Below are 72,089 nucleotides of genomic sequence, written 5' to 3'. Positions count from 1 at the left end.
GTCTTCTGTGGTACCTCATGAACTACTCTTACAAGAATTCAGGGTCCAAGTAGCAAAACACTGGCAGATCAGAGCCCTTGCACTGCCCTGCCTGCAGTGATGCTTAGGTGCATTAGAAATGAGAGTGGAGAAGGAAATTTTAAGAAGGAAACCCGAGTCTTTCAGTGAAGTGTATTTCCTCTGTGCTGGGATGGAGCAACACCATTCTGCACACCCAAGTCTTGAGTTTGTAATAACCGACCATGAAGGACAGCTACGTATAAATATTGTGTCTTCTTACACTGCCTCCATTCTCTCTTCCCAACACAGCTCACTGTGTACCCAGAAGCAGAACTGCTCAGCTCTCTGCTGCGACTCCTAACCCTCTGTCTCCAAAAGATTTTATTAATTCACAGGGAAAGGGAGGGATAGTAGGTAAAATATGGGGATGCACTTGGGAGAGTGATCTGGTTCATTCTGCTGGCTAACATTTTTCACTCTGCTACCAACTAGACCCTAGCAACAGGGACAGCAACAGGGACAACAACAGGGACTTCTCTCTATCCTCTTCTGCCTGAACACAAAGTACTAAAAACAGATGCTAATTGTATGGTTCCAAAGAAAAAAAGTGAGCTGGGGTGACTCAGGACATATTCCCACTGTTGTGCAAGGAAAAATGATACTTAGATATCTGGAAATACGTCTGTGGTTAACTGTGGCTGTTGGGGCAGAGGATGGGTGCATGTGTGTCCGCAAAAGCTCACAAACACCACCCTGCCTTATTTTAAGCCTTGGAGACAAAACTGGTGATTATCTACTGTCTAAGTCGTTAGCAAATGACTATTCAGTGCCACAGAGGGACAGGCTGAACTTGGAGACAAATAAGGAACAGGATAATAAACAGAATTTTACGTGTTTCTCTTGCAGCATAAAACTTGTTACAAATTACATGTCTTTAAACATAGGCATAAAAACTTATTGGAAAACAGAGGGTGGCAACACTTAGACAAAAATGTAAATGTGACTCCAGTGCATATATTTTTACCTGGGGGAAATCAATGCCTGCGAAAACACTCAAAACGAGAATGCCTATGAAAATGAAAACATTCAAGGCAAGAATTTATTACCCTACAATTATTATTTTTTTTTTATTCTGCTCTCCAACATCCAGTCAAGTGGTAGGAATGCAGTGCTCTGGAACGCAGTCACCCTTCTTTCAGTGATTGACTGTGAGCGTTGATGAGGAACTTAGGACAGCATTTTGAAACGTATAACTCAAGCTGGACTCTTGAGTCTCCTATTAAGCACCTAAATAGCCAGCATCGTCATCTTCACTGATACAGACTGAAAGTATGAATGGAAAACTTCATCAGAAATGCTAGTGAAGTTGCTTATGTAGGTGATTTACAAGCACCAAAGCTTGACCTGCTGTCTATAAATGCCTCTTGCTTTCAGTTACTGTAGGATGGAGTGTTAAATTTGACTTGCTCTGTGATATCTCATGCCACAGTTACGTTTTTGTCACAGTAAAGCTCTGGGTGCTGCAGGCTGGTTATTAATTAATAAATAGTTTTTGGCCCTTTGCTATGATTTACATCCCTACTGGACTTGCAGCAAGCATTGTTCCAAGCGGTTTGTTTCTCCAAGCTCTTTTTAAGTATTTCCTCGGTAGTTTGAATAACATCCTGGAAGGGCAAGTCTGTTTTCCTTGGTATGGTCATTCTGTGTCTCACATGATCTAATTCTCTCTTTAGGGCATCTCCTCCAGCTTCTGGACAGACATAATTTCTTTTCATTAAGGAGCTCCCAGCTGCTAATAAGATTGTTTATGCAGACTTTTAGCAGCTAGCAAGCAGAGCTAGTTTTACAACCACCAAAAAATGAAAATTATTGCTCCTGACACCACCTTTAACCAAAGCCTTCTGATTTTGAGGTCTTATTTATTGCAGTGAACTGTCAACTTCATTGCTAGATGTTATATTACCTTCCAGTTCCAACCTCAAGGTTGCAAAATCCTGCATTAAAACTTCCAGACCATATAGGACTGCTCTATCAGGAAGGAGCCAGGAAGGAAGCAGGAGCAAGACGGGTATACTGGAGGCAGCTCTCCAGGGCTCTGCAGCAGCTGGGAGCAACCTGTGAAGGTCAGGAGGAGCAAACAGCTACTTGCCAAGGGATAACTAAGAGCTCCCGATTGCAGCAGTTGTGATGCCACAGCTTGCTGCTCTGTGCTCTGCACCCCAGATTGCAACTCTCTTATGCTGGGCATGAAGAGTTACATTTGTTTTCCTGTAATTCACTGCCCTGTTGAGGTTGGATATGAAGGTGTAATCTCTATGATTACAACCACTCTTAAGGCAACTGTGCCCTGAATGTTTGTATACAATATTTCTATCAGGTCTAATGAAGGTCTCCAGTTTCTCTGCATGTGTACATTTAGGAGATGATGGTGCAGCTGGCAGATGCAGAGGCTGATGTATGAAGAAAGTAGGATAACTTACTACCAAATTTCTAGCAAATCCGTGTGATTGCAGGTCCGTCAGCAGGCAGAGAGGTCTCTGCTGGAAGGGCTTTATGGTATTTGAGTAGTATCTGTATTGTCTTCTTAAAGTTCTAGGTCCTATTGTCAGGCTGTTATCTGTGAATGTGAGCTTTTGTCAAAAAGGAGAACAGTAATTTGAAAGCAATAGTCTTCAGTACAGTAGAGAGACACTTGAAAATGTAAGCCCTAAATATCACCAGATCGTGAAAAAAAACACAAAACAAAACAATACTTCTTCTTGTTTTTTGAGATTTAGAATTTTTTAATCCAGGTCTTGGTGGGTGCTCAGCAATGGGCTTGGTTTCATTCAATTGTTTGGCTTTCTATGCACATGTCCTATCACTGGGGAGCAGCATCCGTGTTTCTCTTATCAGCACTGCAAAGCTCACACTTACAATGGCTGCACTGTGGCCCCATTTTGTGGTTCATTCCCTCCTTCTGGACAAATACTCACATTTCCAGGGTCTGAAATGAGAAGAGTGGGTGAGTGAAGGATTTGGTGGAGAGCAAAAAGCATCCTGTGAGACAGCAAGAGAGGAGGGCTAAGAAAGAGGGGAAGAGGAGAGGAGGAAGAAGCTGAAAGATCAGGAAGGAGTATAACCATCAAATGCTTTGTATGATTGAATCTCCAGCACTTTGAGACAGAGGTCTCATGAAGCTCTAAGCAACTTTATTTTTGTCTGGTTACTGTAAACTGATAAACAGGAACTGAGAGTAATAAACAAAGAACAGGAAAGAGGAAACACCACTAATCAAACAGGAACACAGCCTGCAAACACAAAAGGAACAAACAGCAGTTACATTTTGCCCCATTATCTCTCAGGAGTAAGAAAGATGGGATTACTTTGGAAGAACACTGGACAAAATCTAAAGGCACAACTCTGATGGGACAGAAACAAACATCAGTTTATCAGAGACATCATGGGGCTTTATTTATTGCTAGGAAAGAGGATGGGGACTATTGATCTTGTGCAAATTCTGGCTGCCGTTCCAGTTCTTACATAGGAGAGCTTTACAAATTTGTATATGCATCTGTAACTTCCCCACCTTAGATCTGTGTCCAGTCTTTTGCATGCAAGCTTGCACTAACAGAAGGAATCTGTGTTAGCATAAAAATGTGTACAACATCCTGCTGCTGTCAAATCCGGATTGTGTTTGTGCTGGGTGGAGAATGAAAATAGAACATCTCATTTTTATATACTAAAATTATATATATATGTTTTTGGTTTTTTGGCTTTTTTTTTTTTTTTTTTTAATAGGAACATCCACATGTATATATATGCATAAATATACAGATTTATTTTTATTTATCTTTTTTTGTTCAGGAACACCTTATTTCAAGTGGCTTTAGCTTTTACACCAGGACTAGCAAGGAAGTCTCCTTTGTTCTTTTTCAGTATGTGTGTTCTATGTTCTAACCACAAATCCTTCTTTATAAAACTGACTGTTTCTGTACCAAACCTTTAATAAAAAATAGGTTTCAGTAGTCTCCCAAATTTGTTCCATTGAATTCATCCTAAAAAACAAAACTGGTTTATTGGGAGTACTCTGATACAGATTTCATTATACTAAGATTCACTTAATAACCTCATTGCACTTAATACATAAAGGTGAATAATGGAGAATTGTTGGGCTTTGCTTTCCAAAATATTCAAAATATTCATAAATAAAATGAGAAAATGAGCAAGTGAACTGCCAGTGGATAAAAGCCAGCAGCATTTGACATATCTGATTGTTCTTCAGTTTGACAATACTGACAATACTTCGACAATAGTGACCTAGACAGCGTGGCAGATTGCACTCTAGCAAGTTTGCAGATCGTGCAGTACGAGGAGGGATGGTTGATATTCCAGATGGTTTTGGTACCATTCAGGGGGACTTTCACAAGCTGAATAAATAAGCCAACAAGAACCTTACAAAATTCATAAAAGGATAATGCAGAACCCCGCTCTGTAGGAAGAATGGCCCCACGCAGCAGTACATGCTGAAGGCTGATTAGCTGAGGACCCCAGGGGGCTACAAACTGGCCGTGAGCCAGCAACGTGGTGATGGCCACTGAGAGGACAAGTGGAAATGGGTACATGCTGTAATACAAGAAATTCCACTTAAATATAGGAAGAAACTGGAAGCCTGGGGAAGAGATAGTTCCAAGGAGTGCTCATAGCGGCCTTCCAGTACCTGAAGGGGGCCTATTGGAAAGTTAAGGAGTGTCTTTTTATAATGTAGCATGCGGCATCAGGATTAGGGGAATTGGTTTTAAACTGGAACAGGGTAGATTTAGATTATATATTAGGAAGAAATTCTTTACTGTGAGCGTGGTGAGACACTGGAATAGGTTGCCCAGTGAATATGTGGATCTGCGCCCCCTCCCTGGAAGCATTGAAGGTCAGGCTGGATGGGGCTTTGAAGCAATCTGGTCTAGAGGGAAGCATCCGTGCCTATAGCAGGGGGATTGGATCTAGATGATCTTGAAAGTCCCTTCCAACCCACACCATTCTGTGATTCAATGATTCTATGAAACACTGGTACAGGTTGCCCAGAGAGGTTGTGGAGTCTCCATTCTTGGAGATATTCCAAAACAGGAGAGGACAATGTCCTGAGCAACCTGCTTTAGCAGACACTACTTGTGCAAGAGGAGTTGGACCAGATGATCTTGAGAGGTTCCTTCTGACCTCAGTGTTTCTGAAATTGTGTGAAATATTCCGAACAACTTTTAAAACGAACAAACAAACAATAAAAGGCTGAAGATTAAATGATTGGCAGTTCACAGTGAAGGTCAAAAATTCTGCACCTCATTTCTATGAGGCATCCAAAAAACACAGTAGGTGCTGCTGAATGGTGCTCTGGGGGTGACTGGAGAGCTGGCATTAGCAAGGACCAAGCAGTCGATGGTGCACTCTGAGGTCCCCTCTTTCAGAAACCACAGATGGCTGTGCGAACAGAACCAGGAGGCTGATGGTGAGGAAATCTTGGGTTCTGGGATGAGATAGAAGCAATGCAGGTAGAGTCTTGGCAGGATGCTTGGAGAGGAGTTACATGCTGTCACAGTTGCATACAGAGATACTTGCTCCTGGTATGAATCCAGCAAGGATAGCTTTGTAGTGAAATACTGCCTAACGTAAGGATGATAGAAGAATGGACTGAAGCACATCCATCTCCTGTGTTTCTTTTGGGTCTTACTGCCAACAAATAGCCCTGCAGAGGGCTGCAGAAAAGAACACTAGACGTGGTAACACACATCACTCGCAAGACCTTTCCATTTGGCAGCTTAAAGAACTGTGTGAGATACTGCTCTGCCAGGGACCTAGCTATCTGCAGCGTTCAGCTTAACTAGCTAAGAGCTGTATACCTCCAGCAAGGAGGTGTGCGGTGCTTGGGCACATTCTCTAGCTTGCCCCAGTTTCCATTAATAGACATGCCTGTAACTGGCCTCAGACAAGTATAAGGGCAGCAACAGGGCAAATACTAACCTTTGCCTGTATGAAAAAGTACTGAGGCCATGGGCAGAAACTGAAGTGCAGTGAAGAGGACAGATCTCTCACTATGGGCATACAGAATAATGCACGTAAATCATCTAAATTGCACATAACAGGATTGGCACATATTGCCAAATATGGCTGCGTTTTAAAATGTTGGTAATTGTCTACAATTCTCAAGCATATAAGCCAGTTCTGCAACTTTAATAAAGCAAAATATTTCCCCTCCAGCCATGGTTTGAACCCATGTCTTATCTGCTAAAACTTCTGATATGTTATTCTTCTGCACATGCTAACTGCTGAGCACAAGCTGAATAATTTCAGCAATACTGGTATAGCATTTGCATCGGCCAAGCACAGCAAGCAAATTCTTTATGCAGCCTGTTTCTCTTCCCTGTTACAAGTAAAACTATTTAAAGTTTAATCAGTCTTGGCTGGGTTCTTGTTCTCATGTCTGAATGAAAATAAAATGAAAAATCTCTAATGAAAAATTCCCTGAAGAGGTTTTGTGCCACTAAGCTGATACAGGTGCAATACACCAGCCTGCTAAAGCAAATTACTCTGGCTTTGAAAATCTGAAACATTTATTACTGAATCCAAATTTTAAAACCTTTAAAAGTCAAATATTGGAAGTAGAAAGCTGGGAGTAAAGCAAACCTCAGCTTGCAGAAGTTAGTTTTGGCAAAATTAGTAAGGAAAACAGAAGAAAATAAAATAGGATCAAGGGAAGGGGAAATCCACAAACATAAAGGCACTCACAGTGTGATTTTTTCAAAGTGGGATTTTCACCAAAATCTTTACATAAACTGTAAACTTCATTAAGGCATACAGCTTGAAAGGGTTTAGTGGACAGGGCTCTTGTTTATTATGTGAGACTGTGATGTCAGTCCAGGTGGAGGCTGTAATGAAAATAGTTACATGATTCCAGTCCAATTTCTTTGAAGGTTAACCCAACATCACAAAACCACCAGGTAATATAACGCCCATCGGCAGGGCCAGGTTTACTTCCAGCTATAAAGCCCAAAGACTGCATGGAGGGTACATAAACTGACATACAGATTATTTGTGGAGAGATGGTGACTCAGTGAACCATCGGTTAAATCTTTTGATGGCTAGTCTGAACAAGATGAAAGGCCAGGTTTTCCAGAAACATGCATGTGTCCATCCTAGAGCACGAAAAACACTCTCCAGGTGTGCCTGGATTCAGTGTGCACTCAAGCAGCTATCTGAGGATCCTGACTTGTAGGCCGGTGCTAAATGCTGTGCACGCTCAAGTCACACACATTGCACACACATTGCAGGCCATTTGGAAAGGAAAGTAAACAGCATCTTTTCAGGGAAAAAAAAAAAAAAAAGGTCCAACTCCAGAATGCAGAAGGGGACAGAGGAGAATTCAGCTGAGATAGGAAACTGGTCCATATGCCCTCTCAGCTACACAAGTTCTTCTATGAGAAACTAATTAGATCCTCTGAAAATCCTCTCAGGAGATCCCCAACTGTCCTTCGGGACCTGAATATCTCAAATGCTTCTTCACTTGAGTTTGTTCCAAAAGATGATACAGGAGGAGAAAAGGATCTCCTGATTTTGCCTTGAAAATGAGAAAAGTGAGTATTTCCCTTCATGGCAGAATAGCTGTGATATGCTGCCTCTCTCTGTTGCTGCCTGGAAAAACACTTCTGTGTTAAACTCTGTTAGCAATGACTGTTACAGCTCCTCCTGGGCTGGAGGAACTGTAAGAGGCTCTTCCCTGGGGATCTGACACCGTGTGCTTCAGGAACAGCTGTGCACAGGTACAAGCAGCTGCCTGCGTTGGCGACAGGCTGTCCCAGCAGCCTTAGCAAAGTGCTTGCACTAAATGCAACCCTGCTCTCGTTATTCCATTGACATCACTGATACAGACAGTCCTCATATTTTACAACTAGAAATGTTTGTAGACTTACAGAAAGAGTTTGTCTGGAAGGGACCTTTAAAGACCATCTACTCTGAATCATCAATAAAAGGATTCCCATGTGAAGCCTGAATTCCATACGCAACATGCCCATTAACCCCCAAAATTATCATCTCTGAAGATAAGCAATGAACACACAAGCAGATCTAAACCAAAGCTGAAATCGATTTCATTTTTAAATTATTATTTATGAACAGGAAAGAATGGCAGCATGTGGACCCCAAGTTCTCCTTCCCTGGAAACATCAGTTGGTTGCTACTGCCATACCTTATTTTTCTCAGCATATAATAGCAGATATGCCTTTGCTATTATGCCTTTTGAAAAGTTAATGGCTGCTGTCCTTAGACTGAACTGTTGCTTAATCAATTCTGAATAAATTGCTTTAAAAAATGAGAACATTTTTTCTTAAGGTTTTTTTTTTTTTCACAGTTTGTGAAATGTTTTCTATGTTTCTGACATCATTATGTGTTTCCTTTATTTGAGCTAATTGTTCATTCCTGGCCAATTCTGCTTCCCAGGATCCTGTCTGAACACCACTGTGGATGCATTCAATCTCTTGGGATGTAGGCTATCCCCTTTTCATCGCTGCTGTTGGTAACTCACTGCTTTCTCTAACTTACTCTTATTCAAAGTAAAATAATATCTTACCTCAGGGAATAACTCCCTCTTATTCTAGTTATTGATGCTATAACCTGATAGCCATCAATGAATCTTTTTATTCATATATCCATTAATAATACAAGTGTCTGGAGAGCTAACGTGAACTTTTAAAAAGAATTTTAAAAATGGACAACCCTCTTTATATGTGATAGCAAGCAAAAGCCTTGTTTAAGTACAGTGTTTGTTTGGTTTAGTTCCCAATGTGCATGTTTCATTTCTCCCACAGCTTTCTGAAGACCTCAGTTTGGCTCAGAACACTCTATTAAAAACCTCTCCTGTGGCATCCATGCTACAGAAGAACTGGAAGGATTCTGGAGTTTGTACATTCTGCTGTCTGTGTACTAAAATGTTGCATGCTAGGTAGTGACATCACCTTGTCCCAAATTCTATCTCTATAATTTCACCTTTTCTGCTTTCCCATGCTAATTTGAACACCTCCAGCAGCTTGTTGGCTCTGTGGAGACATTTTTGATTCTTTTATCCTAAGTCTAACAAGCAAGCACTGGTGCATGAGTGGAGTACTTTATTTGCTGAAGTCTACCTTGCAGGGGAAGTTTACTGGCATATTTGAAGAACTGAAGATGTTTTTGTAGTATAGAAGCCAAGCTAACCACAATAAGACCCTGTGGGGTGGAACACCAGGCTATTTTCTGTGTTTAGTTAAACTTTTATATCTGTGAGTAATTTAAATTGCTGATTATTTTTTATTGAGTACTTGTGATTCAGTTTTCTCAAAAGGTCTATAAATATGAGGCTCTTCTTAGTCTATGAACAACCCATAGTCTAATGCCAGAATTTCAAACAAACAAAAACCAACAAACTCTCTCCTAAGACAATAACTGATATCCCAAAAGGCTGTAAGTTAGTGTTCCAAAAGGAAGAGATAGTGAAGTCAAGAAGAGTTGCTGACTTCTGCCAGCAATGGGCTGAGCAAATCACAGTTTGGTCCAAGGCTTGTTGAAGTCAGTGAAAGGACTCCTGCACTCCAATAGGACTTCCCAGTATCACTGGGAAATACAGAGAATCGTAACTGAAATCTTACAGCGTACCATGGTCATTTGGAGACAGGACACTTGGAAGGAGTATTGTCTGCATGGATAAGAATGACGGAGAGCCAGAATTATATGTATGTGAGACTATTTTCACATAAATATGTGGAACAGTAGAAGTTACCAGTGGCAATCATTAGCTGAATACTAATAAGATTCCTTGCTCTTCTTGCCTGGTCAAGAAAATGGAAAGTGACCAAAAATATACAGCATAAACTTATTCCAAATTCCTGTCTTCGCTTATTTAGCTGCTTTTTATACAGTATGTACAAAAGGTACAATAGCACTCTGTGCTTAAAGGCCATTGTAGAGTGACTGCTATGCTGTTAAAACTCACTGCTGTGTATATAGCAAGTATATAGCTGAGAAATACATTGAGAATTACTTCTTCTAGAAACAATCTTCAGTATTTATCATAGGTACTAATAAAAGAATTATAAATACACCACAATTCCATACAATCTGAACCTGAAGTACTCCTCAATTCACAAAAATATCAGTTTCACCATTTCCAGGAAAGCTGAGCTGCATTTTCCTATTGACTAACATGACTGACTTTCATGACCTAACTAACCCATATTGCTTCCTTGCGGTACAGCAAGACAGGCAAACACTGAAAGCTCTTTGCTTTCTGCAGCAGACATTGTAATCATCTACACACGTGAACTATAAAAACACAAATTAAATGACCTCTGCAGTAGTTCCCTAGTTGTATGGTAGAACTTTTCCTGTGCTAAGCTCCTCTGTTTCCATAGGACCACATTTTGTGCTTATTTTGTATCTACTGTAAAGTGTTACATAAATAGAGATCCACTAGCGAGAGTAAGGGGGGAGCATTGCAGTTGATGGGATTTTAGACAAATCATCCACAAATAAGAAAGATCTGAGAGTGGCTGTGGTGAAATAGGATAAATTGCAGTTAGCTCAAATAGTATTTTCTAATTTTCTTTAAAATGTAATTAATTCCACTTCTTAATTTTGCAATATCTCACTCAAATTTTGAAAAACTGTGTGTTTATAGATGCACTTCTGATTTTTGTAGACCTATATCTAAATACATCAGCATTACTTTGCTACTTTTGAGTATCAACTGAAAGTATACCTACCTAATGGTATTAGGAATGTAAAATTATTTCTCAGACTTTGTGTTTACTTTTGGAAAATGGAACTTTTATAGTATTCTGGGGTATTTCTGCCACATGATCTATGTGAAGAATTGTGAGGAATGTAATTCTAAGCACCAATTTTTTAATAGTTCTAGAGCTGAACAGTCAAGCAGCCAGCCAAGATACACCACAGAGGAATGTATTGAGGGAATAGTAGTTCAGGTAGATGGTCTGGCATATTTCCTTCTTTTGCACCATTAAATTCTAGAGAAGTAGACTTGCTAGCCTTCAGTGCAGCCTTCTGTGTAAGTTACAGTCCAGTGGGACTCACAGATTCTTTAGGTTCATGCATCAGAATCTTGCCAGAACAGCATCTTTGAAAATGTAACTCTAAAACCATGTGCAGGCTACTGTAACAGGGAGTCTCATATACTCACAGTATGACCAGAATGTCCCACCCCAGTATCCTCTTGTCATCAGCATGTTATCAGACCTTTTTGAAGCCCCCTACAATTTATTGTTTTTCTAGAAAAATACGCCTTTCATGGAGTTTTTGTCACAAAAATACGGACATAAGAAGTTTTCATCTTTAAAAATGATTTAGAAGTTCTGTAATAATTTGTTCAATTTCTTGATAGCTTTCTTGTCTTTATCCACCTCAAATTTGTGGAATGCTTTCATAAAGGAAATAATTTGTTCATGCTGGTAGCCCTTAGCATAGGCTAAATGAGGGAGGTCTGTGTTCTCCGTTACTGGCAATGGAAGTACATAGGAAATCCTTGCCCAGTCCTTCCACCCAGGACTTGGCACAGGACATACACAAAGAGCAGAAGGTCAGAGACTGGGGAAGCTGTGTATCTAAGGTGATTCCTCTTTATTAGGGCTATACACAAACAAATCCCCTGAACTAATTAGTGAGACTGGCAGAGAAGGGAGTAAATTGCAGCTGAAAAGGAAGACAGGAAGGTGAGCTGATAAAGAGATCTCTCTGGCCAGAAGCCTGTGGGTGATGATGTCAGTGCTGCCTGCTTTCAAACCTGTGGTGAACAGCAGGCCAAATTAAAGTCGGTGCTGCTCATAGAGTGGGCGGTTTTGACAGGGCCCATATTTCATCTTGAAGAAGTCTTATTCAAGAGGAATGATCTTGAGCAAGAGGAAGAGAGAAGAACAACTCCTACTTTCACTGAACCTCAAAAGTCCTGGTGATGGAAATGGTTTTGTTTAAGCTTTTCATAGTTTGGTCTTTGGTTTTACTGGTTCCGCCCGGATTCTACAGTCTATGTACAGCACACCCAGCACAGAGCTCTCTTAAATTTTGTCTTTTGTTTGTGCTATTAGTAGTGTGACTTCAGTGATGAATGTTTATAACACAGCTCGAGGAATTTCATCCTCCCTTGGTAAACCGCGTAGGAGATTGCCTTAATGGACAAAGAGAAATGTCTTCTGGTCTGTAGCCAGAAGCATGGACTTGCTTATGAAGAAGAAAACACACGCTTAACCTTCTGGTATTGTGTACAGAAGACACATTTAAAATATATATATATTCACCTCTCTTCTTACAACCTAAAATGGAACCAGTAAAAGATTAATATGCTTTTCACAGTTTTATGGCAAATCACTTAGTTGTGATAAGTTCAATGCTGCCTCTTGACCAGATGTCTTACAAGACTGTCCTGCACTATTTGCTTCTACAGATACCTCCAGCTGGGAAAATGACTTACAGATGACTGTGAAAAGCTAAATAAAACTAAAAGGTATGGAAACAGAAAGCAATAATAGACTTTATTCACAGGTGTAAGGATTCAGATGTGAATGACAGATTAAAAGCTACATCCCAGTTTTGACTTCCTTGAATACTTTGCTTGAGTTAGATTTGGGACCTAAATTCAGCAAGCTATCATGTTAGTGTGATTTATGCTTGTGCAGTTTGTTTAAACAAAGCCTGAATAAAGACATCAGGATCTGCACTGCTCTGGAGTCTACATGACACAAAGTATTCAGGGTTTGAATTAAATTCTCTGTAGAACAGTTCCTAATCCACAGTGAAGAGAAGCAGAATTGCTGTATGTTGCTTAGCTAATCTATTAGGTAGCATTTATTGCAAAGGAAATATACATGCTTAGAGCTATACTGAAGAATGGCTACTTACGGGTAGCCTAAAACTATTCTTGTTGTTCATTTATTCAGCATTTCACTGCTTGCTTAAAAACTGTAGATGCCCAGCAGTTATGAAAGTATCCAAGCGTCACTGACATAGCAGCCAAGGTGTGCTGGTGCCTTTATCTGCCTGAAAACAGTGGTCGAGAGCTATAAATTGCCCTGTGTTTACTCCCCTCACTCACTGGTCTGAGCTATATATGCAATAACTGTATCTCCATAGAAAATGTTACATGCCTGGAATGGAAGAGCACAGCAGCCAGAGCCGCCATGGAGCTGATAGGTCCTTTCCACCTCTGCATCTCATAAAGGGATGAGGGGTCGCCTCCTTTCCCTTGTAACACCTTATCACTGCTGCTGATTCTGAGCTGGAGAAGGACAGATGCTCTTTCTGCTACTGTCATCATCTCCAGTACTCTGAAAAAGGAGGCCTTCTCAGTCATCAGAGCACTGGAGAACCAGAATTTCTCCTCTTCTCCAGAAAAGACTATCCAAAGGGAGATAACAGTGGAAATGTGGGTTTGATCCTGGTCCTACCTCTCAGGTTTCAGGAATCCTGACCCATGGCAGCTTCCTTAGAGAGCTGACTAGGAACCCAGAAAGCATGCAAGCTGCTGACAGAGAAAGCCAAGGAAGCCTGCAGGGGAAGAACACAGCTTCGGATCCTGCCTGGCTTCTGTCAGAGACAACACACTGCTCAGAAACCTGTCAATTACAATTTGTTATTTTCCCTGATGGCCAGCTGTGCTCTGTGTTGCCACCACTCCTCCAGATGAGAATGGCAAAAAGGCCAGAAAGATTTGTGGGGAGGAGGCATAGGGCCCTGGGAGACCTGGCATTACAGCAGGTCTGCAGTGCTGGCTGCCACAGCCCAGCCATGAATACAAGTCTGAAATGTCAGATATTCCCTGCAGAATTAAGTATGGCTATTTGTTCTTCTACGGCTGCCAAAATAGTGCAGGTGTCTTAGGCAGGAGTTTTACACTACACTGTAATCCTCTTATAGAAAATTCTGCTTCTTGTTAAAGCCCTGGAAGATGTCAATATGCTCTGTGTCAAAGAGGAAAGCAAATTTTCCTGCTATTTTTTTCTCTACATAGAAGCATATGCTTCTTTTATTAAACACTCAGTCATTTAATAACTTGCACTTGTTATCCGAGCTGACCAAGATGCATTTATAGCTCACATGAACAATAGCATCTATCTGAATTGCACAGAACTTCCAAAATTGCTACCATCGAAGCTGAGCTTTTGAAATGAATCAGGATGTTGCTGCTGATAAGCAGCATTGTTAAAGTATTACTGTGACTTCGCTTTCTCAGCTTAAGCAACAAATCCATTTTGGTGGTGTTTCTTTACATTGCCACTTTCCATGTACCGTACTTTTCCACGTATTAGAAAGTAAAACACAATGGAAATGCGAAGCTTGTGCTTAGTGTGCATTTTTCATCTTCTTGTGGTACTTAAAAGTACATAACACACACACACGAAAATGAACTAGAACCAAAGCAGCAATTTGATTTTTTAAACTGAAGTGTCTGTAATCACACTATTTTGCAGCTTAGCCTGAGCTAACATTTATGCTTTGCAGTTAAACACTAATTACGGTCTTACTGCCATCACAGATGAAGATTGCCATTGCCTCACAGAGATTAAAGTGTAAAAATAAGAGATAAAGATAAGAAAAAAATGAACCAAGGAATCCATGTTTGTTTAGAGATAATGATCCAGCTTCTTTGCTGCTCCACACTGCTGTTTAGTGCAACTCTTTGGGAGTAGGGAGCCAAGACAAGCAGAGAACGTATCACAGCTTCATGACTTTCTGCTCATCCTCCTGTTTCAGTTCAAAATAGATTTCAGGACAATGTGCCGAAGGTTGAAACTAAAGTCACCGTTTTTAAGACCAGAGAGTTAATGATGATCACTTGGACTGGCCTTACGTAAATCACAAACCACCTCTCTCACTCCAGTAATTTCCATCGCAAGGATTGTGTTGCAATCAGAGGTCAGCAAACGCTTGGCACATGAGAGCAAGAGCTGGAGTTGTCCTCAGCCTGGAGCAGCAGGACTGCTGCTGTTCTGCTTGAAAGTCTGCTGCCCTTCGAAGGCCCTCTCTCCGCAGAAGTCAGAGGAACCCCATACCTGTACACCCTGGGTACACACATAAACTCATGAGAAAGGAATCCAGGTCATGGTCACCTTAGATGCAGAGACACGCTCTCTAAGCATTTACGATTTTACACTTCTCCCACCTTCCTTTCTTCCTTGCTCCTTTGTTTTAGCCCCAGTTTTTATTTTAGTTTATTACATTGCTGTGCCACCATTCTGCTGTTTCTCTTTCACTTTGACTGTTCTCCGTGAGACTCAAAGGACACAGTGCTCAGAGCTGAGTCTTTCTCATCACGAATCAGCTCGCACAGAGCCACCTGATGACACCTGAGTTCAGCTCTGCACTCGAAATGAGCAAAAACCGCAGAGAGCTCTGCTGCTCCCTTCACTGCTCTGCGAGGCATCAGTCACGCTCCTCCTGGTGCAGACGTTCCGATTAGTGGTGTATCGGACCCACAAGGCGCACCTCCGTCGGATGGGCGAAGTCCGCCAGGCTTCCCGCGGCCGCAACCGAGAGCCTTGGGCTGCGACGCTCGCGCGCCCCCTGGTGGGGGCTTTGGAGAGCGGCCGGAGCGCGCTGAGGGAGGCGCGTGGAGCGCGGTTCTGTGCGGAGCGGCCCGGCGGCCATGTCGGGGCCAGGGGTCAGAATGCCTGCACGGGCAGTTGTGTGTGGGGAGAGCCTCGGAGGGAACCGTGGGAACACTGATTCCCCATAATATCTTGCTGTTACAATCATACCGCTTGGATGAAATATATCTAAATTTAGAAGGAAGAACAAACGAACAAATGGAAACATGGGGACACAAAAGGCCCGCGTTACGGCTCTGGACAGCCGACCTCAGCCCCCGTTTCCAGGAGGGGGAGGCGGCGCGGAGCAGTTCTCCACGCGGTGGCAGCACGCGAACGCCGCAAGAGCACGGGAGGCAGCACGGCCGGCTCGCCTCGCTCGGGAACGCCGCCCAGCTGAGGCACTTTTCAGTCCTTTAGGAATCTTTAGCTCAGAACCAGATGGGAATAGCTTCTTAAACGCCAGTACTAACTGCAAACCGCAACTGGAGTAATGCAGTCTTTACTTTTACTTTAGTTCATAGGTCTGTTCCCAGGAAAAAGCAAAATGGGGCTGAAATAATCAGAAACCAGAATATTCTCTACGTGTGCATTTGTTTGTGTAAGTGCATGGATGTGCAGGTGTTGAATCAAACAGAAATCCCGCCCTCTTGCTGCAGACAGCAAAAGTTCTGACTGATTAGGGATCCCCTGCTTCCCAATAACTCTCTGTCTTCTCCACTTTTCCTCCTGCTTTTTGCTGCGTTTGTCATTGTCCAAACAGGATCCTAGGACGAAAAGGGAACCCTTCTGTATTCAGACAGCAGCAACTGGCGGAGGTGACCTCCTCAAAATGTTCTCATTCTGTCCTACCCGAGTAACTGTGTAGCTCAGAGCCAAACACCCCAAATCTCCTAAGCTAGAGTGAAGTTGTGCTCATCTCGTAGGACACAACAGATGATGTGGGCTACCAAAGATAGATTATTCCATGCGCAGACAGATCCAGACTTAAAGTAGAATCATTTGAACAGGAAAGAAATGAACTTACCTGTGCGACCTGGTGTAGGGAACCTGCTTTGCAGGGGGGTTGGACACGATGATCTCTAGAGGTCCCTTCCAACCCCTACAATTCTGTGATTCTGTGATTCTGTGAACTGTGAAAAAATAACCTCATTTGCAAAGGTATATACTTATACTTAAGAGTGAGGTCCTGCACTTGGGTAGGGGCAATCTCAAGCACAGATACAGGCTGGGAACAGAATGGCTTGAGGGCAGCCCTGAGGAGAAGGATTTGTGGGTGTCAGCTGATGAAAGACTCAACATGAGCCAGCAATGCGTGCTTGCAGCCCAGAAGGCCAACCGTATCCTGGATTGCATCAAGAGAAGTGTGACCAGCAGGTCGAGGGAGGTGATTCTGCCCTTCTATTCTGCTCTCATGAGACCCCACTTGCAGGACTGTGTTGAGTTCTGGAGCCCCCAGCACAAGAAGGACATGGAAATGTTGGAGTGGCCCTGGAGGAGGGCCATGAGGATGATCAGAGGGCTGGAGCTCCTCCCCTACAGGGACAGGATGAGGGTGATGGGGCTCTTCAGCCTGAAGAAGGGAAGGCTCCTAATAGTGGAACCTAATAGTGGGTTTCGTTACCTGAAGGAGGCCTCCAAGAGAGCTGGGGAGTGACATTTTACAAAGGCATGCAAAACCAGGATGAGGGGAATTGGTTTTAAACTGGAAGAGGGTAGATAAAGACTAGATATTAGGAAGAAATACTTCACTGTGAGGGTGCTGAGACATTGGAAGAGGTTGCCCAGTGAAGCTGTGGATGCCCCCTCCCTGGGGGTGTTCTCAAGTACAGGCTGCATGCGGCTGTGAGCAACCTGGTCTAGAGGGAGGTGTCTCTGCCTGTAGCAGGGGGGTTGGAACTACATGATCTTAAAGGTCCCTTCCAACCCAAACCATTCTATGATTCTGTGATATTATAAATATACATAAATTTGTATAGCTGTAGCTTTAACATTTTGGGTACTGCAGAAAGGGAAGTGCAGATGCTAAATAGTGAAATGATTTACTGAAGAACACATGCAAGTTTGTGACAGAGTCAGGCACAGGCAGTGAGCTCTTTGTTATCTGCCTTTCGTCAACAATGCCAAAGACTGAGAAAGAATGGTGAATGTTGAAAAGTTTCATGTTTACTCAAACAATTATTGGTAAAATAATGATTATTTCAGACTTGATTTAATTGTCTTGCCTGAGTTTTAGGACTTCCTCTAATACTACAAGCCTGTGTTAATTCTGACATGCATGCCTGTCATGCTAATGGACACGTTGCTATAGAGGCCTAAATGGAAAGTTAAAATCAGAAGAGAAACTTTTTATAAGCTCAGAAATGGTAGTACAAAACCAGAGTAGGAATGAGGGAAGAACATGCCACATCCTCTGAATCAAGTGTGTGTTTTACATGAAATTGCAGACGCCCAAGGGGCACGTATTAGTTGGCATACTGGAGGTACATGACTGTTCAGGAAGGGGCATTGCCAGTTGCAGGTAGAAAACTTTAAAATATTTTAAAATTGTCTAAATAATATTGGAAAGCAGGAGAGAAAAGGACACATCTCTTCAAATAGATGAAAACAAATTGGGTGACACAGCATACATGTGCACTTACACACACGTATTTATAAAGTTCTGATGGCCATTCTAGAATACCATACATCCAAGTGTAAAATATATGCATACACATATACTTTTCTCGTGTTTTCATGTCTATTCATGTATTTTTTCTCTTTCAGTGTACTCTGGCACTCCCAGGACAACTTCTCTTTGTGAAGGAATTGGACAGCCCTGTGGAATTATGACCTTGCCTATTTATTCCTATTGTTGTCAACACAACATACACAAACTCCTTTGGGCTGCCAACTCTCATCTCTTACAGCACGGAAATTGAATCAGGTATCTTGGACTTAAAAAATAACATAGCTTCTACAAACATGCCTTGATAATATCCTTGAGCTTCCTGATGGGATGAAGACAGACACAAAGAAGCAGGAGCAGTGTGTTTATGGTTGTTGGGTTATATTTGTACACACGTAGGCTTAAAGACGTTGCAATTACAGTAGCTCACCTCCTTGGGAACTATGCCAAGCACTGTATCTTTATTTGAAGAAAACAGATAATACCAGTATGCTGTTACTGATCCTCTTTGAAGTCCAATTCATTATTTTTTATTAAGAGCACTGGACAGCTGCTGATGGCAAGAGCAACAGAAAATATTGTGAAGTCTGACAATGAATGCTTCCCTTCCCTTTGAGGTAAGGTAAAATTTTGGTTATTTTTTATAGCAAATGGTTTGGAAAGAGTTAGATACAACTTGACAGAACTGCAGGATTTCTGGCAGGCTATTGGCAAGACTGGTCAAAGGTATTTAAGCTTTCACAATATTTGGTGATTTATTAACAAGGTTTGATTATATGCTTACAACTGCTGAAATAATGAGTATGAAATGTTACTAACACATTACAAGTTTCTGTGTTTGTTACAAAATTACTTTCTGTTGAGGAGAGAGCATTTAAAAAAAAAAAAAACACAAAAATGTTATGAAAAAAACACAAATGGCTTTCACACAGAAGTTAGAACACTGGTAAATTAATACACATCTTAGTTGGAAATGGCATGCATTGGTTACTTATAACGTAATGGTTCTTTCACCCTTTGAATGCAGTTGCTCAGTAGTAAACTAACTTTTCTAGTATCACACAGAAAATGCCATCCAAGCTCAGAGTATCCCAAAAGACCAGGCCACTGCATGGCCTGGTTTTATACAAACAGTGCTCTGTTTATGAAGGTGTGTCTGGGTGCTGGTGTGCTGAGCTCACGTGGGGACAATGGGAGGAAGGCAGGATGGTAACAGGCTCTCTTTACCTCAGAGCTGCTAACATGGCTGGAACTGCAGGATCGTGACTTCTTTCTTCTGTCAAAACTGAAGCAAATATACAGGTTCAGGAGCTACTGTGTGAATAAAGTATTGTAGCACTGTTGGACAGGACAGAGTACAGAAAAGCTGGAGACATAAGCTCTGACTTCTTAGGAAGGCTAAAAACACACTGGCTAGCAAGGGCTAGCCATTTTTGTAAGAGGTATGAGCTGGACTTGGATATTTACTAGCACTTCAGGTGCAAATTTTGACTGATGAGAAAAAATCCACATGCAAAGAACACTGCTTCTCTACGAACAGTTTCTTGCATCCGCTTAGGCCAATTGTAAGATTTAGTCTGATTTAACATACTGCATCTAGGTAAATTAGTGTTTAGGTCCTAGCTTGGAAAGCTGCTGGGTTCTGACAGGTTTCTACATGCATGCAATGACTTCTAATTTCTGATTGGTATGCCTGGTAAGGTGGCCTCAGGTGCAAAGCAATTTAGGAATCTGGGACATGACCTGTGACTTGATTTTGACAGTCATGATGCATCCAGAGAAACTAATGGCAGCTGCAGACAGCAGTTCTTATTGGTTATTATTTTTGAAAAGAAATGGACTACTCTAAAACCATGGGCCACAGGCTTTAGAAAGCCACATTAGAAAATCGTTGGAAACACTCACATTGTTTTCTACATCTATAATCTGCTTCAGCTGTGTTTGTCCTCCAATTAATTCTCTTTAAATAACCTTTCCTGTTTTACTTGGCTTAGAGAAAGATTTTTGGCAAATGATGTTGAAAAGAGAAAATACAAATAAAGGTTATCCAACAGAATGTTATGACCACTCCTGAACATTTGAAATATGATCAGCATGAAGATTCATGTAATCTGGTCCCATTTTTAAATACTGATGGATTACACAACTCCAAACAATTATTTCCATCATAACAAAAATTACTCTTTGAAAATTATTTTAGTAAAGTTTTCATAAAACTGAGATGTTTACAAAACTTGAATTATGAACATATGAACAGGTTACACTTGTTTGTAACTTGGAAAATTGCGGGATATAGAAATAGGTTTAATGTTTCCGTTTCAATTAAAAGATTTCTGACTTTCTCAGGCTGTAGTTTGGCCTCGTGGAAGGCTTGTTTTTCCCTCAGGTTCTTAACAGAGCATTAGATAGGCATGGTTGTTTTAAGGGAAATCTTTGTAAAGAGAAATAGATACAAGACTATCAGACTAAAATACCTGCATGGATCGGCATTTTATTGCTGTTTTTTAATATGATATCTTGTTCACTCTTATAAAGGTATGTCATGGTTTTGTGATTTTTGGTTTTAGCGTGTTTTGGGTTTTGTTTTTTTTTTTTTTTTTTTTTTTTTTTGTTTGTTTGCTTTTTAAAAAACTACATTATATTCCTTTTTTTCTGAGTAATAGGACTGAGGAAAACTCCAGCTGTTGACCAGCAGTTACTTTCCTTATGTGTAGTCTTAACAGTTTCCTTAAAGGTTTCCAGGGCCCTCACAGTGAATAGCAGTTTTGTGTTTCCACATTTGTGGCAGGATGTTGTGCAAGGGCACAGAAGCACTCAGGAAGGTGGATGGGCACAGCAGGTTGTCTGTGGCAGTCCTTTTTCCAAAACCAGGAGCAGGAGGCAGAACCAGAAATACTGCCACGAGGGAGAAATAAGGGTGCTATGTCATAAATAAAAGATGGGACACAGGAGCAGTACATCCTGCTCCCCAGCAAACTACACGATCAGCTTTGGGCTCCCAGACAGCCAAGTTACCGATTACACCTTTGTGCCAGGGCTGCTCCTCTTCCCGCAGCCGGTCAGGGTTTCTCTGCGCTTTGCAGCACTAGGTGGAGAGGAAATAAACTGCCTCTCTAATTCCTAGAAGTAACAAAGGTTAAGTCGGTAGCAATCGGCAGCCGGCAGAGCGGACAGAGACACGCTCACAGGTACATTCGCTCTCCAGCAGCCCCGCCTGAGCACCCAAGCAGGTGCAGCGGGCTTCCCCGGCAGAACCCCTTGGTGCTCTCAGGCAGCAACGGCCCGGCCGGGTTCGCAGGGATAGGCCTCAACCGGCACAGAGAGCCTCCCGCCTCCCGCCTCCCTACACGCCGTGCCGTGCCGTGCCGGTGCTGCCGCAAGCCGCAGGGAGGGCCCGGCGCCCTCCTCCGAGGGGAAGCGGCCGTCACCCCGGAGGCCCGGCCAGCGGCTGCTGCGGAGGCCCGTCCCCCTCGATCCGGGTATCGCCGCCCCCTGGGCCGCGGCGGGAGAGCTGCGGGGAGTGATCCCGCAGCCGGGGCGGCCCGCCGGTACGTAGAGGGGCGACGGGCCCGGGGCTGGCTCTGCCGGCTTCCCCCTGTCGGGACGGGCTGCGAGGTGGGAGGCCGCGGGGAGGGGGGGAGCGCGGGAGCGCGGGGCTTCGGTGCGGGGCAGGCGGGCAGCGGGCGGGGCGGGGCGGGCTGCGCTGCGGCCTGACGGCTGTCTGTCGCCGGGCAGGGGGAGAAACCCGGTTGCCACGAGTTTCTCGCCTTTAAAAACAATAAAATACTCAACGCAAACTGCGGGGAGCCGTGTAAGCGAAGGCTCGATGCTGTGCTGATACAAAAGTGCGCGTCCTTGTCCCCAACAACAGCCCACAGCTGTCTTGTTTTTGCTGTCACTGCACATCGCCTGTTATTGCAGAAGCTGCTGGAGTTGTGCTGTGGCTTCATGTCTGTAGCGTGCACTGATTATTCTAGCCCTAACATTTTGTGGTTTAAAAGCAAAGTGGGTGGTTTGGGTAGAGTGGGAAAACGTCTTTAACTCTGCCTGTTATTGTTGTCTCCCAATCTTAGGAGAGCGCAGAAATGTCTCACTTTGAAAATAAAGGATTGATACTGGGCATAATGGCAGGGACTGCTGGAATAAGCCTGGTCCTGGTTTGGTACCACAAGACCCGAAAACCCAGTGCAGCCGTGCACATGCCTGCATTCACAGATGTAGGGAACAAGCTTCATTCTGTGGGTTTGGAACACGAAGCCCATAATGAACAAGGAGCAGTCATGGTTTTACATGGAAGACAACTACAGATACTTGAAAAACTGAACGGCTTGCTAATAAGTGTGGACGAACTGAAGAGAGAGGTGAAATTTCTGAAAGAAGCTATTCCAAAGCTGGAAGATCTGGTTCGAGAGGAGCTCCAAGGGAGAGGGGATGCACAGAGAGCTAGCCCATCACACAGAGCAGCAAGGAGGAGGAAAGTGGAGGCAGCATCTGGTGCAACAGAAACTACCAGCTCTGAGGAGGCGGAAAGTGAAGGAGGGTGAGTTGGTCACATTTTGTTTCTGCTGTAGTTCATATGCAGTGCAAATGGCATCATTATATAAGTGAAGCTTTGTGTTCTAAACAGTAGTCCTTTTAAAGTTTTATGTATATTTTATATTTCTCTTTTCAGAAAAAGATCAGATTAGTTGTTTTCAAATCAGAGAAAATTCTGTGTGACCCTCTGTAAGTCTGCACTGTGGTTAGTCCAACATGAAGTCCAATACAGACTGCTACACTTGTGATTGGCAACAGTCCGCTGCAGTATTGCTACACAGCTGTGCAATGAGAAGCAAAGTTCAGGATAATGGTGTGATTTGTAATCACTTCCAACAATGAGATAGTCTTGTTTAAGTCTCTGACAGAGCACGTTCAGACTTTAGGAGTCTTTTTAGTTACTTCTTCCTATGAGCCTTAAAGATGAGTTGCTACAGTGTTCTGCCAAAAGGTGTTGCATGCTTTGGAAGTTATGCCTGAATGCAAGGCGTGTACACATGGCAGGCTTGTTTATATATATTTGCTACTGTGTATGTTTCCTGGTTGCTTAATATTAATCATGAGTGATTCAGGGTACTGACTAAGGTTCAAAGTTCCTGGTTTTGATCACAGCTCGTTTTCCAACTGCTGTTAATGAAGTCTTCTTTAGGCTTCAGTTGGGGAACATGCTGAAGGATGAGATGTACCTGGAGTTCCTCAGGAGAGAAACTGTGGTTCTATAATTTCATCTGTTGCCTAATACACCCTACAGTAGTAATGTGAGAATAGTGATGACCTTACTTCCCTGTAATTACATCTTTGTTTTGCTATTATAGATCATAAATTTACATGCAGTTTATTCAGTGTGTGTTTATAGCAGCTGTTTTCTGGTTAACATCTCCTCACTGTTTTACATACATATCATAAGCAGCATGATGCCCGTAAATTGTCCATCTTGAATAACTTTTTTCTCTAATGATGTATAAATTAACAATAATAGTCTGAAGACAACAATGTGCTGCACGTAGTAATTAATGAAATTTTGTTTCTGAAGAGTTCCTCCATCTGTATTTTCAGTTCCCATGGGCAGAATCTTTTCTTTTGTTGCATCCCAGCCCTCTTGCTTTTATTTTGATAGTGTATTCTGAGGGCTATCAGTTCTTTACAAATCAGTTGTTACCCTTTTTTTACTTTGAACATTCATTATTGGCAGTGGTTGTCAAAGGCATTTCCTCTTGTTATGTACAAACATTTCAAGTTCTGTAGTTTCTCACACTGTTTTATAGTTTGGTTGGTTTGCAGAGGCCTTTATACTGAGCATAAAATACTTTGAGATGTAGATAAGTCTAAAGCACCAGTTAACAAATAATCAGGTTCACACACACAGTATAGTTGTCATTCCACACCTGACACTGAGATCATTACATCTTGTCAGGAGTGATGCATTCCTATTTGGGAACTAACCAAGGAAACTTGTCCGTTCAGGCTCTGTGTGACGAAGAAATTGATGGGATGATCCAACACAAGTGATTATAATGTGCAAAGAGTACTGAGTGTGTCCTTAAGAGAGGCCTTGTCTGATGAGTATTTGCATACAGTTGGAAGGAAGGATGATAATTCAAGGTTGTAGATAGCATTAGTCATTTGGGTATGTAATTTCTCAATGATGTTTTGTAATGTCTTTTGAAAAGCAGAAGATTATTTTTTTCCAACACCTTCTACTCAGTGTCATTGTTTCATGTATCTTCTTTATACTTAAGAAAATTTTATTTTCACTTTAGTGAGTTTCTTTTTCTTCTTCTTTTAAATGGAAATAGGTTAATAATCCTGGTTTGCATACAGCTGAGATGTATCTAGGTTTTTCTGAGGTCATAAGTAACTTCAGTGTCAGTGATGCACATTATATGAGAGTTTTCTATAAGTGACAATAAGACAGACATTTTTTGAGTTAATATGCTTCATTATTTCATGTGCTTGTAAGTGTGTAAATGCCATGAGCACTGCTTTATGCTGTCCTGTGATAAGTCTGTGCATGGCAATGCATTCAGCTACTGGCTTGTGCACTAGAGAAATAGTGTTGTTCTTAGTTACAGATTAAACTTCCTTTTTTCTCTTCTGGTTTTCTATCTAGGATAAAGTACATGCAATGTGTTTCACAGCCCCAGCAATATTTTTATGATCTAGAAGGTAGGGTTTTGCTTGTGTTAAGCAGTTCTGGCTTTAAATGGCACATGAATAGGTTGTGCCAAATGACTACACCAGATTCAGGTTTGCAAACTTCTCCCAGGAAAGCTTTTAATGTTACTTCCCCTCCTCTCTCCCCCCCCCCAAACATTTGATGCTGCCATTCCCTGCTGTGACCTTCACTGCTTTGATCTATTCTGGTCTGTTCCCAGTGTCACTGTTTATGTTCAACACCTTGGAGAGAGAAGCTTTGCATTATTGCCTTTCAAAAATTATGTATTTCTTTCAGTGGAAAAATAGCACTTTTTATTTAAAAAATTGTAATTTTTTTCGCATAATAAAAGCTACCCTGATTGGAAGATATGCTGAATTAGTGAGACCTTGGCTGAATATTCCAGAGATCACTGCATCTAGTCTGTTCTACATTCTGCTTTTAACTGTTTCAGTTTCTATTCTTCACCTCAGTCTTTACCATTTGAGAAAGTGTAACAAGGGCACATTCATTTAAAAATAAATACATTGTGTCTAGGTGATCACCTTCCAACTTAGGTTGGAAGATTTCCCCTAATCCTATCCCACTTGCCATTTTAATGAGATTTCATCCCTGGTGCAGCAGTGATGAACCATTGAAACTAGTGTCATGTTTGGCACCAGTCTTCAACAAGCCTGTGACCCAGGCTTTTCAGATCACATTTGATGTCAGTCACCAGAAAGATTTACATCATAAATCCTTTTCCCTCCTATGTTTTATGTATGACTTTAAAAAAAAAAAAAAAAAATTTCCTTGGCCTGCTTCTAAGAATTACTTCCCGTATCTCTTCATTTGTTATCCCTTTCCATTTCTTCTCAGTGCAGTTTTCAGCTGACCTGACTCAGGTTTGGCAAATGTTTCCTCAAACCCAGCCAGTTGATTCAATCTGTTGAACCAGCAGAGCAAGTTCACCACAGCAGTGTTTTATACCAGATAGCTCAATCACGATTTTCTATTTCTATTTTTGTGGGGTTTTTTTGTTTTGTTTTGTTTTTTAATGCAATACTGTGTGTCTAGATTTTGTAACAGCTAAGCACAGTGTGGTGAGTCTACAGCATGGTTTCTGTTTGCTTTTTGGACTTTGAACAGTCTTCTGTGGTCTGAGTCCTGTTGGCTGACCATTGCTCCTCACATTCTTATCACTCACTGTTGCTCTCTTTTAAATAAGATCCATTGGTAATAAAGATTAAAACAGTTGGCAGTGAGTGTAGACTTTTTTTTTTTAAGTTCTTCCAGTTTCTCAGGTATTGGTTAATGTATTTTTCACATGTAAATATTCACTTTTCATAGAATCATCTATGTTTGAAAAGACCTTCAAGGCTGTGCAGCCATGGAATGATTCGGGGTGAAAGAAACCCTAAAGGTCATCTGGTTCCAGCTTCCCTTTCTGTGGGCAGGAACACCGGCCCCATCCAGCCTGGCCTAGAACACTTCCACAGATCAGGCATCCACAGCTTCTTTGTGCAGCCTGTTCTAGTGCCTCACCGCCCTCATCATGAATGATTTCTTCTTAATGTCTGATCTAAACCTACCCTCTTTCAGTTTAAAGCCATTACTGCTTGACCTGTCACTACACTCGCTGAGAAAGAGTCTCTCTCCAACTTCTTGTAGGCCTTCTTTAGGTAGTGGAAGACTACCAGTAAGCTGGTAGTGGAAGGAATTGGGATCTCCACAGAGCCGTCTCCAGAAGAAACAAGCCCAGCTCCATCAGCCTGTATTCGTAGGAGATGTGCTCCAGCCCTCTGATCATCTTCATGGTCTTCCTCCACTCCAGCAGCTCTGTGTCTTTATCGTGCTGAGCACCCCATGCCTGGGCCCACTTTAAGAGGCACAATCACCTCCCTTGTCCTGCTGGTCACTTCTTATTTGATGCATCCCAAGATACACTTGCCTTTCTGAGCTGCAAGTCCACACTTTTAGCTCATGTCAAACTTCTTATCAACCAACACTATAAAGTCCTCCTTGAGGCTGCTCTTAATCCAATCACATCAAACCATGTTCTGTTTATCATCTGATAAAACACTAGGTGAAATAGCAGATGTTAGAGTAGTTACATAAAAGACTTGGAAAACAAACTATAATAACTGTTCTTCCTTTGTTTCTAAGGTTTACTTTCATCATCCCTTAAACTCTAGGAGACTTTGGACTGTGTTGAAATAAATCTTTGCTTTGCTTCTGTACGCATATGCACTTATTATAGTGTATATGTGTATATAGTGTATATAGTGTATAGTCTTCATAACATGCAGCTTGCTCTTCTGATATGAGCAGATGTGTAAACCTGCTAGCTGGTTTTTGAAATCGGTTATCAAGCTCTTTTTATAACAGTTTTATATCAATAGTATCCATTATACTCTTATTTTGGCTGGAAATAGAGCTCTCAAAATAAAACTACCTTCAGTTCAAACAGCTTACTCACTCACATTGATAGGAAAAGTCCTAGCTATTTATTTTTTAGAGGTCTATATAGCCTTCTTAACGTGTTATGGTTTTGTGCTTAAAATGTTTCAACCATGACAAGGATTGAACAGAGAGCTAGTAGGAAAATTAATGCAATCAGAAACAAAACAGAAAAAACTTGTGCCTTGTTTGCCAAAATGCTGAAATGATATTTAATACTTAACTAAATTATCTTGCTCTTGTTTTATCCCTGTGGCTCCTGTGCAATGTAGGAGTTTGCCTGGGTTGCCTGACTGGTGAGATGGGAACTCATAACAGAGAAAGTAGTTACTTTTTAAATATAATCCTATTCAGCTCCTCCTATGTGAAACTGGAGGAACCTAATGTATGCTCAGCACTTTGCACAGTAAGGCCAACTGCTTATCTCTGTGTGGTATTTATGGCTTTTGTAAATATTTCCTTGTCCTTGACTGCCTTGTGCTGAGTACTTCTGCATGGAGTATAATTAATTACCATAAGATATTTCCCAGTTTCAGATATTCTAACCTTCAGAATGTGCAGAAGATCGCTGTTATCAATTTGTTTACTTGTATTGTCGCTTATACTTAGATCTTGAAAGTGTTTAAGAGGACATTGTGTTTTAAGTGATTCTTACAGCACTTCTGCTGTGGTTATTAAGCTCATTCCCATTTCAAAATAGAGAGAAATTGAGGTAAAGAGTTGAAGAGATTCAGGTCTGCAAAGTGTTCAGAGTTGCAGAGAATGTCTTAGTAAACACTAGTGATTTAAAGTGTTCTGCATTTGAAGCACAAGGACACATGTTTCTAATATGTCTCTAAATTTTTTGAATGTAGGATTAGGCAGGACAATTTGAAATTATGGCTGTGCTGTTCTTTTGGAGATAAAAGTTCTGTAATAATTATAAGCTTGATTTCATGAATAAAAACATTTCAGTCTGGACAAATGGAATAAATTGCACTGAATTTTTTGCATTTTAATTTCACAATGAATTGCCAATATTTTTAGAAAATATAGTTATTATTTTCTGTGATTTTTAGTTACCTTACAGCTCATACTGATACTGAAGGAGACTCTGAGGAAGAGAAGGGCTGTAAGAAGTCACCTGATACCACTGTGCAGCCAGAAGATGAATTATTTAATCTTCTACAGGAGGTGGACAGTTTGTACAAGGGTTCAGAGGATGACAAAAAGGAGAGCTTCAAACTACTACTTGAGAAAGAAGCCAAGGTATTAGTGTTACATTGCTATTAACTTATGTTTAGCACTACCTCTGGGAACTTCCTTAATGCAAGTGTTAAAATGCACACAGGAATTTCATACTTACTTTGAAAATATATTGAAAAATAAAATATTCCAAGGTGGCACCAATATTCATGTTGGGTGGGATGAAAGTTTTGTTGTATTATATCCCATCTAGACTCAAAAATTTAGAGATTTTGTTTGGTTTTGTATTTTTGTGTACAATAAAGAAAGATACTGTGGGCTTTTTTCCTGGGTAAATGAAACTTTTTTTGCTGGTTTTAGAACGGCCTGTGTGAGAAAGTCCTATGGAATAAGGTATTAACCAGACCAAGTGTTCTGAAGAAATCAGACTATGAGCCTGTACTCTGCTTATACCTTTATGGTAATCTTCATGTGTGCTTTTCCTTTGATGGCTTTACTGCGTGCTTGTTTAACTCTTAATAAAATTCCAAAATGTTTGCCAGGTAGCACTCCATTCAGTGTATCAATTTCATAATTAGTTCTGATTACATTTTCTTTATGTATTGGAATACCCAGGCAAGTTGATGAAATGCTACTTGCAAGTGAATTTGATGCTCATTTCAAATCTAAGGAAAGCATACATCACATCATTCAGGAATCTGTTGGATTTTATGGGGTTACATTTATCTTTTTAATTTAAAAAACAAAGAACTTTAAAACTGGTTTTTGAAATAAAGCCTCTTTAGCTTGTCTGAAGTATTTCCAAAGTACTTTTCTCCTTTGGCAGTGAGAAACTGATCTCTGGTTCTCGTGTAAATTAAAAGTAGTATAAAAGGATGTAAAATAACCAAATATTTATGCCGTGTTTGTCTTACCCACTCAAGTGTTGTTAAAGGAAACTGTGTAAATTCCAATCTGATCTGATTCTAAGCTGTTTTCTACTTTCAGTATGAAAACTGTGTGGACTTTCTTTGGAGATTTGCACGCGCTTATGGAGATATGTTTGAGATGGCTACTGATGCTGAGGAAAAGAAAAAATATGTGTCTGACGGTAAGTAGATGAAAAATGCTTATGTCCAACTTCTTCTGAATGTAGTAAAACACGCTTTGAACCTTGTAATGTTTTCCTATCCAAACAATGTCCAATCTAATAAGTGAGAGCATTTGTACTGTAATAAAAATATTTTGCACAAAACCCATCCTGTTGTACAACTTCAGTCCATTCTTTCTTCTCTGGAGATATAAAAAAATGGTGTATAAAAAGTCTTGGTCACAATTTAAGTCTGTTGGCTATTGGTGATGCCTTAAAAATCTTCATTTTGATGAGAATCAGATGGAAGCAGAATATAAAATAATAATTTTAAAATGAAAGAATATGAAAAATATTTCAGCACAGTTTCTTAATTACACCTTTGGGAGAGAGAGAAGAAAAGCAAGCTCAAGGCTTGTTTTTCTGAGGCAAAGTAACACTTCTGCAAATCAGCAGTTTCCTTTATGATGGTACTGGGGATAAAATTGTATCTTGTTGATGTTTTTTCAAGGTTCCCATGTATGACAATTTAAGATGTTGCTTCCAGGTGTCCCTTCCCATGTATCCTGTTTGATAGCTCAGCCTTAGCAATTTTCCAGTGTTCTTCATGCCTTTTTTTTCTTCATTGCTTTTAAAAGCACTTCTCTTTCTTTTGCAGTCTTGCTTTATATTGGCAAGAAGGACAGTATTTGTTTCCCTTCTTGTATTGGACCTTCTGCTCTTGACTACAATAAAGCCTACTTCTTTTCTACCTGTATCACCCTCCTTCAGTCTTCCCACTTTGTTCTTATGGCAATCTCTTTGTATCTGGGAATGCCTCTCTATCCTTTATTTCTCCATTGCCTCTCCCTTTTTGCTGCAACAAAGTAAGGTTTTGTAAGTGTATTTCAAGTTCATGTAATTCAGTCTTTTGTGACTCCTCTAATATTTTGCAGGTTGTTTATTTTTTTTTTCTGTCAAAAGGAAGGACAACACTGAAAAAGCAACTTTGGCTGCAATTTGTCATCCTTAAAGGCAGTGTCATGCCCCTGGGCTGTTATTACTCATTCTGTAGCCAACATAGGCATATCCCAAGGTCCCTGACCTTATCTTTTTGTTCCTGTGCTTTCATCATAAAGACTTGTGCTTTATGTTTAATTTAATTGTTTATTAATTTAATTGTTTAATTGTTTTTAATTGTTTAATTGTTGCTGTCCTTGGTTTAGTAGCAGTCTGGCTTCTTTATGTGGAAGTTGCTGTGAGGATTATAACACAAACTACTTTACAACAGGGATCTCTGTTGTTGGATTTTTACTTTTACCAGTGACTAGTTGTAGCCTCTCCTGATGGAAGATAACGGCATAGCAAAAGTCAGGGAGTGAGAAGGAATGACACAAGGATTAGGTCTTGGATAATCAGCCTCCTCTGGCTCATTCTCATGAAGGGGTGGGTGGTGGCAGCCCTTTTCATCTCTGTTTTTGGAAGTGATGCAGAAGGATTGAGACTACAGGGGAGCTGGCAGTAGTTTTGTGTTTTTTCATTCCTCTGGGTTAGAGGACTGTGTATGCTGCTCTTTGTTTTTATGAAGTTAACTCGTAATACAGAAATGTCAGTGTGGCTTAATTGGTTGCAGCTGAAACAGTGCAAAGAGCAAGCATCTCATCTGGGTGCGTGGGTTTGATCAGGCCACTTTCTGTCATCTTTATTCAGTTAAAAGCAGAACATAATGGAAGACTTTGTACTGGAAAGGAACTTCAACTAGCTAATCCCTGTACCCAAGGAAGGAAGCAGCTCTGCTGTTTATTCTGACAGGTGTGCTTATCTAACCTACTTTCAAAGGTCTTAGAAATAACACTGCCTCCTTCAACAGTCCAATCTAGTCCATCTCTGATTCAGTTGCATCTGACTTGATAAAATGGATTAACAAAAAAATAATAAAGTTGCAATCATTTAATTGGGGTCTGAGTGCATGTATATAAGTGCAAACTGTGTAAAGCCATGAATGTCTACCTATATTTGCAAGATAATTTTGAATTTCCTTACAGCCAGAGTATTTCTGATTGCTTAGTTCTTGGTACTTGCCAAAGATGTAGAAGAGTATAACAAATCTTTTAATATATTGTATTTCTGTTACAGGAAAGGCTAAAGCTGAAAAGGCTGTCCAGTTGGATGCCATGAGTGCTGAGAGTCACCAGTGGTAAGTTTGGAAAACTAATTTTTGCATAATTAAATGTATTTATCAAATCCAATGCAAGAGACAGCTGCCTTTGGCTATAAAGAAGTATCCACATTATGGTGGAGCTGGATATAAATTTCATAAAATATTCTTTAATATTTTTCGTAGTTTTTATGGAAGTCATTTAGTATTAGTTGTAGTTACATAATTGCATTGAAATATTCCGTGCAGCACTTATGATAGCATGTGAGACAACTCACTAACCATGCTTTAATAACTGCTGTGAAATGTAGGTGGGAGTATTTGCTTCAGTCAGTATATTATTGCCCAGAAAAGCTATAGTTTTCAATTTACTTCCTCTCTCAGCTCTTCTCAAAAAATGTCATTTGGCCTCAGACTTTGTCTTTACCTTTATGAAAAGTAAGCATTCTCCAAAATTTTGATCAGCTAAACTCCAATAATTAGACAATAAGAGTACTATAAAAATTTCAAATGACTTCTCAGATTTTGCTTTATTGTATAATTTTCCTCCAAGCTTGGCACTTGGCTAAATTTCATAGACCTTTCCTGTAATTAAAAAATCTTTGCAAATGTGAATGGTTCTTATCTGATCATCATTATCAGTTAAAAGATCATTCTACTGAGTTCTGGTAATGGGTCCTCACATTGCTATTTTCTTAATCAATGTCACTGAATTCCTATTTTCTTTTCTAGTATTCTTAGCTTTTCCTTTCCATTTTAGCTTCTATGTTTGTAATTAATTTTATCCTCATGTACTTAATTTGGGAATTCACATAACATTCAAGTATCTAAACCTAATCCTGTTATTTCAGGCTGTCTAAAAAGAAGTAGCCACTTGTGGAGCATGGTTTATCTGAGTTCATTTTACCCACCTGAGTTAGAGTGACAATAATTTCTCCTCAGGTTAACTACTTAGTTAGATACACATGATTTCATTTAAGTAGGTGACTCTTAGGCTTGGTATCTCACTATTTCTGAGCTTCAGAGATGGCTGTGTTATGGTTTTGTGTTGCATTGCTGCAAGCATTGCTGCATTTCTTCTTTTTTCTTCCCTTGGGTTTATAGCAACTAGTGAGCAAAATACCCACTATGTAACGGCGGGGTGCTGGAAGTGGTGCGCTGTGGAAATTTCAGGCTGGCTCTCACCTTCATGCAGATCTGCGTTTTCTCTCTCTGGTCCCTTGTAACAAATAATGACAGCATCTGTAATGTGCAGTTTAGGATAAAGCTTTTGCTTTTGGCTGTTCTCAGCTGCCTGTTACTGCCTATCTGCTGGAGTTTGATACTGCAGCAGCAGAACTAATGGAAGAGGATCATTTGAGCATCACTGTTTAGTGCAAGATGGTATGAAGCCACTGTAGCTTGAATACCTGCTGACAGTAATTTGCAGCCATTTCTGCTATTAGGCTGACCACGGCCATGGCCACTTGCTCAGAGTAACGATGCTGTATTCCCTTCAGCTAGAGCTATGCATATAAACAACCACAAAATCTCACAAATGTATGATTGCCTATTTCTTGCCACCATCCTGAGAGATTGGCAGGATGTATAAACTCAACTTCAACTGGCAGAAACTATACTGACAAAAGCTTGCATGTTGTTGAGGGAGATGTAGGTGGTCTGTTGACTTCAGATGTGAGATCCTGTACTGGCAGGCACATCAAGCAAGGGAAGAATTGTGAGTGTAAAGAGACATGTTCCAGAGGTTAGCTGAGAAAACCTATTTGAGAGTCTTTACTTGAGTATTTTCTGTTTTGTAAACTGCTGCTTTTTGTTAGAGGCAAGGGATTTTGGCATGGTTTATAGTTATCATGCTTTTTGTACACGGATTGCAAGTGGATATGAAGATTTTATTACTTGTTGAAGTGGTGCCTTTCTAGTGATACATGCAGACGTCGCAAATTTAAATAGCTTAGTGTAATTTTTTTCCCCCCTACTTTATCAGCTTATTTCTTCTTTTCTAAGTCTTTCTGGTTTGAAACATATACATGTATATATATATATGTATATTATTTTTTTTAAGTGTAGTGTCCATATTGGATATATGGCTCTAGCTGAAGCTCTGAATGGAGTGAACTTTCCTGCTGATATGTTCCAGAAAGACAGTTGTACTTTTTTGTCTAGCCTGCTAACTCTCAGACTGTGGTCTCTGTATATTTTCTTCTGTGCCACTACTTAACCAGCAATGAATTTGTTTCATAACTGTGTTGTTTCCTCAGTAGAGTGCTTTCAGTAAGTTTCATAGATTTCATGTTGATTTCAGGCCATTTCTCTGGTTTTTTGAGCCACTGGGGGTACAGATGCTTGCATCGTCCTCTCTCAGAATACAAATTTATTTTTAAAGTTTGGGTTTTTTTTGTTTTGTTTTGTTTTGTTTTGTTTTTCATTAATGAAATTATTAGAAGGTAATGGATCCAGGACAAAATTCTGTGGAATACCTTTAATGACTGTGCAACTACTTACTGATGATTCTGCAACTATTTAAACAATATTTTCATGGCTAGATTATGATGAATGTCATGTGGGACAAAGTCAAAGGTTATCCTGAGGTCAAGCCATACCCCATTTGTTGCATTCCTCTAATAACACTTTATCTTGTCAGGAAAAAAAGAAAATGCTTTTGTGTGATGGTCTTTATTCATAACAAACTTGTGTTAACATTTTTTCTGTAAGTCCAAAGCATACCAAGCAGTTATCTCAGATATGTTTGCTGGCTTGTCTGTAGCCTCTGTCCTGTTCTTCTCTTTCCGAATAAGAACTGATTTTTCTTTTTCTTTTCTGCTGGGATTTTCCCCATTACTCAAGAGAGCTTCATTGTCAGCCATGTCAGATCTGCTTTGGCTGGGTCTGGCTGATGCAAATTCATATAAACAGTATTTTACACGTTAATCACCATGATCAGGAAAGGAGGGCTCAGGAAATCTTTCCAGAATGAACTGGGCTCTCAAAACTGTATGCAAACAGAATTTTGCCTAAAATAATAAACAGACAAGACAGTGTGTGAACAGAAAACAGTGCAATACAATTAAGACAATAGAATCATAGAATTGGGTTGGAAGGAACCCCAGAGATCATCAAGTTCCAACCCCCCTAACACAGGCAAGGCCACCAACCTCCAGATCTGGTACTAGACCAGGCTGCCCAGGGCCCCATCCAACCTGGCCTTGAACATCTCCAGGGATGGGGCATCCACAGCCTCTCTGTGCAGCCTGTTCCAACTGTTCCAACACCTCACCACTCTCTCAATGTAGAACTTGCCCCTAACGTCTGGTCGAAACCTTCCCTCCTTGAGCTTAAAACCATTCCCCCTTGTCCTGTGACTATCTACTTGAGTAAAAAGTTGATTCCCCTCCTTTTTATAATCCCCTTTTAAATACTGCAAGGCTGCATGAAGAAATAACGTGGAAGTGACATCAAACCTGGACACCTGAGCCTAGGCAGGAATCCTGTGAATTGAACAGGGGCTCTATTGACTATTTTTTTTCTCACTGCTAATTGTTCTGTATTTTCTTTCTCATGTTTCTTTCCCTTCAGCTATTTTATTTTGTATGTATCTTTCAAGTTGAAATTCAGTTTGTATTTAGAATTTCTCATGTATGTCTGTAATTGTGTGCTATTCTTTTACACCCATCCAATATCCCCACTTCAGCTGTGAGCTCTTTTAACTTTTAGGGCCAGTTCCTTTTTTATTTTTAATTCAGTGGAGAATATCTTGCTGGAACTGAATTAGTCCTTACAATTACTTCCTTTCTTTCCTCTGCATCAGAAAGGATCATTTGCTGCTGTGCTCTTGAATGTAGTTTCATAATAACTTCCATAGAAATTCATATAGCCTGGCACTCTTTTTATGGTGTAGCAAGAAGTAGGACAATAGACCTCTCAGGAAGTTTGTTTTGGAAACTTAGTCCTGTTGTCTGAAAGCTCCATTTACAGCGTAAAGGTGTTTTGGTCACACCCTGACTGACATAACTGTTCAGAAAAGCCCTAGTGTAGGCAAAGCTATGCTGGTGAAAGCATCCCGTTTTCAGAGCAGGTATTTCTTGTGCTGTGGAACTGCTATAAACTGTCTGGAAAACAAAATATCTCTTTTGTCTGCACCAGGAGAATTTAGTGTAATGGTTTGTCAGTTAAACCCTTGTTCGTGTATGCTTAGAGTTCTGATATCCTTCCTTACTTTTCAGACATGCTTTGGATAAAAATAGGTAATGTTGTCTAACTTCTTAGTAGGTCATCTGCATTGTTTCATGAAACTGTATCATAAGATATATCAGAAATTAGAATATCTGGCTTGCTGATCAGAACATTTACAAATTACTAATACTATGTTTAAGCAAAATTTTATGGAATGTTAGCAGAACAAAAAGAGCAATGTATCTTGAAACAATCAGTTTTAGTAATGAACTTTTCCAGATGCAAATAATTTTCATATCTGAATCCAGATATTTGAAAACGTGATCACTCTTAATATTGCGCTCCCAGTGAGATCAAATCGTCGCTGCTTGAGAAATACAACAAAAACAAAAAAATGTGAATGGTAACACTGGAAAAGAAAAACTAGCTGTGAGGTGTTACTCTTTGTTTGACTACCCCAGAGAGAGACAGAGTAAATACTGTTCATGGTTTGTTGCTTCGTTCAGCAAGTTGTGAAGGAATGTGAATGAAGAAGTCAGCATAGGCCCGTTGCAGGTCACTGAGTTTTTCCTAAGGCTCTAACCTGTGAGGAGGAGCATGATGCATGCCCTGGGATAAGGGCCTTGAAGTTGTGGTGCTTAGATGAAATGTTGCAGCCAGTGCAATTGAGGTGAGCTTGAGCTGTATTTACTAGAAGCTTCTTGCCCAGTCACAGGGAAAATAACACTGGCAACCAAGCAATGCTTATTACCTTTCTGTCAAGGATGGTTGCATTACTATCCCAGAAAGCTATTGCTTCACTTTATTTCCAGACTTGTGAAGACCCTGCTAATTTTTTCAAGATCACACTTGCAACTACAAGGTTTAGCAATGTCAGTTACAAAAGCAAAAGTTAAATTTCTAGAACACAGTTTAGTTGTGGGTTCTGCAGCCTCAGAAATGCAAAGCATGGCATAGCTGTGTTCTGTTGATGAACTTCTGTGAATATCCCTTAGCAGCAACATTTTTCCTCGCTTGAATATGTTGTATATGTTCTGGTAATTTATGAACCCAGAATTCTTAAGTGTTCTTATGTTCATGTATTGTTTTTGTTTTGTTTTCTTTTCTTTTACCAAAGCATGGATTTGTTTCCCATGTATTTTCTAGTGTCACTTTATCCCAGCATATGCAGCATTTGATATTTTCCTGGAGCTCAGCTTCAGTGCTCTGGTAAATTTTTAATATGAAAACTATTTTTCTGCCAATTTTTGCAAGGCTTAGATGCATTCCAAGTTAAAAACAAACAAGCAGGGGGAAAAAAAAAAACCCAAAAAACAACAACCAACAGTGCAACCAAAAAAATCCACAAAAAACCCAAAAACCCAACACCCAACAACTGAGAAGCTAAGCACTTCACTTAGCACCTTGGCACATTTTACTTTGGATGTTGGTGGTCTTTCACATTCGTAACTCTACTTCTGTATCTATACCTTTCCCACTAGGGTAGAGACAGCAAACTGAATTATTATTTCTTTTCCTTAAAAGCTTAGAAGATACATTTTTACAATGATGTGTCAGTGTAGGAAAGTGATGTCAAACTATAATCTCTGGAAGAGTAATGGAGCAGGAATCATAAGCAGTAATATAAGTTGCAAAAAACCCTATGCAATTCAATGGAAAGTGATACTGTGTTGAAGTCAGATTCAAAAGTGAGCCTTTGGGTATGGCTTGATTGCAGATGGTCAGAGTATGTCAGTGAGTGAAGCAAGTATGGCAGGAAGACTATGGCCAAGGAGTAAGATAGGATTTTGAATGCTCTAATGTGGCATTTGACTCAAGATCTTAAATCTTTGCTATATATATTGGTTTTGTTTGGAATAGCTGTGGTTGCCAGAGCTAAACTGCTAGTATTAGTTCTCTATGTTATCTTTATTAAAATTCTGCTTGCTTGCAAACATGCTTGATAAAACTTGCTGGATCTGCCTCCTGCTGGCTCTTTTGCAGCAGGCATGCACTATACAGTTTTATGTTGTCTGAATAGGTATAGAGATTTTGGAGTGACGGAAAGGAAAATGTGAATTCATCTTGATCTGTGCCCACTGCCCCCTGTTCCATGCCCACCACTCTCTGGTGAAGAACCCTCTCCTGACGCAGCTCCATGCCGTTCCCTCGGGCCCGTTGCTGTCACACAGAGCAGAGCTCAGCGCCGCCCCTGCGCTCCCTGTGAGGAGCTGCAGCCACCATCAGGCTTCCCCTCAGCTCCTCTGCTCTGGGCTGAGCCAACCCCGCTGCTCCTCACGCACCTTGCCCTCCAGACTCTTCACCATCTTTGCAGCTCTCTTTTGGATACTCTTTAATATGTTTATGTCCTTTTTATGTCGTGGTACCCAACCCACACCTAGTTCTGGAGGTGCGGTTACGCAGTGCACAGCAGTGGGACAGCCCCTCTCCTCGCTCAGTGGCAGTGCTGGGCTGCTGCACCCCAGGGTACAGTTGGCACATTGAGCTGGCAGGGCACACTGCTGCCTTAGATTCTGCTTCCATCAGTCAGAACCCCCAGATCCCTTTCTACAGAGCTGCTCTCCAACCTCTCATCCCCCTGTCTGTGCATAGATTCCTGGCTGCCCCATCCTTGCTATTCTTAAAGTTCACGTGATTGCCAGTGATTGTGAGCAAAGAGCTCTGGCTTGCAGAAGACATATTTTACTCATTTCATAAGATATTTGCTCATTATTATTATTATTTTCATTATTATTATGTGATTTTTTAAAAATTAGTATTATTTTTCCCCATAAGTTTTTCAAAAGCAGCGAAGGTGCCCAGAGCTGGCGGTACCCGTGGGCCGGGCGTTAGCCGCAGTTCCGCGCGTCTCCACCAGATGGGGCCAGCGCTGAAGGCTCTGCGGCCATCGGCTGCAGCGGGGGGGCCTGAAAGGCAGTGCTCGGGCTAATGGTAAAGAACGCACCGATGCGAATGTGGTCAGTTCCTTGTTTTCACTGATCGGTGTCTTAATGCTATCGTTGATGCTTGGATCAGTGCGATAAAAATTTTGCCTTTCCTAGGCTTGCTTTCTTAAACTCTGAAAATTATTTGAGGTATCAAAAGAATTTTTTCCTGGCAAAAAGTAACCACCAACCCCCCCCTTTCCCCAAATGAATCTCTGAAATGCAATTGAGTTTCAACTCTAAACATTTAATAATTGATTTATACTAATTTATTGTCTGTCCCAGTTTAGAAATATGAGATAGAAAAAGGAGGGAAAAAAAGGCTACGAATATACGTGAAACACATTTTCACGCTTTTAAAGTGGGTAGGTCAGCTTATTTTTCATTCGTTATGAATGTTGCTCGGATTTCCCTCCCCGGAGATTTGAGCTGTAAGTAGAAGTTTTTCTTTGAACTGGTTTAAACTAAGGCCCTCTTTCTTGTCACGCACAGACAGGGAAATACTGCAAGGTGCTGGATTAGCTGTTCGCTTTTCATTGTTTTCTTTTGTAGCAGCAATCCGTTTAGCTATGGTATGCTGAGTTTATCTGATTAGCACTTAATGAGTAAAGGGAATAGGGGAAATGTTGCCTGAGTTACTTAAGCCTAATAAATGTTTCGGTGCCTTCCCCCTCTTTCTAAATACCTGAACTTTCCTGACCCCACCTTGCTTGTTCCCACCCTCCTCACTCTTTCCCATACGAAACACTCCCTGCGCAGCTCCTGCTGTCAGAGGCCGCGGTGCCATGAGTGGGGCTCTGCTCAGTGCTCCCCAGTGGCAGCTCATGTCCTCCCAGAGGGGTTTGACAGCTGCCTGGAGCTCACAAATAACTCCTGTGCTGTGTTAACTGCTATGCTGTCCCTGGGAACGTCAGCCGACCAAAAGAGCAATAACTTGCAGCATGAATATTGCTAAATTAAACACCACTAGGTATGGCTCTGAGCAATAAAATGATTTATTTAGTTATGCTGGCAGTGATGTTTTAATGAGGACTCATTGAAGCTTGAATAATTACATTATATAAAGAAATTAAAGAAAGCTGAGGTTTAGTAATCCTTTAAACACTGTGTGCCATACAGATTGCAGTCGCGTTACCACCACTGACTTCACAAGCTGCTTGCACAACTCCCATCTTTTGCTCTGTTCTTCAACTTAATTTCTCACTTCTAGGATTATTCTTTGCTTTAACTCAATATTACCTTGTAAAATCTTTAATACAAAACTAAAAATCTTTTTAAAAAATTGATAAGTCATCAGTTTAGTTTGTCATGCTCAAATACAGCTTAGGTGGTTCCATTGGTTTTATGAAGAAAAGTGAAGTTGTTTTAATACCCTATGAGATAGGTCCAAGAAAGGTTGGACTGATGTATCCAGGAGAGCTGCCTTATGAAAAGCTGTTTCTGTTGCTGTTGAAGTAGTGAGGACAAAGTAATGGAAGTTGAGTGAAGTGTCAGATAAGCATCACTGAGAAAATCAGCCTCTAAAAAGAGAGAGAGCTCTGAAACCTTTTCAGATTTACCCATTCGATGAGAAAATTTTTAATAGGAATAACCTTACATTTCTTTGATGTGTGGTCACGGTACCCAATTTCTGAGATTTAAAATAAGAAATCTTAGTCAATAGGCAGCTGTAATAGCAGCTGTGATTTTGTAAGAGCAAAATGCGTGCGTATGCTTTTTAAATAATTGCAAAGATGTTAAAAGAATGCTGGAGGTGCAGGAATGCACAGAGATGCTTGCAAAAGGCAGAAAACAACTGCTGTTTCTGAGGCTTGCTGCTCTCTGTGAGCACACCTTGGAGATTTGCCTTCATGGGAGCACCACAGTGCAGAGTGCAGCAGGTTGGGCTGAGCTGCTGGTAGGGTTGGGGCCAGTTGGGAAGCACTGAACTATGAGCTGACAGGTAGAAACTTTGGAGGAAAAAACTCCCTGCTTTTTCACTTCATTGACGGTGTCGTTTAAACTTCTTGTTTCCATTATTACTTTGTTCTGTACAGTTTTGTTGTCTGCTCCTGAATCTGTACAGCTCATGCCAAACTTTCCTCCAGCTGTCAAAATGGAAGAAAACCAGTATTTAATCAGTGAATTAGGTATTGAAATATTTTGTAATTTGATCAAAGGTTTATTTAAATCACCAAAAGTATGTGTGTGTGTTTTTCTTTTCCCCTCTCAGGTTTGCAATTATGTGTGGCTATATGTCTCAGTTTGACAGTGTACAAAACAAAATCAGGAATGGTTATCTCTTTAAGGTATGTTTGTAGGTTGTTTTTTTTTTGTTGTTGTTTTTTAAGATATTTCTTCGAATTATTTCCCTGCACAGTGTCAAAGACAGATTTTTTAAATGCTTCAGTACTTCAGCCTCACAGTTTACTTCGGTGCTGATGTTAAAGTGAGCTGTTTTTGTGTGTGCAAATGGATTATATGCTTTCAAAAAATAAAAATTGAGATAAGGCTTTTTGGAGCAGCATCAAGATTCCTGTTTCATTTTGTAGTCATAAGGGAGAGGAAAAAGGAGGAACAACTCTGTTCAGATAATTAAAAAAAAAAAAAAGGTGATGAACTAACACGGTCCTGCAGTCATGCTTCATGCTACTTTTAATGAGTGATGTTTGTTTTAACACTGTCCTCTCAAAGATAACTCTGTATTCCAGGGTCAGCAGCTTTGTTACACGTGTTTCCCCTCCCCTCAACAGCAGACTTATCCCCCTTCCCAGGGAATAGCTGCGACAGGTCCCTGTCACATCCTGCACGTGGCAGAGAGTGTTGCAGGGCTTTCTAATGAATGAGTGCCAAATCCATCTGAGTTGAGCCAAGTGAGCCAAGCACCAGGTGCTGCAACAGGCTGAGTCAGAAGGGGAAGGTGACAAGTAACAGAAGAATGCAGTGGTTGTTTAAAAATGGAGTTTTAAAGGAGCACAGGGCATTGGTAGCGCTTTCAGTGAGATCTTCCTCTTCAGGGGTAGTTTCTGAAGTCCATGTGAATCATTTGGATAAGTTAGGGCTTCGAGGAAAATAATAGCTTAAAAACATAGCTCCTCCCTGATTACTTTGTGGACAAAGTGATGGAATAATAGGCTCACATATCTTTATTGTTCAGAAATCCTAGCCACTGGTTTAGTTAGAAGAACAGTGGTACATGGGAGAAAAAAAAATAATAAAGCCTGTGTGTATTTATTTTGAGAGGCAAACAGCACTTAGGGGTGCAATAATGTATTTTATATATATATATATATATATATATTTTAAATTCAAGTTGAGCAATGAGAGCTTTCTTCAGTGAATTAAAGAGAGAAATGAATACGTTTATAACCTGTAATGATAGTGGTTTTGGAGGAATCACCAGATTAGAAACTTTCTAGCTTCTATTGTTTCACTGCAATGCAACCATTTTGTTCCTGAATTTTATGTTTTGATAACACTTTGTTGTGTCGTTTCATTGGGGCAGTCATATTCCAGGGTAATAGAGATTTCAATGATGGGCACTGACATGTCTGAGCTGTCACAGTGGTTGCTTTCCCACTGATTTGATGCGAGTCTGCTTAATGCTAACTATATCTAAGAATATAATGGAGGTTGTTGCAATGTTAAGACAAAAGTTCCTGAGCCCTTTGAGATTTTGAGTTGCTGGTCTTGTTGTATTGTGTGCAGAGTTGTTATGTAACATTTATTGTGGTTTTCCTTTGTAGGTAGGTGTTCAGTAATTAAAATACTTTTAGGACATTAGAAAATAACTTCAACAGAAAAGAATTTCTGATTTTTTTTTTATATGATTTGCAGCAAACTTCTTAGAATGTGACATCTGAAGTGACACTGATGGTTTTCTTTTTACTAGGAGCATCTAGATAAAGCAATTGAACTGAAGCCTCAAGATCCTCTTTTATATTACCTAAATGGAAGATGGTGCTATTCAGTAAGTGTTTGTTGTTTTTGTATCTAACATTTATTGTACTGAAAAATTAAAATGCATTTGAAGTGAAGGAATGGGACTTAAAACAAAGTAGATGTTTCTTGAAGTAGATATTTTAAGTTAAATGAAGCAGGACATGTAAGTTTCCTGAATTAACTTCCACATGTGATGTTCCTGGGCTATCGTAATGGCATGGAATCTTGGTGGATGATATCACAATAAAGATTCAGATATAAAATCTGTAATTCACCAAAATGTTTTGCAAAAATACAGTTCTTGTTATGCCAATAAGAGTTCTAAATATTGTGTTAATGTCAGTTTTAAGTACTCATATGGGAAAAAAAAATCACTGGTTTATCAGTTTAGTTGTTGATTACTTATATATATTTTTGTTGATATATATATTTTTAGCAAATGCTTGTGCTTATAATATAGAGTTGCTGAGTTGCTTTATTCTTAAAGCCACCTGTTTTATAGCTCATGTTCTGTGCTGTGAGGAATATTAAAATCGTAGTGTTGCTCAGGTTGGAAAAGACCTTAAAGATCGTCAAGTCCAACCACAACCTTGATCTCTTGTCAGAAGGAAATGTTCTTGCAAAGTGTAGGCTGTAAAAGACCATTGGGAGACTTCTCAGAGCAGCAGTGGCTGGTGCAAAGTGAATCCCAGCCCTGCCTTTTCCTCAGCTACTTCCAGTGCTAGTTACTATGTAGTGCCTACAAACTGGAAGGAGGGAGTTGCTGTGAACTGCAGCCTCTGACTTTATCTACAGCAAAGCTTAATGCAAGGTAATCTTTCAGTAGTTCTTTCAGATCATATACATAACTTTCAACAAACTTTTAGCATCTAGATTTTTTTTCTTTCTTGATTGAAGAAAAGAATGACACCAACTTTTTTTGAAAAGCTTTTCATTTTGCTTTTTGTCACAGCTGTTCTTGAATGTCAGCATTGGCAAAGCAAAAGTGAGTTGCTAAAGATTGCCCCATAACGTGCTTTCTGCCCTCCTGCCTTTAAAGAGTAACTCTCTTGTCAGTGATTCCTTAACCATTTTTATGTTATGGCCAAGAACCAACTGTAGCTCCCATTTATGTCAAACACTCCCAGATGTTTCTCATGGCTTATTTCTCACTTGAGCTATTGCTTTTGGAAGCTTTACACGTAATCCAAATGTACCTCATTTTGTTTATATTGCACTGGGTTTTTTAATCATTTCACATTAGTGGCAATTACCACTTAGTGGCTGATGCATGTGGTTTGTTACAACTGTATCATTACAAATTAATGTTCCACACTTGTAGCATCTATCCAGTGCTCCTTTCAGGAACAATAAAGCCACAGATGAGCACTGCCTTAGGGTGTGACCTGACCTGCATTCTAATAAGTGAAACTATCCACCAAATTGATGTGGCCACTGTAATACTTAGGATTGATACATATTTTCTTTTTTAATTCTGTGACTTTTTTGCTGGCCGTGACAAAGTACTAACCTGATGGACTAAGGATAGATTTGCATAGCTCAGGTAAATGTGAGTATAGGGCTGAGTAACGTTTTGTGATAAATTCTGGGGCAGGCACCTCTTAAACGCTTTCTGTGATTTGCACGCTTCCGGTAGCAGGATGAGACCGTAGTTTGGGTTTTGACACGTGGGTCTATTAAGGATCTTAATCTTAGATCATTCCAACTAGAATTTGTTGAAATCTTTATTATGTAGGTCGTTCTGAAAGTAATGCCTCTTGTTTGTTTACACGGAAACTATAGCAGCTGCAAAGAGCACAGCAACACCATTCAGATCTTTTAAATATCTGCTTGTGTAGATGAATGTTATTTAAAGTAAATATAGTGTTTAGAGCCCTCTAAGTTGTAGCTTTCTTTTTATTGAGAGAGTGAAAACTACCTTTGTTCTTCAGATCAGCACAAAGCATTTATTGCAAGTTAATTGATCTGTGGTACATAAAGTATAGGAATTATTTTCTTTCTTTAGAGTTTTGCAAGCGATTATCTGATAATCCTTAATCATTCAATGTTTCATTTTAATTTATGTTAGCATTTAGAGCAGATTTTAAAACAGAGTCCATGCCTAGTTCAGGTTTATGCCTACTTGCTTGCCTTTACAGAACAGACTCAGGATGTTTAACATATGTTTGTGAAACTGGATTGGAGCTTCTGGTAGATGCTATTGAGGTGTTAACAATTAGATTTCTTGGAAGTTTGTTTTTGGAGGTTAGATGCAATGCATTGGATTTGTGTGGTGTATCCCAGTATCATCTGTTTGGGTTACACTGGGGAACGAACTGATCAAGTTCATTTGTGTGAGTGCTCTGTGAGTGTGCTCTTCTTACAGGAAAGTGAAAACCCAGGGAATTCAAGTTGGATAAATGTCTAGATGCCTGTACAGACTGTAGCGGATCCTCAGCTGGCCAGAAGGAGAATATTTGTGTTGGAAGCCAGTATTTTAAAACTGCTGTTTAGATATTTAATTTCTTCCAGAAATAAAAACATTGTACAATTATTTAATACAATTTCACATTAATATATCGTCATTAAAAAGACAAAAAAAAAAAGCATTCTGTGGGAGTGTTTTGGTAGATGCCATTGGTATTTTATTGAAGCTGGATCAACGGTATTGTTTTCCTTTGTGGAAGACAACTGTGTGATTTGTCATTAGTGAGCTGTTACCATTTAACATTGGAGGAGGAAATTGTTTAAGGTCGTGGGTCAGCCCTGGCTGAATTTTCAATCCAAACAAATTAGTTTTATTGGTGCCAACATTCTGGAGTTTGTTAAGAGATGTGAACGGGCAGGGTTTGCTTCTCAAAACCAAGGAGGAGGCAAAACCAAAAAAAAATGAACTTCAGTCAGTAAGTGCTTTTAGTTCCCATGTGAGTTGTGCTGATGCTATGCTACAGAGGAGAAAGACATGTTAAGGAATTGCTTTACACGGTATTTAAGAGAGAACCACATTTACTGCCCTAATCTTCAGTGGAATGAGAGGTCTGATATGAAAGAGCAGCTTTACAGTCAGCTGCAGTTTAATTCCATGGGTGACACTTCTCTCTCTTGCTACTAATAGAGATTCAAGTAGAAAAAGCTGATGAGAGCTTGTTGTTTTGACACATCTATAGAAGAGGCCTTCCAGAACAGTCATCTCTGTGAGCTTTGGAACACGAGGATGGCCTTCCCTCCTTGCCAATGACCAGGCTGTTGTGGTGACTCACACTCCTCCTACCCTGGGGAAGTTCAGGGAGTGGTTGCTGGTCCCTCAAGCCTCCCCTCTTTTTTTTTTTTTCTCTTTATGAATGAACAGGACTAGCTGTCCTCATGTATGGCAGCTGGGGAGGAGTATTCCTCTTCAGAGTGACCCAGTACATCAAAATGAGATATTCTCTGGAAACCCAGCATTCCTATGGTGCTTCTGTGACTTTTCAGGCTATTGGGAGGGACTTACATCAGGTCTCTCTTAAGCTTTGGAAATCATCTGTAGGGCATTTCCTTCTTTAATTTGTTTTATTGTTGTTATAGTAGTAATTACTTGCTGCAGTAGCTGTTTTTCATATTACTTTCTTATGTCCATTACCAGTCCTGTGACAGTTATGATCTCACTCCTTACAGAGTTGCTTTGTACTTCATTTTCTGTGGACCTTGAGATATGCACTGCACTATATGGAATAATCTTAGTTTTAGAAGTTAAATTTTCACTACATGAGGGCTTGCTGCACCAGGGCATCTGTTGCCTGTGCTTGCTTACACACAGAAGAATACTTAATAAAGTTAGCTGATGTACTAAGAATAATTCCATCTTATTGAGCATGGCATAAAGATTTACTTCAATAACGTTATTTCAAATTAGAAACTGTGTTTTTGTTTGTCTAGGGAAAGAGTAGTATTTCTTGTGCATAGCTATTACTCCATGACACAATTCTGTGTCTGGCATAAATCAGCCCTTTACCCACCTCAGTCATTTGGGGGTACTGACTGACCCAGGTGGGGTGTGGTTAAGGTGTTGGGATAGGATTCATCTGCCTATCTTTTGCCATCCACAAGTCATGATTGTCTATGCTCCTTCTGTAGCTGAAGAAAAGAATGAAGGGAAGGAGCGGAGTGTTCAACCTGAACTGCTATAGTTGATGTAACAGCAGATGCCTAATAGAGATGCTGCTGACTCTATTGACTGTGTGAGGGGGCATGGACAACAAGTGTAAACTACGCGCTTCATTTATGGATGGCTTTAGCTAGCTGTAATGAGTTTATCAAGCCTGCAGCTTGCAAATCAGGATACTTCAAATATTACAGAACTATCAGGCTATCTATACAAGAGTCGCAAAGGAAGACTTTGAATCCAGTGTGCATGGAGTACAAATCACTATTGTGCATATGTGCATCGTGCTTTTCAAGATTGCTTTAGGTTGGTGGAGTTTATTATATAAAAATGGCCAAGTGTATATTTTTTAAAAAGTTTGAATAGTGCAAAGCAGCACCCAGGCCAGACAAAATAATGACTAAAACCTCAGTAGATTGGTTCTGATGAAATCTTTTAAGAAAATAAAACAACTGCCAGGAAGGACTTGTGTTTTCAATATGCAATTATAGCTCCACATGGAAAAACAACAATTTTGTTCCCTGGTTATTGCATAACAGCAGACACTTTTGTGGTAGTTGTATCTGTGCATTGTATGTATACCTCCAGGGTGTTGGGTAGCCTTGCAGAGAACAGTATAAGCATCATTCCCTTTATTATTTTCCACTTATCAGCCCTCTGTTAGCTCACTCCTTGATAAGAAGAACCTAGACAAGTAGAAAACTCCTTCCTCTTCCAAGAGAATAAAGAACACTGCAGCAGAAGAAAACAATACATTTGCAAAAACCACATTACTGCTTCTCACAGAATATGACTTAGAAACTAGAGTGCAGCTAGGAAAGCGTAGTGTGGGAAGGAGTTATAGACATACCTACAATGCGAACCTTTAACCGGCTTGCTGCAGTTTGTAACAGTGTAAAAGCACTGCAGTGTAGATGGGCTCCCCATCGTGTTGTTTCAATGAATGAGAGCTCTGAGTTTGCCAGAGAGCTTTTTTATTCTCTTAGGAGAATCTTCGAGAGTGAGAGATGAAAGAGGAAGAATGAAAACGCTTTAATTTCTTATTATTGCTTCTCTCTGAAATATTTTAGTGAGTCTGTATGAGACTTACTGGTGGTATTTAACAAATAAGGTGTTGAACCCTGTCAAACAACCGGAAAGACTTGTTCAGGATGCCTCTGTCTCCAAGTAATGTTGCTGTTGTGGAGCTTGAGTAAATGAGGCTAGACAATAAAGTACAGTCTAATGCGTTTTCCTGTTGCATGCTGGTCTGTGTTTGTATTCCTTGAAATAGTATTTTTAGGCAGTTTGCAACAAGAAATACACAGTGCTTGATGCCCATTCAGAAGAGTAGTGTTCTGGTTGATTGCTTTAATGGGTTCTTATATTTTGTCATGATTAACTGTTGTACTGGGTAATTACTGAACCCATCAGGAGAGGGGCAAGGGAAAGGAGCAACAGCCCTGAAGAGATTGGGAAGCCAGGAAATGAGGTGGGAATAATCTTAAGCTATCCAAGAAAATTTTTAAAGCAGTAGCACAGAACTGAGCTCAACTCTTGTGAAGATGTGAATTGCATCTGCATCTGAAACAGAGATGTCCATGGGTGACTTGTATTTCACCTCCTGGTTCTCCAGTGGGAAACTCTCTTTCTTTGACTGCATGTAACCATTTTCTGCATTGCTTCTGCATAGATCAGGTTAGGAGTTGTTAGGAAAACGCAGAACCTTGCTGGTTTTGTTATTTTTAACTCAACTGTACTTAGTGATTGGAGCAATCAATTCTTTGTTTCAAGTATTGATGGGAATGAAGAATGAAGTTCTGACTTCATTTTGCAGGTGTGGATGTGGCCAAATGAGGGTGGCTTGACTTCTCTGCTTGAATAGGATCCAGTCTTACATTAAACTTCTTCTTAGCTCCATCCTTCATTAGTGATGCGGAGTGTGTTTCTCTGGGTTAGGTGGTGGAGGCAAGTACTTTATGGCAGCAACCACAGCAGTTTCTGTCGGATGTCAATATACCTAAGGGAATAAGTCATGTACGTTGTGTGTCAATGTGCCAGTTCTCCAAACCTTTTTTCATTGCTGCCTGTCTTTCTTGGAAGAGGTCTTTGACAAGTGTTATTTTTCAAATCTGAAGAGAGAAAATGAAACCACTTTCTTAACAGTGATTGTGACCAGCTTCAGTGTGGTAAATGGATTTGTTTTACAGGGGCCCAAAGCAGTGACAGTTTGACTGTAGCAGCAGCTTTCTTTTCATAACATTGAAAAGCAGTCCACATATGCATTACAGCATTAAGCTGTCTATCATTAAAAACTTAAAAATTTAACTTAAAAACTTAACAGGCTTGAAGTCTTTTAGCCTTAGAAAAGACAAGGTCTTACGAAAACAAACTGTATGTTAACTTTATATACTGGAAGACTCTCATATCAGTAATGTTGGTGTTTTGTAGTGTATTTTTTTAATGTGTACTTTTCCCACTTAGTGGAATGTAATATTGTAAAGACTGTTCTTTGAGTTGGAAAACTGACAGCAAAAAAACATTCCTTTGTGTTGTGGGTTCATCTTGTTTTGTTTTTTCAAAATAAGTTTCATAAGTAGTATAGCAGTACAGTGAAATATTTCCTCCAAAACAGAGAAGCAATCCTAAAGACTTTTGATTTTTATATATACATATTTTTATTATAGGTATCTCAACTGTCTTGGCTTGAAAAGAAAGTAGCTACTGCTCTCTTTGGTACTCCACCAACTTCAACAGTAGATGAAGCATTGCAGAATTTTCTTAAGGTAAGTCCTACCCATGGTTTTCCTTCACTGTTTACCAGCAGTTGTCTGTAATCAAGAAGTCTGTTGAAGAGATTTTGTAGAGAGTCTGTAGCTGTAAATCCAGGGATCTCCTAAATACCACAAAGCTCTACAGTAAAATGGTTTGCTCTTCTCTATTTTAAAAATAGTTTGGAGATGAATGAGTTGCACCTTTCTTTTCTTCGTTTATTCTGCAGACATCTTCGGTGACTTGCCATGTCAATAGTTAAGGAATTTAAAGTGAAATAAATACAGATTAGTTATGTATTATATGGGATAGTGATGTATATATAATTATGATGGTTATTTGACCACTTCTGCAAGAAGGTTGACATAGGCAAGGAAAACTTTGACACTGTGACAGTTCCATTTTTCTTATCTGAAACTCTTCACATTTCAGTAGAAGCCTTTCTTGTTTCTGGAGGTGAAATTGATGCTGAGGAAAGATCTTTACAGTGCAGTAGAAAAGAAGGCTCTGCCACATAAATCTTTGTTCCTGGATGTTCTACTTGAATGTGCAGTTACTAGAGAAAACAGCATGCAAAAAAAATAATAGTAATAATAATAAAAAATCAAGCTATCTTTCAGTGTCTTTTATAGAAATAATTTCAACTCCTAGCACTGAAAAATACAAGTTTTTCACTTGGTTGAATTCAAAGCGTAAACTTCCAGCGTTACAATTCCTTTCAGATAGTTTCCCAAAGGAATTGGACAAGCGTATTTTTTCTCACTACCAAAACGACTTATTTTTTGTGTTCTTAGTCTGTGTAAAGGTTGAATGCTTTCTGAATTTTAGAGAATATAATACATTGCCATCTTCCCAGTGTATAGGTCTTATCTGCAGGGTTAAAATCCAAAGATTATAGAAATAATTTGAAATATTCACTTCAGGTTCAGGGCACTTTGTAGGGAGCTGCAGAGTAGCTGTGATTTTAAGTCAAATTCGGTAACAAAAATTAAATTGCTTTCTGAAAGACAATTGTATCTTTTTCAATTATTCAATTATTCAATTATTTAATTGACTACAGTTGTAGTGACAGCAGCATTGCTTTGGTTCAAGAACTGCAGCTATGGTATGTTTCACTGATGTAATTTTTCTTTCCCAAAAGCTATTTGTCTATTAGTGGGAGCTATTGGGAATAGGTGAACGGTTGGACTGGATGATCTTTTAGGTCTTTTCCAACCTTGGTGATTCTATGATTCTATGATTCTATTAGCATTGTTTCTTGAATAGTAAATAACTGGTAATATTTGTACTCATCAATCAAAGTTTTACATCCATGGCATGTTTTAAAGGGAAGATGATCTTGAATTTTTCGCAATACCTGAATTTTTTCAGAAGATAATAATCTGAAAAGAAGGGTGAACCCATAGCTGGAAAATACGAATACGTGAAAGAGAAACAGTTATCACATGGACAAATACAGTTCAGTATCCACTACTCAGCATGCAAATGGTTGGTTGCATATTTCTTTGATGAGGAAAAAAATGCTAATAATTTAGAGAGAGAAATGTTTTCCAGCCTTTTGTGGCAGTGAAGGAATCCAATAGATGTTCTATAGAATGAGGTGGTATCTGTTCTAAGCAGGTGGTGAGTGAGGAAGCCAGGAGGTATGGAACATTTCAGTGTATTTGATGTCAGCAACTTACGTGCCTGGTTTAGAGTTTGTTTTCTTGTTTGTTTGTTTTCATGTTGTTTATTTGTTTTCTTATTGAAAGTGCCAAACATTGTGGTGCACACAGTAAGGATGATTCAGTCTGTTTTAGGAAGCTTATTGTGTTGTCAAAAATGATATATGGACAGGTAAATCTCCTCACATGATGTTTGGTTTGTCTTTATGTTTAGTTTCCTGTTTTTTTCTCCTTTAGGCAGAAGAAATGCATCCAGGATATTCCAAATGCAATTATGTGTATTTGGCAAAGGTAACCAAGTTCTTTTAAGAATAATGATTTCTAGACTCCATATTCTTACAGTGATATGACTGGAAACAAAATGTTTTTTCTTCTCAGTGCTATAAAGATCTTGGCCAGAAAACCAATGCACTGAGGTACTGTGAATCTGCACTGTCAATTCTCCCAGTTACTAATGAGGTGGGTACTGAGACTGATAACTTGTTCTCTTATGACCATTGTCTGCTTTAGCTCCCGTTATTACTTTGTCAGTAATAATGTAATGTTGCACTTTTTCTTTTTCTAATCTAAATGTGGAATCTTCCTTTTTCCTCCACTTAGGTTGGCTTATTGCATTTGTTTATGTCCACTGCATAAAAAACAAAAACAAAACTTTGAGCAATTGTCAGGAGCTAGGTTTGTGCCAGAGGCTGCCAGAAATTAAACTGCACTCTTTGTAATTCAGTCCGTTTCATTGGACTATCTTAAGATAAGCAATTGTGCGCATCGATGTTCTGAATTTTGTCTCAGACCTATTTTTTCTCAATTGAAAGTACTTGGGATTTTTGTCTCAAGTTCTTGTTCTACTCTTGCCTGAGAATCTCTATTTTGTGATCCCTGCTGAGGCCTCCAGGGCGCTGCCTGTTGCTAGCTGTTACAGAGGTGGATTAACTGGTTCAAGCTTGTCTTTGTCTTCAACTACAATGTGGTTACAGAGACACGTTTCATTCAGTTGCATCTGATACAGTGTATTTTATCCTAACACGTAATTAGATTCAGTTTTAGACCCGTTAGAGTATTTTAGTACTCAGATGTGTGAGTTTTCTATAGATATTTGTGAAATTTTTAAGTGATCTAATTTCTCAAATGTAAGCCAAGTCATGGCAAGAAGGTTCACTCTTGCTATCTCACCTCATGTAAAAGCAAGTTCCATAATTACTGGCCTATGACTGAAAACATCCTACCATCCTAAAGCATGACAAGTTCAAACTTGAGCTTTGTCAGCCTAAGGGACCCCCTTTGAGCACAGCAGATGTGGTAGAGAAGAGGAGGGAGGTGATTCCAGAGACTAATTGGCCTTATCCCATTTAATTCTTTGAAGTTGAGGAAAAAGACCATTCATAGCTTTGTAATTTGATTGACAACTAATGCTGTATGTGGAGCACTAACATGTTTATGTCAGAAGTTCTCACTCAGAAGAAAGACCACTGCATGCCTTACCAGCAGCTGCTTCTGTGTGGCCTTTATGTTTAGTCCAAATTAGAATATGTGTCAATCATAAATTAAGCAATCATTGCTGAAGTTCAGTGCTTCTTTTCAGTGTTCTTTTAGTACGTCCTAACACAGATATGACATAGTATCTTAACACTGCTTTATTCTTTACTTATTGTTGAAATGTACCTTCAGGTTGCCTGTTTTGAAGAAAGGATGGAAAGACTCCTATACATTCCGATGGGTTTTTTTTGTACTTTAATGCTACATAAAACATTGTGCAAATGGTATAGGCATGGAACTGAAATTGCTTGGACTCAGCCTGTTTTATATATGTCTGCTTTGGCTTTTCTCCTGATTTTATTTATTTATTTATTTATTCTGTATTCAACCTACTACACACAGGTCTTATTGCAATGAGCTCAGAGCTCGCCAATAAAATTGCAAAAAAGCATTGTCTCACGTAAATTTCTGGTGTGCAGAAGGCTACGTGTGTTTAGTGAATTAAAAGTCATTCAACATTCATAGAGACTCCTTGAAAAAGTGTAGAAATAATCTAGTGTGAGATTTGTCTTTCACAAAAATGGCTGGAGAAAACTTTGGTGTCAAGTCACAGGTAGTTGCTGAGGCTCCCCATACACTCAGTGGAAAAAGAGAAAGGCAGAGAGAGACTGCGTGTGCAGACATGTCTAAGATACATATGTGATACGCCGTGACCGCATTGCTAATGCGGGGTGAGTTCTGCCTATAAAGGCCAGTGTCATCATTCTAAAGGTGAGCTCAGTGCATTCTTCAGAGTTCAGTGCATCCTGGGCCATCTTGGGGCAGGGAGTTAGACTCTTCTCAAAGGAATGCCTCAGCATGTTTTGAAAGTGCCAGCAGATCCTGAGAGCAGGAATTTGGGAGTGATGCAAGGTGTGTGTGTGTGTTTGTGTTGTGTATTCTGGCAAGCAGAGTGGTGATGAAATTAGAATTATATTGGTTTGTAAACTGAAGGAAAAACAGCAAGTGCGTCACAAATATCTTTTGTCTGAAGAATCTGAAGAAGATGGTAAGACATGTCCTCTTCTTTTTAGACTAGTTCTTCACATATCACAGATTTATCTGCTTTGGCTCATTTCACTTGCAGTGTTTTGAATTAGATTTAGGTATAAAGTTCAGGAATACAAAACACTGGAGCAATAGTGTGTAAATCTTTTTTTCTTTCCCCTAAATCAGTAAGCACAAGGTAACACCAACCTCATTCTGAAAGTAATTATGATAAAATGGAGATCTTGAACACAACCTCTGTTGCTAGCTGTTACCTCAAGTCCCATCTGAATTAGAATATCGCGTCTTATTTTGTTATGGTGCTAGAGAAAAATTCTTACTAATTTTGGGGGAAACGTGTTGGAACTGAAATGGTTCAGGCTTAGAGCTCTGTGTGTGAATAATATTTAGTCAGGTTTGTTTAAGGGAGGGACTGACGAAATTGAATTGACTACAGCCCTGTAAAAGCTAGGATTCACAGACTAAAATAGAAAACAGCTTAGCAGCAGTCTGAGGATTTCTTTCAGTTAGCCACAGCACAGGATCTCATGGTTGTCAGCAGTATAGGATGTTGTCACAGTCATGTGAAACTCATCATTCCTAAATGTAATCATAGTTCCTCATGTGGAGTTTTAAACCTTTCTTTCTTCAGGCAGGGAAATTCCTTTATTGTTTCTAAATGTTGGCTTCTGCTGAGAAACATGCATATGTATAAAGGCATAAAAACAGTTGTAGACCATGAGACAAACTTGCTGGAAAGGTGCCACATTGAGGAAATGTGTAGTATTTCATGATAACAAATCACCCTGCAGCATAACTATGAAAAAGTAGTAGTAGATAATGGTTTAATTTGTTAGTTCTTCTGAGCATCCCCAGTTTCTGTTGACTTCAGTGGAAACTAGAGGTACTCAGCATCAGTAAAATAGCCCATCACTCATTTTGACCCTGAAGTCAAATTCTCAGCCGGTCTGACTCAGGGTACTTCTTTGACACTTTGTCTAGAATTCATTCCATGTAGCATTTCAAGTTAAGTGAGATGAGTTTTGTCTTGAATGTTGTATCACATCCAAATATCCCTTCTGTGAGTGTCTGTTCTGCCACTTAGAGAATATTGTTTTAATTCAAGGGTTAGATGGGCTTCCAAACTAATGATTCCTATAAATCCTAGTATAAGTGTGGTTTTGTTTTCTTTTTATTTTTCATAGTCAATTTGGCACATTTTCAACCAATCATTCCATGGATTATTATTTTATTTTTTTTTTTCTTTTGAAAGGGAATACAGTAGATTTAGTGCAAATTAGGTCTGGAAAATGAAACTTGTGTTACAGTGCTATATTATAGACCTTTCTCTCTATCCTCTGTACTCTAAACAGAAACCTCTGATGAATTGTGTGGTTCTTCCTTGGCCATAAATACTGTTGTACTGTGGAGTGGTACTACACGGCTGGAGGTGCATGGGGACATTAAATTGTCCTGCTTTTCTCTGGTTGCTGTCCAGGTGGATAACCCAAGGTCCTGGGAAACATTCACCCCTTCATGAAAAGAGATCCTAATGCTTAGGGCTGCTGTGAGTTATTACAAAGTGGATAACAGCTGCTCTGTTTATCTCATTGAACTTGCAGTACCCTTACTGAAACTCATTATTTGTAAAGCATTCAGAGCCGTGTTGAGTGTGGCTACATAAAGGGCTGTTGAAACCAGATGTGGTGGACTACAGTGTTGAAAAAAACGCCTTTTTTGAATTTGGGGAGAAAATACAATTCAAATTTGAAAACATGAACCTTTGTCTTTCATTCAGAAAGATGAAATGAGTGTGTAGATGTGTATGCTTGATCAAATACACATTGCTTTTTGCTTTACTTACAAGGTGATTTGTCAGAGCTAGATATGTAGATGACATCAATTTCTTTTTTATGACAAAAATTGCTTGGCACTTTCAAGGGAGGAACTTGGAGAAAAAATTATGTATAAATGTAGAATTATGAAGTATAAAAGTAAAGAAATTATTTTTTCTTATGTCTGGAAGTGAGCGTGAAGGTGGGAATAAACCCTGTGTGCTTTTAGGATCAGTAAGCTTGTCACAGAGGTATTAACCTAAGCCTGGCAGAGAAAGAGAAAAAGAAGGGATTGCTTCACTAAAACCTCAAAGTTCTTGTGTCTCCAACTTTTTTTTTTTTAATGAATCTGCAATGCATCAGTTACATTACAAGAAATTTAATTTTGGAAGAGCTGAAAACAGAGAAGCAGAAAGTGCAGAGCAACTGTATTTGCACTGAGAGTTACTGAAAAGTTGTACTTAAAATACAGATTATTTTCCTGAAGCTGAGAATTTACTTTATAAACAAATCAGTGATTTTAAAAAAATCTTCATTTAAAAAAGAATCCCTCTTTCCCAATGAAGGCGATTCAGAGTTGGCAGTAACAAGAAAGAGATTTATTTATGACTGAAACTCTTCATTATGACATTTGTTTCTTAACGCTGAAGCATGGAAGGAATTGTAATGGATGGCAAAATTGCTTTCAGCAACAATGACATTCAAAAAGCAAGAAAAACCCATGTGGAGGAGAGGAGGAGGTGGAGGTAGATGTAATAAGGTGCAAGAACAGTGGCTGAAGTTGTAAACAAGAGGGCAGCTACTGAGGAGAAATAATGCCTGTAAGAGTTTCATGATTATCATGAATTATTGTGGTTAACCTCCCAGCTCATTAAGTTATGTTTTGAATTATGTTGATAAAGAGTTGAAAAGAGTGGGAGTTTAAAAAGGGTGGAAGAGAGGGCAGAGCATGAACTTCAGCATCTTCCACTTCCTGCCTCAACAGACCACTTATATATCTTGAATTTTCCAAAAAGATTTACCAAGAAATGCCCATTTCAGCCAGCCACCACTGATTGACCCCGTGTGGCAGATACTGCTGTGATATTTCCAGTAGAACTCATTTGAGTTCTGCTCTGATCTGTACTTTGGAGTAAGGTTTTGGGGAGTGAGATCTGCTTCTGCTTTAGAATGAAAGGTACAAATTATGATTTATTTGTGAAAAAACTACCTATTTAAACTATGTGTCACATCACACAAACGGTTTTTTTCATGAAATGAAAAATCTCCTTTTCTCTGCACCTTTCTGATTTTTCCTCTGTTCAAAGATATGCCAAATGACACGTATTGTTCAATGCAGAACATTATCATTCTCAGAAGATACTTGTTTCTTTAGATTTTTTGTACTTTTTTTTTTTTGTCCAGAAGTCCATAACATTTCATTTACAAAACAGTGGAAACCTTTGTATTTGAATGCTAGACTATTGTTTTCCTGCTAATACTACTTCTGGCATTGAACAAGAACTTCCTGACAGCTACCAGCAGCCCCAAATTAGAGGCTTTTGTGAATATACATTTTGCCGAAAATTGCACAGATAAAAATACATGAATGAATTGAAAACTATTTCTTAATTTGTGGTTCTGTTTATGCTGAATATGTGTGCTTCAAGCTCAGGGAATAGGCCTTTTAGAAACTCATTATAAGGAGATCACATATCAGACTGTAAAATGGCACTAAAAATGAGGCAACTGTAAAAGGTCAACATAAAAAAAGTAGAGACCTACTTTATTTTTAATTATTTTGCACTTTGGAGGATGCTGTCAGTGTTTCTCTTAGTGATCAGTCTGATTTTCAGTCTGCATCTTTTTGAAGTTCTTGTCAAAAGAATTGTTTGCATTGTCTGCTTATTCTTTTTAAAAGTGCAGTAATTTCACAGGTAAGGATGAAGTCTGTCCTGAACTTACTGTGTTTGTTATTAAATTGACTAGTTTATAAGGCAGTATCTGTGACAAAATGCTGTGGAAGACAGCACGGTTTTAGCAGCATTGTCAGTGCAGCAGCTGATGGACAGCCAGGTCCTCAACACATGGAGCGTGTCTCCTGTGGGCATGCTGGGAGAGAGAGGGAGAAGGATTCATGGAGGCGGATTCGCAGAGCATTACAAGGTGAAGAGGTGTGCAGTTTGTTTTCTGTTTTTGAAAAGTGGCCAAGGGAAATCAAGCTTCCAGGTATTTGAAATATATTGTCTCAGAGCCAATAGAGAGGGTGGAGAGAGAGCTTCAACAGGCGTCCTTCTGAAAGGGCTGTAGGTCCCACAGTAGTGGGGCAGCAGCTGGAGAGAAAAGGGGGATGGATGTCTTGGAGACCAAACGCTCCATGTTGAGTACAGTAATGAAAGGAAACCAGAATTTGGGTGCAACTTGGGCTTTTCAGTCAGAAAAGTGTCTGCTGGTGGATAAAAATTTTACACAGCCATCATTTACAAAATGGCATATTTCAATTTTGAATAACTTTTCAGCAGCAATCCTAGAACTAGCTAAACTATTCCTTCCCAGTCAACTGGGTGTGAAAGGGTGTTCTTCTGTCTGCTTTGAAGTATAATCAGAGCGTGTTGAATTATCATTAGCCTCATATTTTAGGGCTGTGCTTACCTTGATTTGAAAGGCCCTGAGAAGTTATGGTTCATCCCCAGAGGAAGATATTAAAAATATAAAAGAACATAAAGTGCTCTGCCTTGGGACATACAGCAGTCACACAGAAAACTATAAGTGGACGATTGCATTGGTTTATTGAAATATTTAAGGGGAAAACAGAGTTATACTGTTGTGTGCTCATTAACAGCTACTACAGTAACAATTTGTGAGACTCTGTCAAGAAATTGAGAATGGATAGCATATATCTTTATACGATTTATATTGTCCCCAAGAGTTATGATTCTAACAATCCTTGTGCATGTTTGGAAGCCTTTTCTTTTACAATCCAGGATTTCTTCTGGAGCTGTGAAGGAATGATGCAGCTGTACCCAAATGCAGAAGTGGCTCTCAGCACCTCGTAGCTGTTACCACTTATCAAAGTACAGCTCTGGACCACCCTCGCAGTCAAGCTCATTTAATATACCATGCAGCCACACTGACTTCAGTGAAACCCTACAGGATGCATGTCAGCTTGGGATTTGGCACTGTTTGCGCACAGTTATGTTGTAGTTGGCTGAAGTTACCATTTTGGCTGTGGTCATGGGGGTGTATCTGTTCTCTGTTGACAGTTGGGACATTGTCAACAAGTGCACACATGTGTTGTGCCTGGGTTGAGAGTGTTTAGCACATAAGGGAATAATTAGCTGAGATGGAAGGTAAAATCATCATATTTCTCTCCCATGTCTAATTGCTATTTAATTTTTATATGCATATTTATAGGTATATATCTGTGTCTATGCTTATTAGTAATTTCTTTTAGCAGAAATTAATTGTAGAAATGTGGACTATATCCAGTTAGGCCAGCATTCCCTTTTTCCCATCAGTCATTTCTTCTGTCTTGCTTGTGTTTTCAATTCCCTCTCTTCCCTTGTTCTGCCTCTGGCCTCCCAGATCTTTTTTCCTGTGCATATCCTCCGTGAATGATGAAACAGGAAAGAAAGGCAAGTAAGTAGGAATAGGAGAAATACACTCACTGATTCTCTAACTTGTGTAGCAGTTTGCAGTACATTTGACCTTGTCTTCAACTCTGAAAATGATATAAAAAGTGTATAATAAATGTAAACCTTGACAGTAGAGAATCAAGGTTGAAAATGGCTTTCTTCAGTGAGCACTGAACTAAGCATCGGGGTGAGAAATGGGACTGATGCAAACAGATTGCATTCCTCATATGACTTGCACCTCTTCATCTCCCTGCTGCACTCTAGAGGGAGTTCAAACCGGGCTGTCTTTAAAATAAAAATAAATAAATAAAACCTGACTGTTTTTAGAAAGCGGCAGATCCAGAAATCAGTGAGGAGAAATGCTGTCCAGATATAGAACTTAGGACTTTGTTCCAATGAACTGTAAAGTCTGTAAAGTCTGAAGTTTTCATCCCTAAGACAGAGACTGGCACAAAGAACAGTGTTCTGGGATTCTCTTTTTTTCTATGTAACACAACTCTTGGTCTAGAAGGACCCAATCCAAGTGTGATATAATAGTTCTCTTCACTGACTATTCTGAGCTTTGTTTTTTTAATGTCATTACTGATGTTTAAAATGTTTTTACCATTCGGGTTATTATTATCGACTGGAAGCCACTGGCTCAATTAGCACAGTCTGTTAAATAGTTTCTAACAATAATTCCTGTGTCTGATATAGTCTTGCTTAGAACTGGCAACCCAGAGGTATAAAATTTTGCACGTTTGCAGTTTCTTTTCCAACTAGTTCTTAGAACAATCATAGTTTTGTTTTATTCTTTTTCCTAAGCCTTGAGGAAGATTCAGGAAAGATTGCCCAATGGTTTTTGTACCTTGCAACTCACTAAAACTCCTCCTAGCCCAATGCTGTCCTTTGCTTGTAAGGAAGGAGATGATTATACACAATTGATTGGAGACATCTATTTTTTATTAATCATCGTTCAAAGTGAGTAAATAAATCTATAAACTCATGAAATGCTGAGCACTATCCGGATACGAAAAAACTACATCTTTATTATTTTTGGCTTAGAAAAGCGTAAAAAGAGAAGGACCAGATACAACAAAACCTTTATCTTTTTTTAATAGCGTGGGACAATATTTTTACTTTGTTGCTTAATGGAGCTCAGAATAATTTTCACAAGCTGACTATGGTCAGTACAGAAATGAGTGTATCTTCTCTGAATTAATCAACGTATTGGTGCAGAATGTGAGTTTTGTAATGAAAGCCATGGGTTGGTGCTCCAGGCAGCCTGTAATGACATGGAATTTAAGGGGTGCTGAATTCAGTGTGACATTTCCTTCTGTTAGAGTATTTTGGCAAGAGCGTACTGGCTTTGCAGTGTGTGCCTTCTGAGGCCTCTGATAAATGATTAGGCAGATAGTTTAGCCTGTTGTTGCCAGTGGGAGCAAGGCAGTGACTCCAAGAGAAGCATCCAGCTAATGTATTAATGCCTTAATCCAGACCAATAATATAATGTAGTTTGACATGTCTGGCATATGGTTTCTATCATCTCAATATTCTTCTCTGTTCCTTCATGACATTATGGACAACTAACCAAAATAAAGAGAAGCAGGAATTTCTTCACCCGTAAAACGTATTTTAAAATGTCCTATATTTTGTTCCAACTTCTTGGTTGATTAGATAATGAAGTGATCCTGAAATTCAGTGATTATTTCACTGTCTGTGTGCAGTATTTTCTTTCAGAATTGCCTGTGGCATTATCTGGGAAAGAAGTACTGGTCTCTGTCATTAGGAATACTTGCACAAACTTGGTGATGTGCATGTGCTTTTGACTCTGCATTACTAAATGCACGAGTGTGAGTATTGGGTGGTTGGACCTTTACCACCACAGACTGTGGGTATGAGGTGCTGACTTTTTAGAGCTGTATTTAAACCAAAGTGCATTTTGCAAGTTTTGCAGCAGCAAGCAAGACGAGTGGATTATATTCAGGAGGCATTTCAAAAATAAATAGAACAGTGCAGTTTTTTGTTCTACGTGTACCTCTTTCCTCACTGGTTTTATATGGAAATAGCCAAAATGTGTGTCACTGGCCAACCTTGAAAGGGTTTGTTGGTCTGGGCATGGTTTAATGCACTGTGCAAACAGTACACATGAGCATCAGCCTAAAAGGAGCCACTGCCTTCGGTCCTAGGATTTATAATGAAGAACTGGCTCTGATCATAGCAGGTTACTCGCCTCTTGCTCACTATCTGGCTCCACTCTGCTGTGAGCCTGTAGCATAGATAGAGTCCAGCAACCATGGTATGGATGTTTCTGAGTCTGTAGTGGTTACTACTGGTACGTATGGCTGTATGCTGAAACCACTATCTTAGTCTGTGTTAATCAAACTTACCTTTTTTCTGTTTTTGTTTGTTAATGGGATAACAAATCCTTTCCAGGTATTGCAGAAGTATCCTTGGATTAACTGCACATAATCGATTTGCAAGCTTACATAAAGCATAGGGCAAGGCATACCAACAAAAGTTATGGCCTAAGCTGAAAGCTCACTGGTCTGCTCGGAAGGCTATATGTGGCTAACATTTAAGTGCTTCAACAGAGCTGTAAAGGGAGGGCTGCCATCTGGCTCTTGTTTTCACTCCATGCTTTATTTTTGCAATCACTGATAAATTAACTTTCTTTGCTGTCTTGTACATTCTGTGGCTATTACAGTTGTGTGTTGTGTCTGTTGTTAGTAAAGAAATGTGGATAGGCACGTCTTAGCAAATCAAGGGATTTATCCTATCTAAGTTGATGCATGATTGTCTATTTCTTTCAGGACAAAGAGGCCCAGAAGGACTTAGAGGATTTACTTCTCACACTGAAGATGTGATACTGGGCGCTTTTTAACTCTTCATGCTGTGATAAAGCTGAGAGTCTGTAGTGATTGTGTGCAGCAGGTGAATTCCAGCTGAGTCGATGGGAATAGCCTCAGTCGATGGGAAGCATGTGGCAATTATGTCATGAAAATGACGCGTTCATTTTTGATTATTTATAATTCTATATTGAAGATTAATTTTAGATTGCTGACACCGTGAGTTCAATTCTCTGAACAATGAGTCCACTGCTGGCAATGGACATAATGGGGATTAGAATGCAAAATGCATAAATCTTACTCTGAAAGATTAATCAACTAATATGTGATGCCAGCATAAAACTGCGTGCAGCAAAATCAAAAGCAAAAATATTTCTATAGTAAATTATATTTATATCAATTAATATATACACAGGTATGTATGAAAGGAAATCATGAATGTTTACACCCTACTGTTAAATAATTAGGATCTTTCTAAAGAGAAAGGTGTTGCTTCCACAAAACTCTTTTTACTTTAAAACTTCTGCTGGTTTTACATAGATACGTGAAAACTTTACAAATTAAATATTAAAGCTATATTTTATTTGTAACATCAGTGGGTACAATATTAGAAATCAGACTGGTGAAATTTAGTGTTTTAGATGAATCTATCACAGCAGTGATATTTAATGGCTTTACTAAAAGATCTCCATCATGTTTGTGAATCCTGGATCTTTCTGTTTGAACAGATGCCAAGTGGGGTGGTGTTGGTATATTCCCTGAAAATCTCGTTTAGCGTGTGACTGCCATTAACCTCATGCCACCTGCATAACACAAACTGTACATAAAAATACATACTTTGAGCATGTAGGACAACAGTGTTTTCAGTAAAATGTAGCAGGCAAGCAGACAATTTTGTTCACAAATGGACTGATCCAGAATTCACTCAACTGTGAAGAAAAATAAAGACCAGCTTTCATTGGCTTTCAATTCAGAGTCTTAGACTAGATGTGGGAAGTATATCTGGAAGAAGAATTTCTGTTAAAGGAAATGAAGGAAATAAAATTGAATAAGGACAACTTCACAATCCCTTGACTTCTTTGATGTGTAAGATGACATCAGCTATCTCACGGCTAAGACAAGGAGGACTGATAAGGCCTCAATATATACAACTAATAATTGGGCAGTTAGCTTAGGACAGTGACATTACCTTATAGTGATGTCCACAAAGATCTAAAGACTGGGCGAGAGTGGAGAAATATATGTATATACATATGACTGAAGCATCTCATAGCTCATAGAGTGAGCTCTAGCTTCTAACAACAGAGGGCAATAGGTGCAGTAGACTAGAAGACAAACTGTACAGAATTGTATTGAATTTAGCCTGAATCCTTGACTCCTTCTGAAGCACAGAGGTTTTGCAAGGTTTTCCTAAAACAGGGCTATCCTTTTAAAAACATTTCAATTAAAACTTCATTTTCCAAAACAGAGAAATTACTGTGGCAACTCAGAACCAATTCTGAAAGTTTCTGAGTTGTCACTGTCACCTTCATGGTTTTTGTTATCCTGAGGATCTTCACAAATCAACACAATCATTTTAGTTATTTTTATTGTTCATTAAAGGGAAAATGTTTGCTATAATACTTTTTCAATCCCAGAGTTCTTCATTTTTTTTCACACAATTTCAAACTCTATTAAATAGTTCCCTCTGTGTCTTAATAAATGATGTGTGAAAAGAGAAGCTGCAAATGGCAAGGGGCTTTTGATAAAATCTGTATTTTGCATTTCCACAGCCAAAGCAGGAAGCGTAGTGTAAGTGGATCTATTACTGCAATTGCTGTTTAGAGCTGTTGTTAGTCAGTCACTGTTGCCTATGAGGATGCAGTAAATTGGGCCTTTACTTATATAATTTCATATTATAAATCTAAAAATAGATTGGATTATGCAATAATTGCCTCATTTACGAGGAATAATTGCTGATTAAGCCTAAAAATGTGCAGAAGGAGTAGATTAGTAAAAGAAGTTATTTAAATTAATTGGAGAAATTAGGTGATATAAATAGGAGTCATTTCACTCATGGGACATAGAAGGTCTGCGTTGATAGAGGAGATCTGGTAAGTGGTGGAAGTTCTGTTAAAGTGAATGTGCAGATTCCAGTGAGTGGCATGCTAATCATGGGTCAGTAATGCCATGTTTTGATGAAAAAGCAGATAGCATTCCAGAGTGAATAAGTGAGTTCCCCATTAAATGAACACGAAGTAACCTTTTCCTCTAATAAGGCCTAATGAGGTCAGGGATGGAATACTATGTAATTTTATGCATCACGCTTCAGGGATGCTGAGAGCTAATTGGAAAAAGTCCAGTGGAGATAGACAAGAAAGATGAGAGGGCTAGACAACATCATCTTGTGTGTGAAAAATGAAAGACTTTGGTTTGTTTAGTCTGCAGGAGGGATGACCAAAGGAGTATGCACATTTACAAAAAGCAATTGAAGAAAAGGCAGTAAAAAAAACCAACACCACCACCAGAAAAACACAAAACTTGCACTCCAAATACCCTGTTTGTGGAACAAGATGTAATTGCTAACTTTAGAGTAGACATTAGGAGAAAAAAAATCCTGATGGAAACTTTGCAAAGCCTTGCAATATCTTCCCAGAAAACATTTTAAAATCATTTACACAGTGGGATTGCAGATGCACACTGGCTCTGAATTTGGGCCCAGGCTACCTATGAACATTTGCCATTAAGTTTCACATTTGAAGATATGCATTATAGCTGCTTTCAACCATTTATTATACCTATGGTTTTATTCCAGCTTATTTTTGATTAAAATTTTCATTTTATTAAATAAATCACTTATCTTTTTATGCAGCCTTCTAAACTACAAACGTTCTACTATTTTACTTTTTACTCATTACTAGTCTATGTATGGAATCACAAGATGTCATCTGTGAATCAAAAGGCTGGTCTTAATTATTTATTCTAAGTTTGTTAGAGTGTGCGGAAGCATTCCTCATACAGGTAAGAAACTGCTGTTTTATACACAGGAGGTATTTTGTGCTTGTTTATAATTTCTGGTTGCTGTAAAAGAACATTCTCAACTTCAGGTTTTCTGCTGTGTTAATCTTAGAGCTTTTAAAACTGAAGTGTGTTCCCTAAATTGTTCTCTAATGGCTCCTTGGAAGAAAGCTTTTGCCTGTAGCTCTAGGCCTAGTCTATGTGTTCTCTGTGACATATCAGCTAGAGAAACTGCAAGTAGAGTTCCAGAGGGCCATATGTTTTCTTTTTTGTTTAAAATATCCACAAGCAGACATTCACTTCCGTAGTTTTGTCTCCTTGGAGAAGCTACAAGTTAACCATATTAACCCCTGCGAGCCTTTAAGCTGTGTGGAGCAGAGGAGGCTGCAGGCTGACCGGGGCCTCAGTCTCTGCTACCGGCTTTAGCTTTTCACGATGACCTCTCATTTGGTCGCAGTTGGTCTATGCTCCTGTGTACATATTGGGTATTCCTGGGGGAATTTTGTCTTTCTGTGTCTTTGTGGAAGGTGAGTTTGGGGGCCTTGACCCAGTAGTAGGGTTCGTGTGCTTCTGAACAGTTAAAATTATTTGTTGCGCCTTCCTGGATGATTGAGATTTTTAATTCTTGTGGTGAAGGTAAAGACTCTGTTAGGGGTTCCAGATCCCTTTGGGATTGCCCCTCTGCAACAACAGGTAAGCACAAATGAAGTTACACTGTTTTTATAGCAGTTAGCTACTGGTTCATTGAAGTAATAGTTACAATAAGAGTCATGTTGCTTTATTTAAATTACTCTTCCCCTCCCCTCCAGAGTCTCAGGGTGATTCACATGGTTTAAGGGGGTAACATCAACGCACTCACTTCTGGAATGAATTAGAAAACTGTCCAACAGCAGTGAGCAGCTGACAATTTAGAAGGGAAAGTAACAATTCCTCTGTTCAGTTAAATAAATTAACAAACAAACAAACCCCATCCAAACCTAAATCTGCCCCCACAATCCTGTTGTTATATTAGTAAAAGTCTGAATTAAAAAATAATAATAATAAAATCAACATCAAAGAATTGGCTGACAGAGATCCAACCCTATCAGCCTAAACATACTGCTTATCTGGATCTACATATCTTTCTTCAGCCCCTGCTACCTGATCAGCTGCCCTGTGAGGCACGTGGGGCTGTAGGGATGTTCTGGACTCCAGCAAGGTCTGTGGGTTTTTGAGTCTTTTACTGGATGCTTTGGAATGTGGTTCTGTGGTGTTTTCTTTCATAGGCACAGTAATCATGATGGATGTGTTACACCTCTTCCAAAACAGAAAGTCTGCAGTGACAATTTAAATTGCATTGCAAACTCAGAAGGACTAATTCTATCTGAAGGACCAACATTTCTATTTACATTTCTAAATTCTTCCTTCTGTAGATAGATTATATTCTTGTTTTCCAGCACTTTTCCTTTTTACAGATTCTCCCAAGTTCCTTGGAGAAGGAACAAATCAAACTGCCTTGACAGTACAATAAGAATGAAGCTTTTCTGACCTTCTTTGTTTGTGTAACCCATGCATCAAGCACTAGAACTACGAATATCAAGCGTTAATATTTTTTGAGAAAATATTTTACTCCATTTCATTAAAATAAACAACCAGTCATTCTAGAAACATCTGTAGGGGCAATGTTCAACGTGAGGCTGATCTGAGCCCTCTGCCTCCCAGTGCTACTGACCCACCATGGGGATAAGCTACTTGCTCAGGTTACACACGTGCAAACACCATCTACCATGATCAAGTACGAGCTGGCTTGAATGGCCTGCCTGCAACAAAACAGCCACATAATTTTATCTAGGAATATTGTGAACTAAGCATGTCCCAAGGATATGGGCATGAATATGGACGCGTTCTTTACTCAGTTTGGAAGGTTAAAGTTTTTAATTAAAAGACAAAGGAAATCAAGCTGGCTGATGAAATTTCAGCCCCTAAGTGATAGAAATGTTCCCGTTTTAAGTGGTGAATCAGCAAAGCGGATTAAGCAATTTAGTAGTGTGGGGCTTTCGTTATGTTCATTTCTTTTTAATATTGGATGATCATTTGTGAGGGAATGTTACGAATTCAGGGAAAGCCCGTGTAGCTAAGTATATGGACACATGCTGGAACAGGCTGCCCAGAGAGGCTGTGGATGTCCCGTCCCTGGAGGTGTTCCAGGTCAGATTGGATGGGGCCCTGGGCAGCCTGGTCTAATATTAAATGTGGAGGTTGGTTGCCCTGCACGTGGGGGCGTCGGAGATTCGTGATCCTTGAGGTCGCTTTCAACCCGGGCCGTTCTGCGATCCCGTGGCAGGAGCGCTCCCACAGGCACGGCTGTGAGGAGCAGCCGAGGTGGCTGCTGTCCGGCGGGGCGGGCCCAGCTTTACCACAGCTGCACCATCAGTGCCCGCGCCTGGCTGAGCGCTGGGGGAAGGAAGCAGGGCTCAGGTGGGCCCTTCCAGAGAAGAATCGGAAAGTTAGGTGTACACGACTGGGCTAACTCTTCTCCCAGAGCTCTGGAAATATCCTTGGGGGAGTTGCGTTTGTCACTTGGAGGCTGTGTTGCTGCAGGAGCTGCAGGATGGCTGGCTGGCTGAGCTGCTGCAGGCAAAGGAGCGGTAAGTAGCTGCTCTGTGGAGCACCCAGCTCGTTGTCGGCGCAGTCGGTGGGTGCTGTGATGGATGGTGTTCTACAAGGCTGTGTGCTTGCCCTTGGCACCTGCCAGGGTTCAGTTAAAAGACAAAACCTGGAAGCTGCCCTGAGGGCAGAAAGGATTTGGTAACTCCTAACTGAGAGGTGTGTTAAGGCTCAGGCTGTAATTAGCTGAACGCAAGAGTCTCTTGTCTCAGGGCTTTGCCTGCCTCGAGGCCTGCAGCCAGGCCTGGTGGCGCCTCAGAGCCTCCGCCTGCCCCCTGGCTCTGTTCTGCACCGGGCTTATGAGGCTGGCTGGTAGTTTGCAGTGAAATTAACGGGTTTTCTTTTCTTTTCTTTTCTCATTTCTTCACAGCTTAAAAGTAATCTTTAAATTAAGATTAGAGAGGGAATAAAAACAATTAAAAAAAAAATGTTTATACTGAACAGAGGTGGATGTTTTGTGTCTACAATGGTATCAGGTAAAGGCAACCCAGCTGAGTGCGTTCATCTGGTTTCTGTGGGTTTCACTGGGTTTACTCTAGTATGAAGGCTGCGGTTTTCTGGCTTGACCCGTTCTTGTTTTGAATGCTGTATTTTATTTGTTCAGAAGTTCAATGCAAGCCATATTTTCTGTGTTTGTCTGTAAGTATATAAGAAAAGATTTGTGTAGATTTGAAACTTCTCTGTGTAATATGTGAACTGAAAACTTCAGAAAGGCAGGAGAAGGAATGTAAAAGGATGTGCAGGAAGAATCTAACTTCCAAGAGCTGAGGTGAAACTGGCTCATGAAGGAGGGTTGCTGCAGTTTGATACTTACTTGGGCTTCGCTCTGAGAAGAAAAACAGAATGAGTATCCTTTGAATGCAGGGTGCTATTAGGGACCTGGTAAGCTGGGGAGGACATACTGGGCTGTGACACTGCTTGAGACTGTAGGTTCATTGTGCCCTGGAGCTGCCAGTTCCTACTGGGATCCCCTTGCATTTCTGACTTGGGGCATGTGGGTGACACAGAAAAAAAGAGAAATTTGCTGTAAAAATGGGTATTGGCTGTTCTTGTCTTGGCTTCTTGAACTGTGAGCTTATGAACTTGGAAGGGTTTACTAGGACATGAGAAACCAATCTATAGTCTGTCAACTGTGTCTCTTAGAGAGCTGATTGTAATCAGCATCTCCAGACATTGAACATCTATCTAGGGAATCTCTGGCTGAAGGGAGGGAGAGAGGAACTTTACGCAGCTTTTGAGGGCGTTTTTTTGTAAGGATTATGGTGTGGACAGAGCGGTGCTGGTGGAAGTTTGCTTCCCATCTGTGTTATGTTTCACTTCTGTTGGTTTCTTGAACTCAGTAGCCATTCACTGGTTGATTAAACAGAGTGAACGTAGCAGATACAAGGCAGAAAGTTTCAGGTCCACAAATTAGTCTTAGGTTGTCCTATCTTCTAAGATTTTCTTCTTCAACAGTCAGCTGTTAGAATAACGTGATGTCTAAGAAATAAAGTAATCCCTCTGGGATGAGAGAGAAATTTTCAGGAAAGATTGAAACAATCATGAGGCCTGAAAAGATTATGCCAATATGTTTTCATATAATTTCAGATATTTTCAGTGTAGAAATCTGGAAAGGAAGTCATCCATGGCAAATGCAGAACAAAGTTAAGACATCCTGGAGAGCAGAAGCCAGGGACAGATGCTTCCTCACAGCAAGGACTGCTTCCTTCTACTGCTCCTCTTAGCAGTGGGTGCTGCTGCTGGTGAAGCCTCTCTCTGCTGCCCCTTTCCTCCTCCCAGGCATACAAGAGAAACTGCTCACTTATCCCAGGTTATTTTTGATGAAAATCTTCAGACCGGGCAGACATAAGGCAGAACCCAGGCAGGGGTTCTGTGGCCAGGAGGAAGGTGTCCATACAAAGAAAGACTCAGAAAATTCTGTACATCTCCAGGACTTCAGTTTCCAAGGGTTTTGGAAACTGATTTTCAAAGCTGATCATGAGTGACTCCTCCTTTCTGGAGCTCTCTTTGATTATTACTCAAGTTCTTCTGACACAGAGCATTTAGAAGCGGACAAGCCTGGATCCCAACTTTTATGTTTGCCTTCTGTATTGGTATGTTAATGACTAGGTACAGCCTCCAAAATATCTAATCTTAACGCATAGAATATGAACAAGTAATGCTATATTTGCTGACTTAATCATCATGTAACCATGTTACAGAAGGCAAGCTGGAAGCCCCTGAATGCAGATCACTTGAAGCTCAGGGTGATAGCGGAAGGGTGCCAGGCCTCTCCTGGCTCACAGTGATTTTGGAGACCATTAAGGCAGTCTCTTGCCCTTCACAGAGTCTTTTTGCATAATGAGATAGAAAACAGCTTTTTGGTGGCCCCGTGCCTGGCTCTGTATTGAGCTATTTAGCCTAGTTGAAGAAGTAATGATGAGTAATTTCTCCTTTCTTTCCCTTTTTGGGAAATCACAGCCTAACAGTAACTTGGAAGTTCACTTTGAGTTTGAGTTTTTCTTGGATTGTTGTTATTTGTACAGGGGAATGGGGGGAGGAGGAGGAGAGGCTATAAAGATACCTTAAATTTCTGGAGGTTAGTAGTTTCAACGTCAGCTTATGAGACTGCAAAGTCCAAAGACTCTCAAAGTTTATTCAATATGAAAAAGCTGGAAATATTAAGCTGCAAGTGCAGCTGTTTCACTTGAGTCTTGAATCAAGCTGGTTCCCCTCAAATTAGGAAGTCTTTGCCATCAGGCTAATTATTTCAGGTAACTGCACTGCAGTATTACAGGAGTGACTTGGAGCCATCACTGTCCCTCACTAAGGTCCTGAAGCGATGAGGCCCCTGAAAAGCTTTTTGTTGTGCTTCTGCATAGTCCAGTTTCTTCTTCAGCATTACTTAGCAGTCTTGAGCAGTTCTGATTAATTAGAATTTGTCACTTTTTAAACCAGAGCACTTCTACTGATTAGTCTTAGCAGGAAAATCAAGAAGAAACTGCAAGACAGGCAAAAATATGTTTTTGCTCTGCAGAAAATATTCATCATTTAGGATATGGAAGTTAAAGGCATCATATGAGTGTATTTCTAATCAGCAGGATACAACATCTTAAACAAGCTTTTACTTCCCAAATCTTCCAGCTTGGCACCTAGTTTGAATGAGGAGATCATCCACTGTCTGCTGACAGAAAGAACTGGGAACAACCAAAAGCCACCTCCTGTGTCCTGCAGTCCTTTTTCTTCTTTCTTCAGACTGCGTTATTTCCTACTTAAGTGGAGGCGATGTGCCACATTTGGGATTTGGTCCAAAGCCTGTTGTGGTTGCCTTTCATTGGCTTAGGTTTTGTTTAAGGCTCCACTTCTTTTATGGTATCCTGAACACTAAAACCAAGAATAAAATAAATTCTTTCACTGGAGACCTGTGGAAGTTTCTAGTCAGGTGGTATTTCACTCAGTATAATTACAACAAAATGCAGCTTATCTGGAAACTGGAGTACAAAGCAGCACAACTGCCTGAATTAACTTTCTATTTATTTATTTTTTCTTCCCAGAGACAGATTTCAAAAGGATGTATCCTGTGTTCAGAAGCAGGTTGAAGGGTTCTTGTAATGCAGGCATCACAGCTGCCTTAGAGAAACACCTACAGGCAGAATTCTTTGTTACATTTTGCAGAATGGTTTGTAAAACTTCTGGTGTGAGATGATAACATTCTGAGTAGTGCTTTGTGAGAAGTGTTTTATGCTAACGTTTGTGTGCTGTGAGCCTTTGAAACAACCTTTTTAGACACTTTGTTTACCTTGGCTCTTCTATTTTGGGATGTATTGCATAAGCCCTTTAAGAGTGATAGCTGATACTCAGCGCTTGCAAATTGCTCTCTGTTCCTTATTCTTCATGTTCTCCCCTCCTCTCCGTAGGTTTAAAATTTAAAAAATAGCAAAGCCTTCAACCCAGTCTGTAAATCTAATCCTGAAAGGGGAGAGGGATCCAGATGCCCCGATGCTCAGCACTTTCTACTGACTTTAAGTGGATTGTTCACAGAAGTCAGTAAGGTGTCATAAACTTAGCTGTAATTGACTGCTATTTCTCTTGCTGCTCTGAAGGTTGCAAAGTGACAGTGTGTTAATGCCTTGGAATGAAGCTAGCTGGTGAAGTGTTCAGAGATGGCTGTTTGCACATTACAAAAGCCATAGTTCCTAAACTGACTGCAAGCCTGAGGGATGGAGGAAGTTGATGGATTAGGTGGCGTAGTAAAGAAAGCAGTGCGTATCCGTGAAGTGTTATGAGTGATAATTCTGCAGGGAATGTAGGAAAGTCATGATAGAAACAGATTGTATGAACTCTCATATATGCTTTACT

At 39.9% G+C, this 72,089-nt stretch overlaps 1 protein-coding gene across 3 annotated transcripts; it reads left to right on the top strand.

The window, feature by feature from the left end:
• The first annotated feature begins 21,728 nt into the window (after positions 1-21,728).
• On the top strand, positions 21,729-63,174 carry RMDN2 (regulator of microtubule dynamics 2). Of its 3 annotated transcripts, none has more exons than XM_042892524.1 (11): positions 21,729-21,809; positions 22,335-22,801; positions 28,450-28,639; positions 29,564-29,666; positions 31,761-31,821; positions 41,089-41,164; positions 42,748-42,825; positions 49,584-49,682; positions 51,570-51,623; positions 51,711-51,791; positions 62,073-63,174. In XM_042892524.1, the coding sequence occupies exons 2-11, from the start codon at positions 22,347-22,349 to the stop codon at positions 62,124-62,126; spliced, it is 1,251 nt and encodes a 416-aa protein (XP_042748458.1). In that variant the 5' UTR covers positions 21,729-21,809; positions 22,335-22,346; the 3' UTR covers positions 62,127-63,174. The 3 variants fall into 3 exon arrangements, with proteins under 3 accessions (XP_042748458.1, XP_042748441.1, XP_042748448.1); XM_042892507.1 differs by lacking the exon at positions 62,073-63,174 and adding an exon at positions 52,998-53,237; XM_042892514.1 differs by lacking the exon at positions 62,073-63,174 and adding an exon at positions 52,998-53,237 and having other exon boundaries at positions 21,801-21,876.
• The last annotated feature ends 8,915 nt before the right edge of the window (positions 63,175-72,089 follow it).

Source organism: Lagopus leucura, unplaced genomic scaffold, assembly GCF_019238085.1.
Source record: "Lagopus leucura isolate 7727_CA_CO unplaced genomic scaffold, USGS_WTPT01 Super-Scaffold_73, whole genome shotgun sequence".
Classification (NCBI taxonomy): Eukaryota; Metazoa; Chordata; class Aves; order Galliformes; family Phasianidae; genus Lagopus; species Lagopus leucura.
Note: the sequence above shows the minus strand (reverse complement) of the source record. Positions and strands in the feature narration are given on the sequence as shown.

What these genes read in the sequence shown, in the direction of transcription:
- RMDN2 (XM_042892507.1), top strand. Translation starts at nt 22,347, where the DNA reads ATGTCTCACTTTGAAAATAAAGGATTGATACTGGGCATAATGGCAGGG. An exon ending in GAAAAAATATGTGTCTGACG is followed by an intron (nt 29,667 to 31,760) that starts GTAAGTAGATGA and finishes TTTCTGTTACAG; the next exon opens with GAAAGGCTAAAGCTGAAAAG. An exon ending in AGTGCTGAGAGTCACCAGTG is followed by an intron (nt 31,822 to 41,088) that starts GTAAGTTTGGAA and finishes TTCCCCTCTCAG; the next exon opens with GTTTGCAATTATGTGTGGCT.